Source organism: Sceloporus occidentalis, unplaced genomic scaffold (assembly GCF_023333645.1).
Source record: "Sceloporus occidentalis isolate IW3139 unplaced genomic scaffold, rSceOcc1.0.p SCAF_270, whole genome shotgun sequence".
NCBI classification, from domain to species: domain Eukaryota; kingdom Metazoa; phylum Chordata; class Lepidosauria; order Squamata; family Phrynosomatidae; genus Sceloporus; species Sceloporus occidentalis.
In genome coordinates this window covers 638,969-700,097 of record NW_028317250.1, presented here as the reverse complement: position 1 = coordinate 700,097, position 61,129 = coordinate 638,969, and the positions used below count along the sequence as shown (strand labels likewise).

General features: G+C 39.7%; 1 protein-coding gene across 1 annotated transcript; it reads right to left on the bottom strand.

Annotated features, from left to right (window-relative positions):
- Positions 1-1,430: 1,430 nt before the first annotated feature.
- Positions 1,431-22,956, bottom strand: LOC149275718 (receptor-type tyrosine-protein phosphatase eta-like). Its single transcript, XM_089504414.1, has 12 exons — positions 22,851-22,956; positions 22,413-22,561; positions 14,278-14,371; positions 11,636-11,840; positions 5,688-5,775; positions 5,229-5,319; positions 4,980-5,053; positions 4,759-4,893; positions 4,027-4,146; positions 3,604-3,758; positions 2,104-2,239; positions 1,431-1,571 (listed from the first exon to the last, which is right to left on the bottom strand). Exons 1-12 carry the CDS (start codon positions 22,954-22,956, stop codon positions 1,431-1,433), a joined length of 1,494 nt encoding a protein of 497 aa, XP_089360540.1.
- Positions 22,957-61,129: the final 38,173 nt, after the last annotated feature.

Below are 61,129 nucleotides of genomic sequence, written 5' to 3'. Positions count from 1 at the left end.
AGGTCACCAAGAAACAACTCAATATTAAAAAAGCTAACTTTTGGTCCTTAACATTTGGTCCTGTTTTGCTAAATTGTACATTTCAAAGTGCAAGAAAGTCTCTTTGTTTCTATTTACACATATACACAGTCCGCTAAGTCCTTCACAGGTTACTTTTTCAGTGCAAAAAGACCCTGAGTATTGAAAAAAGAACATTAAATATATAATACAATCAAATAATCTGTTTAAAATAATCATAATTTAATGAGCCAATTTAAGAGAATGTCGTTGGGTAAACCCAAGAAGAAAATAATATAGATTCTAGATAGTAAAATTCCCAAAATACAAATATAAAATATTCTGTAAAAATACACTATTTTGATACAATGATAATAGTCTAAGAAAAATAGATAGTCTTGCAATCAGTTATATCGGTACATTTTGACCTTCATTTTGGGATTTCAGAAAGTAAAATTTCTGAAAAATTCCATGTAACGTGACATTGTAGGAGCACCAAGTTTTGGGCATAATTAAAGGTGTTTTTGGTAAAAATTAAGGTGTTTTCTGTTTATAGGAGAAAACATTAAAAAAAAAGAAAACATATTGGCAAACAATATGATTTAATTGGTAAAATGTTCAGTGCTGTCTGGTCATCTGTTTTCTAAGAGAAATTTTTTACCCAGAACGTGGAAAATCAGGTCCCTGGAAGCCATTTTTTTGTAGCTGACGGCAGCTTCACTTTTTACCATCAAGCATGTAAAAATCTAGCTCTTCTTTTTGCGATGATATTGAATTTAAAGTATTTAATAAACAGAGTTTCAAGTTGTATAAATTATTCAGTGTTCCGGATATCAGGTTTCAAGTAGGATCTCAAAAGCTGCCTCGTTAGACCTTTCCAATAAAAAGAAGACGCCAAACGTAGACTTATATTGCCAATAAATAAAAATAATAATATTCCAATTCTGATTATTGGATCCCAAAAAAATATTTCATTTTCTTTTTTAGGTAATTCTCCTTAATTTTAGAGGAAATTTTGTGCTGAAGCTCTAATCTTTCTTTAAAACAGCAGAACTTTTCTTTAAAACATATTCCAATATCATGTAAACTTTCTGAAATCTACCCATGAAAAAAATGTGCAATAACAATTAGAAAAAAATCACTTTTGGGTCAATGTCATCTCAATGTGACGCAGTCCGATAAAATATTTCCATTTCCTGAAATAATATAATAAGATCCAGTCCATCCTTCCAGCAGATTCTAGAAAAAAATAAATTTACACCATTCCATACATTAAATTATTAGAAATAAAGTATTTTTTGAAAACTTTTTAACACGTAGTCCTTGAAAGTGCTTTTCCTTTTCTTCAGATATGTCTTTGGATGCCAGAAACATTGTAGCAGTTCCTCGAGAGTTATTCCCGCATGAGGTCAGATCATCAAGCGGCTCTCTCATCAAATGTTTGTTCTTGAGACCCCAAGAGACGGGTAAATATTTTCATAAATTTCTGCGGTGTTTTGGTAAATAAGGTCCGGTTTGTCTTCTTTGGCTTTGATAAAATCCAACGCACATTGATTCAGGAAGATGTACTGACTCTATGGTTATAAAAGGAATAATCAAAATACCGTTAGCGGACACCTAGACCTTTACTGGTGATAGATGAATACAAATTACTATTTTTAGGAGAGTTTTTGGTGTTACATTTTTCATGGATTTGTTTCAGATTTTGCCAAATCGTCAAGTTGGAAACCTCGACGGGGTGTCGATGCCCACCTTGAAGACGTTGACTGAACTGAACAGAACCTGCGTCCTTCCATGTTTTTAGTGGGTTCTATTGAACTTGAACTAAAGTCTGTGACGGACTCAGCCCATTATGAGATCAGCCCGCAGCGGGGGCTTCAAAGGGATTCAGAATATGAATTGTTTCATGGATTGCATGTGGAGGTCACAGATTGAACCCGGCCAATGTCTTCACAGGCAGAAGCCTAAATTGCATCCCATAATACAAATATAACTGAAGGAGAGACTGGCCTGTTAAGGTAGACCAATCATCAGATGTAATGGGTGATTTTATGGCTGAATGCGTCTATTAACCAACATTTAGGTCACCATGCCCCATGCGCTTACCTCGGTCTGAACCATCAGTACGCGATGCATTCGAAGATCATATACAGCTCCAAAAATGTCTAACTTGTCCTCGGCTTCAATTTGTCTTATTACGCGATCGAGTGCAATGAAAGTACCCGTCCTGCCGACCCCAGCACTGCGACAGATTGAAAAATGGGTTAAAAGTGTAATGAAATCCTAAAAAGGAATGTTTCACGCGAAGGAACTACTGATTTTCCTTTATGTCTGTAGTAAAATCTTTGTGTCACTACGGCTTTCAAAGAAATCGCAAACATTGTGTTACAATCACGACGCGATAACATTTACAATAACAGACGCCACGTGATACGAGCCATTTATATCTTTACTGCAATAAAAACACAGGAAATGTTGCTTAAACATTCAGAGAATCGCATCCACTTTATTGCATCTGGGAATTCCCTTTCAATGTTCACGTGGTTTCTCTATATGGAGGGATTCTGCGCAATGTCCCCATATGCCTTTGCCTCCTCCCCAACCAGCCCATGGGGTATATTCACTGCCAGTTAATATGCAATGGTTCCGGGGTGGGTCTAACGAGACCCCATATGCATGCACAGAAAGAGCTCCCATTCATTTTAATAGGAACACTTTCCGGCCACTGACTGGCTGCTTTAAACAGGTTTAATGCATATTAAAGTGCTTACAGAGTATATACATTCTGGATTGAGTTTCCCTTTCTATTACGTTGAATTTACGTCGGAGATCAGAGAATAAAACTTTGTTTATTTAGAGAGTTAAAAACCTGTTATACGAGGTTCTAGAAATCATTAAACTGCACTCACCGGGTAGTTTCATGGTTTAAAATATCACAGATGGTTTTTGTATATAGGTTGTCCTACTGAGAATTTAAAGTTACAGCGTAACCTGTAGTAGTGTTAACCTATTATGGAGAGTATAGTAGAGGTTTAAAAAAGCCACTCTCTTTTTTATGCTGCAGGGGAATCTGTCAAGTGGAATTTTCCCCATGTGCTACATTGTATACAATACTGCTTAAAGGTTTGGGGTCACTCAGCAGTTTTCATGGAAAACAAGGAAATTTCGAAAGGGTTGCGAAAGGGTGATGGGAGTGATAAAGGGCCTCTGGAACACAGGAGTGATGGGAGTGATAAAGGGCCATTGGAACATAGGAGTGATGGGAGTGATAAAGGGCCGTTGGAACACAGGAGTGATGGGAGTGATAAAGGGTCATTGGAACACAGGCGTGATGGGAGTGATAAAGGGCCACTGGAACACAGGAGTGATGGGAGTGATAAATGGGCATTAACCCCGTCTGCACTGGATTCCTGGTCCGTGTCATGTTATTTTAATGCACAAATTGTGCTATTCTTTCAAAAGCAAGGACACTTCTAAGTGATCCCAAACTTTTGAACTGTATAGTGTGTATATGCAAATGAGACATTATAATGAGCCTTGATTCATTACATATGACCAGAAAACGTAAAATGTAAGAAGCGCGAGCTGCACAGAACGCCTCGGTACCTGCAGTGCACCAGTATCGGAGAGTCGGGGATGAGTTTTGTGTAGTCGCAGACGATGTTCCTAAAGCTTATCAGAATATTTGCTGTCTTCGGAACGCCGTGGTCCGGCCAGGCAGTAAAATGAAATTGACGCACTTGAATTTCTTTGTTGGTTTTCTACAAAGTTACAAAAAATAAATACATTACAAAAAAAGGGATATATTATAATATATATGTATTATACAAAGGACAGCACCAAAACATGTTATACCCCCATGGAGCTTTTCTCTTGATGGGGCTAACATGGCGGGACTCTTGGTGCTTTAAGGCATGCGGGCACTTGGTGACGTAAATGTGGCCAGCGGCTGGATATGTACCGTCGCACATTACATTAACATGTCGACAATTACTCATTAAACCACTTTCTGGACCCCAGAACACTCACATTTGTCACTGTGAAATTTCGGATCGTCCATTCAGGGAAGACACTTTCACCTTTGAAAGAAACTACTAATCTGTCGAAATGCACTGCTTGTCCTGTAGGCCAATACTCCTCACATTTTACCTAAAATATGGAAAAATTAAGACTTTCAATATCAAGTGCAACACAGTATTTTTTATTGTTTCTCAGACTAACTTTGAACGGCCAACTGGGGGCATTATGAATCCCGATACAACGTGGGTGACTTTTTTATACTTCCCAGACAGGAAGACACGAGAAATGGCAATTGAGCCAAAGTATAAACGCGCTTTCCAGACAGTGACGGTCACATTATAGAGACGATAGCAAACAGTGCCACCTATTTGTCAGGTTTTTGAAGACCCCCCAAAAAAACCCAACACAAATAACCGCCACGTCCGTAGTAGCGATATCGCATCTACAACAGGAGTATGAAGAAGGGTTGGTAATTCAATTCATGAAACATTATAACTGGGAAGAGGGCCATGAAAGAGACAGCAATCCTTAACGATGGACATCTAAGTATTTGAAGATCTAGTCAGGCAGGCTTTGGAAGCCTCTGAGATGCCCCCTTCTGGCTGCTCAGATATCGAAACGTTGTGTTCTTCTTCTCAATGAACTAGTGTCGTAAAAGGTATTATACTGTAATAAGATGTTATCAGAACGGAGACCCTGAAATAGCCACTTTCGGGATGTTATTACAATAAAACTGGGTACCTTTCCAGATTCCACGCATTTCGTTACAATAACAATCGTGCGTATGTTCTTTTCCCAAATCATCCTCCAGAAATCATTCACTGTGTGTGGCAAAGGTCCTTGTGCTGCGATGAACTCTTTATCTGACCTGTACCCCTGAAAAAGAAGCAGTGGCCCTTTAAGAGATAAATGTCTTACTTTTATCGAAATTAAAAATGATGGAGATTCGAAAGACCACTTACAGGAATATAGTTTGCATTGATGTAATCGTCTGTCGGGTTGTCCTTAATGGAAAGTTTAACACGAGATACGTCGTCTGAACAAAAAAATGAAATAAAAAAATCGAGAAAAAAGAAAAATTATACTCAACGCTTTACGAAGATATTCAGGATACTGGATACAGGATACAAGCGGAAACAAATTCCATTTGCAAACACAAAAGCCATTCCAGTCCATGGAACGTTTGGGTTAAATCGTATAAGATGACTTACATGGCAAAACATTGGTATATCGGTTCTTTCGCCTATTTTCGGGATCTTCAGCTGCCATTCTGGATTGAGTGACCCCAACAGATGCAAGGCGCTAAATTCGGGGAAAAAATTTAACTATTATCCCTGGATTTCTAAGAAAGAAAACCCAAAGTCTAAGATATTTTATCCCTCCACAAATCATCAGTACTATAACCCACCTGACAAGAACTTTCTCTACCAAAAGCTGAATTATGTGTGTAGGATTGAGTGAGTGTGTGTTAGAGTGAGTGTATGTGGAATAAAGTGAGTATGAAGGTGTATGGCATACATCCTTGTATGTAGAGTGAGTTTGTGCTTTAGAATGAATTTGTGTGGGATAGAGTGAGAGTGTTAATGTGTTAATGAAGGTGCAGTTTGAAGGGGCAGGGGGCAGAATCTTGTATTACGTCACTACCTCCATTATCGAAAGCTCGCACTTACCTCGTATTCTCTGCTAAAGCCTAGATTCGTATCCGCCTGCTGCTTAGCGAAGTGGGAGGCAAAGCTGACGCACCTTATCGACTGCGACCTGTTATTAAACAACAGGAGCCGTTTAGAATCACTTTCAAACCAGACTATTAAATGGAGTTGGTTGGATGGAAATATTAATGGTACTTACTTTTTCACATCTCTATATGGAGAAAACAAAAGAATAAATACAAATCAATATACAAATCCGGAAAATATAGGCAACATTTCTGAAAAATGTTTTTGAAAATCGTTTTTTTCTATGTAATTAATTACAATTTTCCTTTTTTTTCTATAATTGATTGTATATATATATATGTAGCAGAAGTATTATTAAACACTCATCTACAGACACCAGACAAGCCAGATGGCTTGTTTTTCCCTCAGAAATCTCATGGTGCTGCCACAACCACTATATATATATATATATTTATTTTTTTTCATATAAAATGTGGTATAATATTAAAAAGAAAAACTAATTTATTTTTATTTCCCAAATGCAATTTTTGTCAATAGATATTTAAATGTTAACATAACATTTTCAAAAACTCACTTCATTTTGTTCTCAGAGAAGTCACTTTTCTTCTTTCCTCCTTGTCTATAATAAATATTAATTTAGACAAATCAGACAAATCTGGCCATACTTATAAAGAGTTAGCGCTTAACAGAAGAAACAACTCACTGTAGAAACTACCGGAATGTTGAGCAATTAGCAGAAACATTCTGATTGCTTTCTAAAATCCAATATACATCTTGAAATTTTTATCTTTAAAAGCACAAATCAAAATGTGAGCAAACTAGTCGAGGCCAAATGTATACCGTTCTTGTTTGATGCCAGTTCCATGCATTAGGCGGAAAGGAGTAGAAATACTCTGGTGTCATTGTAACCCCTTGAGCCTGAGGACGCATGGGGGTAGGTTTGAGTTTGGGAGAGGACCCATGACGGCGCTTTTTGGAAAGTCTTTTCGGGTGACAGCTTGCATGTGGAGGAGCTCCACAGGGATCCCCGGGAATTGTACCTTTTTCCACCCAGGGGAAATGGATTCAATCGCTGGGTGCTTTTCCATCTGCACCCGGTAAATCTTTAAAGAGGTGTCACTCGGGGCCATATTTGGACTAGAGACAGCGGGGACCCTGAGGTTTCAAACGACACTCTGGTTGTGGGCGAGCCCCTTTGGGTGGACCAGGAGTGGCATGTCTCCACAGGGGGTCCCAGAGTCAGGCGTCGGGGGGATAATTCTATCTTCCTGATGTATTGTTTGTTGGTGTATTCCCTTTGCTGGAATGTGAATTGCATTTGCTGTGTATAAATACCTGTATGTGTGTCTAATAAAGTTAGTTCTGTTTGCACCCTACACTAAGTCTCGACTAGTGCTTGGGTGATAACAAAGGGTTAACCTCTTGAGCAATTGAGCTTTCAGCCCCAAGGAAGATCTCTACGGTGAAGCCATAAATCAAGTGAAATGGAAGGTGTCGGATAGAGAATTACAATTGTTGATGATGTGATACTGTCCCCTGCTGGCCTTGATCACTCATATAAATATTTCTTGTTTAACATGTACAGAAAAATACCACTAAAGGTCTCCAGCCTCTCCTGCTGCGGCATCCACCTCACTCACACTCCCAGACCTGATGAAAGAAAGGGTGGTGGAGTAGGCTTCCTACTCTCCCCAACTTGAACTTTTTTAACCCATTCCGGTCCATCATTTTCTTTCTCCTCATTTGAGGTCCATGCTATTCTACTATTTAATCCCATCTCCTTACGCATTGCTGTTATATACTGCCCCCCTGGCCCTTCTTGACCATTTCTCCACATGGCTTCCTGTCTTCCTCTCCTCTGATGTTTCTTCTGGAGTCCTTGGAGACACCCCTTTGAGCCCCATGCTGTTGGAATTTTTTTGTCTATAACATCCTCTTTGGGTCTCACACAATATATTAACGCCCCTACTCATGATGATGGTCACACTCTAGACCTTATCTTTTCTAGCATGTGCTCTCTCACTAACTTTTCTAATTCCCCTTTCCCCTTCTCTGATGACCACTTCCCACCCTGCTCTCTAACCTTGCCTCATACTCCTTCCCTTGCCCCCCAACAACCTCGCCTAAACAGAGACCTCAGCTCCATTAACCTTCAGAAATTCACCCTTGACTCTGACCTCATATTCACCACCCATTCTGTCTGTTTTAAGAAAACAACAGTCTCCATCTTAAAAACATTGCCTGCATTCGTCCCTTCCTAACATATGATGCCACCAAGGCTCTTGTCCATGCCCTCATGCCTATCCTCTGCAATTCCCTTCCCCAGGACTATCTGTCCCTCAAGACCACTATACTTATACTAGTGCGGCTGTCTAGACTTAACAGTGGCACTTTTGCCTATTGTATAATACACCCTAGCGCCCTTTAGATGCCTGTTTGAGCATCACCCTCCTCACCTGTTGTTTCTGTTGTCAAATTGTTATGTTATATACTTCTTGTTATGTCCTGTCTACCCATTGTACATCGTTACGGAATATAATGCTACTATGTAAAACAATAAAAGTTAATAATAACCCATTGGTTACACTTGGTCTATACACTGCCTTTAAAAAGAACGTGTCTTCAGAAAGATGACGGGCATAGGTTTTTGTGTGTGGGATAGATGAGATGATATGAAGAGTCTTACCTTCTTTTCCACCAGATAAAAGATCCCATGATACTGATAGCAGCAACTCCAAGGATACATCCGACCACAGCACCTATGATAACACCTGATGGACATACATAATGGGTCAGCCATGAAGAACTCAACTTGTGTCTTCAACCCACAAGCGCATGTTCCTATTATTCTTGCTCTGGGGAAACCCATGGAGTGTATTCTTAAATATTCTGATATCTAATTGACCAAACATTTTCCTTTGAGGCAAAGGTCTTAAAGACTTCTAGATTCCACTACAAACTCTTTATCTGAATTACCACGGTCTTCTTTGTTGACGCTGATTCATATTCATAGCTCATTATACTCTGGCTTCTAACTTTACCGGCTCACAGTAACAATTTGCTTATTTTTAGATGCATTCGTTGTAGGTAACAATATACTTTCTCAAATGCTCTGTCTGTATTTTGGCATCTTTATTCTACGTTCCTCCATTTCGAATTGGGTCACAGCCAGTATGAACTAGACTTGTGCATTCGTCTTCGGGCGAACATGAAAACGAACACGAAGAGTGCGTTTTCGTGTTCGTTCCGAAGACACGCCGAAGAGAAGACAACGGCGGTAAAAAGTAGGCGAAGACGAAGACACACACCCCTGACAGCGAACCTATGGATTTCCGCTCCCGTTATCTAACGCAGCATCGAAGGGGTTAACGGGAAATCCATAGGTTAAAAGGGCCGTGCAAGCGACCAATAGGCTCACTCGCACGGCCCTTTAACCCCTTAAGGTGCAACAAGTGCACCAGGAGCCTAAAAGTCTGTACGAGCGACCAACAGAGTCGCTCGTACAGACTTTAAAAAGTTAACCCCTAATGAAGCAACTTGTCCAGCAGATCCCACTGGTCTCCCTGTTCTTTCATTTATTAACTGATAGAACAGGGAGACCAGCGGGATCTGCCGGGTAAGTTGCAGCATTGGGGTTTTAAAAGTCTGTACGAGCGACTCTGTTGGTCGCTCGTACAGACTTTTAGGCTCCTGGTGCTGTAACTTACCCGGCACATCCCACTGGTCTCCCTGTTCTATCAGTTAAATGTCCGTACGACAATAAAGTCACTTGTACGGACATTTAACTGCCGGGTAAGTTACAGCACCAGGAGCCTAAAAGTCTGTACGAGCGACCAACAGAGTCGCTCGTACAGACTTTTAAAACCCCAATGCTGCAACTTACAGGAACAGGCGAATATTCGCGGAATACGAAGATTTTTTTTTCCCCAAAGACGAGCACGAAGATGAACACGAAGAGCCCCCTGGTGCCCAAGTCTAGTATGAACCCATTTCACTGGGTAAAATGAAGACACAGAGGAACTTCTGAATGGCTCTGCTGACTCTATCATAATGATAAAGACCTAACCCCGTTTCTAATTGTTACATTTGGTAAAAAATGTTCAAAATTCTAGGGTCTAGTGTCAAAAGGACTTAAAGATGAAGGGCAATATTATTATTATTATTATTATCCTTTATTTATATAGCGCCAACAGTTTACGCAGCGCTTAATACAATACATAAATTCAAGGGGTATGACAAGACAAGAATTGACAGACTAAGACAAACCGATACATTTGGTGGAGAGAGCAATATAGTAAAGCAAGATGGATACCTGTATTCTCAGGTGTCTTAAATTCGGATGAATATGGACAATAGGATAGTAAGGACTTATCTTCCATAATGATGCGGTTGTTATAGTCAACGGCCGTAAACCCTGCAATACTGATCCTGGAATAGATATTCAAAAAACATCAACATGAAAAAGTGACTCTAACAAAAATTTTAAAATTAAAAAAAGGACAGGGCTCCTGATGACGTAACGTACAGAACGTACAAAGGATGTGATAAAGGGTCACTGTGTCTGGTAGTGAACGTTGCAATGAAATTATTAGCCTGCCAAACTCTGCCTTGTAATTAAATTTACATGCTATGTCCAAACAGGAATATCTGCCATGTTCACTGACACACAGAATCAAACAGAGTAACTGGATAGAATGATGTCATCGCTGAATCAGTCAGAAACGTTTAAAATTTGATCATCACGGGTGATTTACATAGCCATAGGACTATGGAGAAAAGAAGAACGTTGGAAAGAAATGGTAAAGAGCTGTCTTTATGTAAAACACGTATATTTCTGGCTATAATTGCAAAAGGGTTTTCTAACCATCAAATAGCCTTTTAAACTTAAACTTGGATCAGTGAACACAACTGCCACTGGAACACAGGAGTGATGGGAGTGATAAAGGGCCACTGGAACACAGGAGTGATGGGAGTGATAAAGGGCAATTGGAACACAGGAGTGATGGGAGTGATAAAGGGCCACTGGAACACAGGAGTGATGGGAGTGATAAAGGGCCATTGGAACACAGGAGTGATGGGAGTGATAAAGGGCCATTGGAACACAGGAGTGATGGGAGTGATAAAGGGCCATTGGAACACAGGAGTGATGGGAGTGATACAGGGCCATTGGGACACAGGAGTGATGGGAGTGATAAAGGGCAATTGGAACACAGGAGTGATGGGAGTGATAAAGGGCCATTGGAACACAGGAGTGATGGGAGTGATAAAGGGCCATTGGAACACAGGAGTGATGGGAGTGATACAGGGCCATTGGGACACAGGAGTGATGGGAGTGATGAAGGGCAATTGGAACACAGGAGTGATGGGAGTGATAAAGGGCCACTGGAACACAGGAGTGATGGGAGTGATACAGGGCCATTGGGACACAGGAGTGATGGGAGTGATAAAGGGCAATTGGAACACAGGAGTGATGGGAGTGATAAAGGGCCATTGGAACACAGGAGTGATGGGAGTGATAAAGGGCCATTGGAACACAGGAGTGATGGGAGTGATACAGGGCCATTGGGACACAGGAGTGATGGGAGTGATAAAGGGCAATTGGAACACAGGAGTGATGGGAGTGATAAAGGGCCACTGGAACACAGGAGTGATGGGAGTGATACAGGGCCATTGGGACACAGGAGTGATGGGAGTGATAAAGGGCCATTGGAACACAGGAGTGATGGGAGTGATAAAGGTCCTCTGTACGCCTATGAAGAGATTCCATTAAAAATCTGCTATTTGCAGCCACAATAGTCATTTACAACATTAAGGCCGTCTGCGCTGGATTTCTGATACATTTCATGTTATTTTAATGGATAAAATGTGCATTTCTTTCAAAAACAAGGACATTTCTAAGTGACCCCAAACCTTTGAAAATATCTATTGTGCTTTGGAATTACCAGTAAGATGTTAATGGAGCCAGAGGTCCATTAGTATAGGCAAGTGTGGAAGACCCGTCTCCGACCCGCACTGTTATAAGACCGTTTCTACTCGTTGTCCTCTGTTTGGTATCCACGATATGTGCGACATAAGTGTTTGTGGACCCGGTTTTATGATCAGAATATGTCTTGGAGAGTATACCTGGACCAGGTTTTTGGCCGGTAACTGCGAAAGTGGAAAAAACACTAACAGAGTTAATCAACATGTTGGTTCCGCACATCGAAACCAAACAAGATAAGATGAGATGGCAATGGAATTTGTTAACACAAAAAAAAACACTAAAACTATTAAAAAATAATACAAATGAAATATACTCATCTTGGCTATTCCTTTTGCGCACAATAAGAGCTATTTATAAAAAAGTGAATTTGGTACAAAGCATTCTAGTCACCAATCACCATAGCAACAAGAGGGATACGTCTTTCAAATGTTTCCAATGGCCACACCTATATTTAGATATAAAATGCAAAATAAATGAATAAATAAATAAAAGTGTGACATCTTACCATTAATTCCCACAGTGACGATGACAGCGTAAGCTACTATGGGTCCATTTGAGTCATTAAATTCACGGAATGTAATATCGAATTGATCATATAAAGAGGATCCGGCAGGCTCTATAATCTGCGTATTTATGTCTGGCGGTCCTACATTGATAAAGATACAGCATTACTGTATGGATCTGTATTAGGTTTAACACCAAATGTATTATTATTATTATTAATATATCATTGTTGTTAGTAGTAATAATAATATAGTCATTCAATCATTGTTATTAATATATAGTGCCAACAATTCACATAGCCTTGCTTACAGTCCCTACATTTGACTTGAATCAATAGATGGAAACTTCATTTATTCATTTATTAGGAATTTATTGAAGGAACTTTTATATTAAAAATCTCTACGTTTAGACACACAATGGGCAAGATCTCTGTATAGAGGAATATACAGGATATAACGGGTTATAAGGACGGGATTAGTTATACGCCCGGAGAGTATATAATATATAATATGAGGAATATACAGGATATAACGGGTTATAAGGACGGGATTAGTAATACGCCCGGAGAGTATATAATATATAATATGAGGAATATACAGGATATAACAGGTTATAAGGACAGGATTAGTTATATGGCTGGAGAGTATATAATGTATAATATGAGGAATATACAGGGATATAACGGGTTATAAGGATGGGATTAGTTATACGGGGCGGAGAGTATATAATATATAATATGAGGAATATACAGGGATATAACGGGTTATAAGGATGGGATTAGTTATACGGCCGGAGAGTATATAATATATAATATGAGGAATATACAGGATATAACGGGTTATAAGGATGGGATTAGTTATACGGCCGGAGAGTATATAATATATAATATGAGTAATATACAGGATATAATGGGTTATAAGGACGGGATTAGTTATACGGGGCGGAGAGTATATAATATATAATATGAGGAATATACAATATATAACGGGTTATAAGGACAGGATTAGTTATACGGCCAGAGAGTATATAATATATAATATGAGGAATATACAGGATATAACGGGACAGGATTAGTTAGAGTTTGTTCAGCCAGTGAGAAATCATAGGCCATTTTGTAGTAAAGAGGGGGACAGACTTGTGTTGTTTTTCAACCTAAATTACTATGTTACTTCTGTGAGAACTTCAGCATTTTTGTAAGTTAAAAAAAATGTTTTTGTTTTTTTTTTGCTCGTACACGCACCCTACATCAAGGTGCATTAATCTTAAAATGATTATTCGACACATTCATCAAATTATAGAAACTTACTTCCTATTGAAGTCTGACAAGAAGAAATTTTAGCATCACTTGCTTTCTTGCAGGCCAACGTGGTGATACTTATGGAGTATTCAGTAAAATACATTAAACCTGTGACATTAAATTCTGGAGACCCAGCACTGCAGTTCCTAGAGATATTTAGTCCTCTGAATGACCCCTGACTAGTTAGCGTCAGATCAAAGTTAGTGAACAAGGTGTCAGGACATGTCCACCGCAATGAGAGGGAAGCCTGCCCAGAAACAGCTGCACAACTAAAGGAAAGAACAGCTGCAGGAACTGGGAAAAAAAGGAAAAACAGTGTTATACAAAAACAATAAATAATCATAAATAAAATAATACATAATTTATAATAAATGCTAAATAATAATAATAATAAATCATTAATTAATAAATTATATAAATAACTTTTAATAAATAAATAAATATTAATTAAAAAAAAAATTATTTATTATCATCTCAAGAAAAGGTTTAGATGGGATTGTGGAGAGTGGGGGGTTTATTAGAAAAACATGAGTTTATCATGCCTGGGACTTTCCATGGTTTGCACCAAGGATCTGGTTTGGGGGGAGTTGGACTAATCTAACCCTTATTAAAACTGGACACATTTTTTTAAAAAAATCTCCGGCTGAAGTTACAGTAGGATAGTTGTGATGTGAAAAGAAGTCACAACACATTAAACCTTTAATGATGCAATTTACAGCTGAAATCGTTTTTATGCGGGAGTTTCTATATTTCATTTGATTTAACAGGTGCCCAAAATGAGGCTAATAAAGGAAACTTACCTGTGCAGACGTCTTCACTGACAGCAGAACTCTGATACTCCTGGGCTCCAACTGTTACTACAGAAATAGTGTACTTAGTCCCAGACGTGAGGTTCTGGAGGTTAATGTTTGACACGTTACTTATTACACTCCATGTGCCTGAAGAACTCTTATAAGTTACATTAAAAGACTTTGTTGCATTCTTCATATCTATTGGGTCTCCCCAGGAGAATGAAACGCTGCTTGTTCCGGTGGAGAGAGAGGTTATGGCGTCTGGAGGGGTCGGGTCTGGTGAATAAAAAGCAACGATGTTTAATCAGAAAAATATATTGTTACAGAAACTAAACACAAGTCATGCAACCTTTAATACAATTGTTCCATGGATTTAGTCTGACTGTATTCCGTGATACTTACACGTGGCCTCAGTCACTGGATCTGATGTCTGGCTGCAGGTCCCGCTCACTGTCTGTATGATAACCGAGTACTTTCTGCCAGGGAGTAAGTTTGGGAAATCCGCTGTGGTAGAATTCGTTTGGATCGTTCTATTGATGTCTCCGTTTAGAGTAACATTGTAATAACTCACTATTCCGTCTGATTTTGTCCATTTAACTTGAAGGAAATTAGTGAAATTCATATTGGTCAACTGGATATTTCTGGATCCCACTAAACCAGGTACTGAACGGGAAGAGAAACACAATTTATTAGTATACCTAGAATTGAGTACATGATGTGAAATCAGTAAGCACAGAACAGTTAGGAATTGTCGTTATGTGTTATGATGTTAACATGTTCCGTCTGGTCTCACGTGTGTATTTGTTCCCACTGCAGTTACTTCTTAAGTCATTGAAAGCACGAGGATCCTTTTTTTCATATTCCTAATGAAGCACTTTAATTAACCTCCAATTGCAGCGTTTTATAGGAACATTGGTATATTTGTTCATTTTAATTAGCAATAATTATGCTGGCATGAGCTTTCTTAGTGTTTTTGACCAAAGGTAGCTCAGGGGTGGACTGGCACGGGGTTGGGGGGTCAGCTGGGCGGACCACCCTTTGCAAACAATTTTGGACAGACACAGGAAGAAAGGAACACAGCGGTATCTCATAACGTGAGGTTACCTGGCCCTGCGGTGAAAGCAAGGATGCCAATAAGGTAAAGGGAGCGAGTGAGTTAGAGGGTAAAGGGTGTATGAATGTATGATAGAATGAGAATGTATGTATAAGCGTGTGTGTTAACATGAATGTGTAAGTGTATGTGTGTTAGCATAGATGTTTATGTGTGTTTGTGTGTAAGCATGAGTTTGTATGTATAAGTGTTTGTTAGGATTCATGTGTAAGTGTATGTGTATAGCATGTATGTGTAAGTGTTAGTGTGTGAACATGAATGTGTAAGTGTTTGTGTGTTAGAGTTAATGTGTATGTGTAAATGTCTGTGTGCTAGCATGGATGTGTATGTGTGTTGGTATTGCTTACAATACTGATAGAATTGGAGAAGATTACAGCACAGTTGAATGGTGCGTATATTTCCGTTTCGTAATCAGGGTATGTGGTTGTTTACAGAGATTTCTTAGCGAGAAGGTTATTGCAGATTTAAAGTCAAGCTGTACAATTATATTTTGTAAAGTAATTAATACCTCATTGGTATAACAGAATTTTATAATACTAACATATATTTTAAATACTTGGTAATAGACACTCACCGGTGCAGGTCGTATACGAGGCCGGCTGACTCTCGGTTATGTTATCGCCCGCTCTTGTAAATACGGTGAATGTATACGTTTCCCCCGCAACTAGATTCGTTACATTAAATAGTTCAGATCTTACTGTTGTTTCATTGATCAGGTTCCCAGCCGATGAGTTGGTTTGTACTCGGTAGGAGTAATCACTGTTATACTCATCAGGTTTATCCCAAATCAGAAAAACATAACCTGAAGTCACATTTCTGGCCCTGAGATTTTTTACAGACATCGGGGCTAAAGTAAGAAAGTAAAAAGTTATCAGAATAAATCCTAAAAAATACATTCTATAGGAATATACAAGTCTGAGTATTATTTCTCTGGACAGAGAGAGAGAGAGGTTTGTAAACATTAGCATTTATAAATCGATGTGAAATATTATAAATACTCTAAATAGGTGAAGAATAAAATCATAACAGAACCCAACAATGGAAACTATTGGAATCTCATATAACAGGGGAATACATTACAGAACATAAAGAAATCAGGTACCTACTTGTGTAAACATCTCTACTGACAGCAGAACTCTGATACTCCAGGGCTCCAACTGTTACTACAGAAATAGTGTACTTAGTCCCAGACGTGAGGTTCTGGAGGTTAATGTTTGACATGTTACTTAGGACACTCCATGTGCCTGAAGAACTCTTATAAGTTACATTAAAAGACTTTGTTGCATTCTTCATATCTATTGGGTCTCCCCAGGAGAATGAAACGCTGCTTGTTCTGGTGGAGAGAGAGGTTATGGCGCCTGGAGGGGTCGGGTCTGGTGAATAAAAAGCAACGATGTTTATTTAGAAAAATATATTGTTACAGAAACTAAACACAAGTCATGCAACCTTTAATACAATTGTTCCATGGATTTAGTCTGACCCATGTATTCCGTGATACTTACACGTGGCCTCAGTCACTGGATCTGATGTCTGGCTGCAGGTCCCGCTCACTGTCTGTATGATGACCGAGTACTTTCTGCCCGGGAGTAAGTTTGGGAAATCCGCTGTGGTAGAATTCGTTTGGATCGTTCTATTGATGTCTCCGTTTAGAGTAACATTGTAATAACTCACTATTCCGTCTGATTTTGTCCATTTAACTTGAAGGAAATTAGTGAAATTCATATTGGTCAACTGGATATTTCTGGATCCCACTAAACCAGGTACTGAACGGGAAGAGAAACACAATTTATTAGTATACCTAGAATTGAGTACATGATGTGAAATCAGTAAGCACAGAACAGTTAGGAATTGTCGTTATGTGTTATGATGTTAACATGTTCCGTCTGGTCTCACGTGTGTATTTGTTCCCACTGGAGTTACTTCTTAAGTCATTGAAAGCACGAGGATCCTTTTTTTCATATTCCTAATGAAGCACTTTAATTAACCTCCAATTGCAGCGTTTTATAGGAACATTGGTATATTTGTTCATTTTAATTAGCAATAATTATGCTGGCATGAGCTTTCTTGGTGTTTTTGACCAAAGGTAGCTCTGGGGTGGACTGGCACGGGGTTGGGGGGTCAGCTAGCCGGACCACCCTTTGCAAACTATTTTAGACAGACACAGGAAGAAAGGAACACAGCGGTATCTCATAACGTGAGGTTACCTGACCCTGCGGTGAAAGCAAGGATGCCAATAAGATAAAGGGAGCGAGTGAGTTGGAGGGTAAAGGGTGTATGAATGTATGTTAGAATGAGAATGTATGTATAAGTGTGTCTGTTAACATGAATGTGTAAGTGTATGTGTGTTAGCATAGATGTTTATGTGTGTTTGTGTGTAAGCATGAGTTTGTATGTATAAGTGTTTGTTAGGATTCATGTGTAAGTGTATGTGTATAGCATGTATGTGTAAGTGTTAGTGTGTGAACATAAATGTGTAAGTGTTTGTGTGTTAGAGTTAATGTGTATGTGTAAATGTCTGTGTGCTAGCATGGATGTGTATGTGTGTTGGTATTGCTTTACAATACTGATAGAATTGGAGAAGATTACAGCACAGTTGAATGGTGCGTATATTTCCGTTTCGTAATCAGGGTATGTGGTTGTTTACAGAGATTTCTTAGCATGATGGTTATTGCAGATTTAAAGTCAAGCTGTACAATTATATTTTGTAAAGTAAATAAATGATACCTCACTGGTATAACAGAATTTTATAATACTCTAATATATATTAAATACTTGGTAATAGACACTCACCGGTGCAGGTCGTATACGAGGCCGGCTGACTCTCGGTTATGTTATCGCCCGCTCTTGTAAATACGGTGAATGTATACGTTTCCCCCGCAACTAGATTCGTTACATTAAATAGTTCAGATCTTACTGTTGTTTCATTGACCAGGTTCCCAGACGATGAGTTGGTTTGTACTCGGTAGGAGTAATCACTGTTATACTCATCAGGTTTATCCCAAATCAGAAAAACATAACCTGAAGTCACATTTCTGGCCCTGAGATTTTTTACAGACATCGGGGCTAAAGTAAGAAAGTAAAAAGTTATCAGAATAAATCCTAAAAAATACATTCTATAGGAATATACAAGTCTGAGTATTATTTCTCTGGACAGAGAGAGAGAGAGGTTTGTAAACATTAGCATTTATAAATCGATGTGAAATATTATAAATACTCTAAATAGGTGAAGAATAAAATCATAACAGAACCCAACAATGGAAACTATTGGAATCTCATATAACAGGGGAATCCATTACAGAACATACAGAAATCAGGTACCTACTTGTGTAAACATCTCTACTGACAGCAGAACTCTGATACTCCCGGGCTCCAACTGTTACTACAGAAATAGTGTACTTTGTCCCAGATGTGAGGTTCTGGAGGTTAATGTTTGACACGTTACTTAGGACACTCCATGTGCCTGAAGAACTCTTATAAGTTACATTAAAAGACTTTGTTGCATTCTTCATATCTATTGGGTCTCCCCAGGAGAATGAAACGCTGCTTGTTTCGGTGGAGAGAGAGGTTATGGCGCCTGGAGGGGTCGGGTCTGGTGAATAAAAAGCAACGATGTTTATTTAGAAAAATATATTGTTACAGAAACTAAACACAAGTCATGCAACCTTTAATACAATTGTTCCATGGATTTAGTCTGACCCCTGTATTCCGTGATACTTACACGTGGCCTCAGTCACTGGATCTGATGTCTGGCTGCAGGTCCCGCTCACTGTCTGTATGATAACCGAGTACTTTCTGCCTGGGAGTAAGTTTGGGAAATCCGCTGTGGTAGAATTCGTTTGGATCGTTCTATTGATGTCTCCGTTTAGAGTAACATTGTAATAACTCACTATTCCGTCTGATTTTGTCCATTTAACTTGAAGGAAATTAGTGAAATTCATATTGGTCAACTGGATATTTCTGGATCCCACTAAACCAGGTACTGAACGGGAAGAGAAACACAATTTATTAGTATACCTAGAATTGAGTACATGATGTGAAATCAGTAAGCACAGAACAGTTAGGAATTGTCGTTATGTGTTATGATGTTAACATGTTCCGTCTGGTCTCACGTGTGTATTTGTTCCCACTGCAGTTACTTCTTAAGTCATTGAAAGCATGAAGATCCCATTTTTCTTATTCCTAATGATGTACTTTAATTAACCTCCAATTGCAGCGTTTTATAGGAACATTGGTATATTTGCTCATTTTAATTTGCAATAATTATGCTGGCATGAGCTTTCTTGGTGTTTTTGACCAAAGGTAGCTCTGGGGTGGACTGGCACGGGGTTGGGGGGTCAGCTAGCCGGACCACCCTTTGCAAACAATTTTGGACAGACACAGGAAGAAAGGAACACAGCGGTATCTCATAACGTGAGGTTACCTGACCCTGCGGTGAAAGCAAGGATGCCAATAAGATAAAGGGAGCGAGTGAGTTAGAGGGTAAAGGGTGTATGAATGTATGTTAGAATGAGAATGTATGTATAAGTGTGTGTGTTAACATGAATATGTAAATGTATTTGTGTTAGCATAGATGTTTATGTGTGTTTGTGTGTAAGCATGAGTTTGTATGCGTAAGTGTTTGTTGAGATTCATGTGTATGTGTCTTAGCATGTATGTGTGTGAACATGAATGTGTAAGTGTTTGTGTCTTAGCATTCATGTGTTTGTGTAAGCGTTTGTGTGTTAGAGTTAATGTGTATGTGTACATGTCTGTGTGCTAGCATGAATGTGTATGTGTGTTGGTGTGTTAGAATGGATACGTATGGGTAAGTATTTGTTAGCATGAATGTGTATGTGTAAGTGTTTATGTGTTAGCATGAATCTGTATGTGTAAGTGGTGTGAGAGAGAGAGTGTGTTAGCTTCAGGGTGTAAGTGTGTGTTGCTTTAGAATCCTAATAAAATTGGAGAAGATTACAGCACAGTTGAATGGTGCGTATATTTCCATTTCGTAATCAGGGTATGTGGTTGTTTACAGAGATTTCTTAGCGAGAAGGTTATTGCAGATTTAAAGTCAAGCTGTACAATTATATTTTGTAAAGTAATTAATACCTCATTGGTATAACATAATTTTATAATACTAACATATATTTCAAATACATGGTAATAGACACTCACCGGTGCAGGTCGTATACGAGGCCGGCTGACTCTCGGTTATGTTATCGTCCGCTCTTGTAAATACGGTGAATGTATACGTTTCCCCCGCAACTAGATTTGTTACATTAAATAGTTCAGATCTTACTGTTGTTTCATTGACCAGGTTCCCAGCCGATGAGTTGCTTTGTACTCGGTAGGAGTAATCACTGTTATACTCATCAGGTTTATCCCAAATCAGAAAAACATAACCTGAAGTCACATTTCTGGCCCTGAGATTTTTTACAGGCATCGGGTCTAAAGTAAGAAAGTAAAAAGTTATCAGAATAAATCCTAAAACATACATTCTATAAAAATATACAAGTCTGACTATTATTTGTCTGGACAGAGAGAGAGAGAGGTTTGTAAACATTAGCATTTATAAATCGATGTAATGTGAAATATTATACTCTAAATAGGTGAAGAATGAAATCATAACAGAACCCAACAATGGAAACTATTGGAATCTCATATAACAGGGGAATCCATTACAGAACATACAGAAATCAGGTACCTACTTGTGTAAACATCTCTACTGACAGCAGAACTCTGATACTCCCGGGCTCCAACTGTTACTACAGAAATAGTGTACTTAGTCCCAGACGTGAGGTTCTGGAGGTTAATGTTTGACACGTTACTTGGGACACTCCATGTGCCTGAAGAACTCTTATAAGTTACATTAAAAGACTTTGTTGCATTCTTCATATCTATTGGGTCTCCCCAGGAGAATGAAACGCTGCTTGTTCTGGTGGAGAGAGAGGTTATGGCGCCTGGAGTGGTCGGATCTGGTGAATAAAAAGCAACGATGTTTAATCAGAAAAATACATTGTTACAGAAACTAAACACAAGTCATGCAACCTTTAATACAATTGTTCCATGGATTTAGTCTGACCCCTGTATTTCGTGATACTTACACGTGGCCTCAGTCACTGGATCTGATGTCTGGCTGCAGGTCCCGCTCACTGTCAGTATAGTGACCGAGTAGTCTCTGCCCGGGAGTAAGTCGGTGAAATTCACTCGGGGAGAATTGGTTTGGGTTGTTTGATTGACGACTCCTCTCAGAGTAACATTGTAATCACTCACTTTCCCTGGTGGTTCTATCCAGGTTACCAGAAGGGAATTCGTAGAATTGTAATGTTGGACTGAGATATTCTGAGGGGCTCCGGGTACTGAAATAAATAAACGATAAGATGAATAGTTAATTTTATGTATATAGAAGCATCCATGGTGATGACGTCCACTTTTATGACCCTGTGGATTAATAGAAGTTTATTAATACTTGGCCTGAAGAGTAGGTTTAACGTAAACACAGAGACCCAAATCTAATCATTTAGGAACAGTTCTCTGTGACAGGCGTGTGATGTGGCAGACGGCTTAAAGGGCACCCAGAAGAGCATTTATTGCCCGTGCAGAGCTTACTGAAAATGATACCCCTGTTACTTTTACATTTGTAACAAATTTAGGTTTCTTTTCTAATGTTTCCAATTTTTATACATTTTCTTTTTGATCATATACACAACTCTAGGCTTCAGTCTGCTTTCTATGCTGGTCTATAAGAATGTATATGTTGGAATTGTTTTTTTCCTTAGACCCGAAGTGCAGGAATCTTCCACGTCTACGCTATGGTTCCTTGCCCTCTACTTTCACATGGGGGGGGGGATAATTTCTTTTTAATTGAAATGTAAAAAATTACCAGCACTATAATTTCCTTGTACATGCCAGAAGTGAATGAGTACTCACATGTGCAGGTCATATACGAGACCGGCTGACTCTCGGTGACGCCATCGGCCGCTCTTGTAAACACGGTGAATGTAAACGTTTCCCCGGGTGTCAGATTAGTTACTGTAACTGATTCAGATCTTACGATTGTTTCATTGATCAGCATCCCAGCCGATGAGTTGGTTTGTACTCGGTAGGAGTAATCACTGTTATACTCATCAGATTTATTCCAAGTCAGGGATATAGATTCCGAAGTCAAATTGTTCTTTCGCAGCTGGTTTATCACCATGGGTTCTAGAGTAAGAACCAAAATGGCATCAGAATCGGCAACAGAAAACAGAATAAACATACAGGAGCTTACGTCTTTAATTAATATTCCTCTACGGAGTTCTCTAAAAGCTTTCATTATAAATTGACAGAATGGGAAATGTTACCGACACATGAAAAGACTAACAAACTGTCAGAGAGAAGCGACTATAACTGAAGTCACATTATTGTCTAGAAGCCGTTTGACCATCATGTCACACGGGATCTGATATAACAAGATGATCCATTACAGAACCTACAAAAATCAGGTACCTACTTGTGTAAACATCTCTACTGACAGCAGAACTCTGATACTCCCGGGCTCCAACTGTTACTACAGAAATAGTGTACTTTGTCCCAGATGTGAGGTTCTGGAGGTTCATGTTTGACACGTTACTTGAGACACTCCTTGTATCTGAAGAAGTCCTATAAGTTATATTAAAAAACTTCTCCGTGTTGGTCATATTTATTGGGTCTCCCCAGGACAATGAAATGCTGTTTGTTCCAATGGAGGAAAAGGTTATGGAGCCTGGAGTGGTCGGGTCTGGGAAATAAAAAGAATCAATGTTTATTTAATCAACAAAAAATATTGTTATAGATACCAAATACAGAGTAATAAAATCTTTAGCATAATAGTCACGTGGACTTGGTCTCACACACAGACCCCATTATACTCACACGTGGCCTCCTTCACTGGATCTGATGTCTGGCTGCAGGTCCCGCTCACTGTCAGTATAGTGACCGAGTAGTCTCTGCCCGGGAGTAAGTCGGTGAAATTCACTCGGGGAGAATTGGTTTGGGTTGTTTGATTGTCGACTCCTCTCAGAGTAACATTGTAATCACTCACTTTCCCTGGTGGTTCTATCCAGGTCACCAGAAGGGAATTCGTAGAATTGTAATGTTGGACTGAGATATTCTGAGGGGCTCCGGGTACTGAAATAAATAAACGATAAGATGAATAGTTAATTTTATGTATATAGAAGCATCCATGGTGATGACGTCCACTTTTATGACCCTGTGGATTAATAGAAGTTTATTAATACTTGGCCTGAAGAGTAGGTTTAACGTAAACACAGAGACCCAAATCTAATCATTTAGGAACAGTTCTCTGTGACAGGCGTGTGATGTGGCCGACGGCTTAAAGGGCACCCAGAAGAGCATTTATTGCCCGTGCAGAGCTTACTGAAAATGATACCCCTGTTACTTTTACATTTGTAACAAATTCAGGTTTCATTTCTAATATTTACAATTTTTATACATTTTCTTTTTGACCATATACACAACTCTAGGCTTCAGTCTGCTTTCTATGCTGGTCTATAAGAATGTATATGTTGGAATAGTTTTTTTCCTTAAACCCGAAGTACAGGTATATTCCACGTCTACACTATGGTTCCTTGCTCTCTACTTTCACACGGGGTGCTAATTTCTTTTTAATTGAAATGTAAAAAATTACCAGCACTATAATTTCCTTGTACATGCCAGAAGTGAATGAGTACTCACATGTGCAGGTCATATACGAGACCGGCTGACTCTCGGTGACGCCATCGGCCGCTCTTGTAAACACGGTAAATGTATACGTTTCCCCGGGTATCAGATTAGTTACTGTAACTGATTCAGATCTTACGATTGTTTCATTGATCAGCATCCCAGCCGATGAGTTGGTTTGTACTCGGTAGGAGTAATCACTGTTATACTCATCAGATTTATTCCAAGTCAGGGATATAGATTCTGAAGTCAAATTGTTCTTTCGCAGCTGGTTTATCACCATGGGTACTAGAGTAAGAACCAAAATGGCATCAGAATCGGCAACAGAAAACAGAATAAACATACAGGAGCTTACGTCTTTAATTAATATTCCTCTACGGAGTTTTCTCAAAGCTTTCATTATAAATTGACAGAATGGGAAATGTTACCGATACATGAAAAGACTAACAAACTGTCAGAGAGAAGCGACTATAACTGAAGTCACATTATTGTCTAGAAGCCGTTTGACCATCATGTGACACGGGCTCTGATATAACAAGATGATCCATTACAGAACCTACAAAAATCAGGTACCTACTTGTGTAAACATCTCTACTGACAGCAGAACTCTGATACTCCCGGGCTCCAACTGTTACTACAGAAATAGTGTACTTTGTCCCAGATGTGCGGTTCTGGAGGTTGATGTTTGACACGTTACTTGAGACACTCCTTGTATCTGAAGAAGTCCTATAAGTTATATTAAAAAACTTCTCCGTGTTGGTCATATTTATTGGGTCTCCCCAGGACAATGAAATGCTGTTTGTTCCAATGGAGGAAAAGGTTATGGAGCCTGGAGGGGTCGGGTCTGGGAAATAAAAAGAATCAATGTTTATTTAATCAACAAAAAATATTGTTATAGATACCAAATACAGAGTAATAAAATCTTTAGCATAATAGTCACGTGGACTTGGTCTCACACACAGACCCCATTATACTTACACGTGGCCTCCTTCACTGGATCTGATGTCTGGCTGCAGGTCCCGCTCACTGTCAGTATAGTGACCGAGTATTCTCTGCCCGGGAGTAAGTCGGTGAAATTCACTCGGGGAGAATTGGTTTGGGTTGTTTGATTGACGACTCCTCTCAGAGTAACATTGTAATCACTCACTTTCCCTGGTGGTTCTATCCAGGTCACCAGAAGGGAATTCGTAGAATTGTAATGTTGGACTGAGATATTCTGAGGGGCTCCGGGTACTGAAATAAATAAACGATAAGATGAATAGTTAATTTTATGTATATAGAAGCATCCATGGTGATGACGTCCACTTTTATGACCCTGTGGATTAATAGAAGTTTATTAATACTTGGCCTGAAGAGTAGGTTTAACGTAAACACAGAGACCCAAATCTAATCATTTAGGAACAGTTCTCTGAGACAGGCGTGTGATGTGGCAGGCGGCTTAAAGGGCACCCAGAAGAGCATTTATTGCCCTTGCAGAGCTTACTGAAAATGATACCCCTGTTACTTTTACATTTGTAACAAATTTAGGTTTCATTTCTAATATTTACAATTTTTATACATTTTCTTTTTGACCATATACACAACTCTAGGCTTCAGTCTGCTTTCTATGCTGGTCTATAAGAATGTATATGTTGGAATAGTTTTTTTCCTTAAACCCGAAGTACAGGTATATTCCACGTCTACACTATGGTTCCTTGCTCTCTACTTTCACACGGGGTGCTAATTTCTTTTCAATTGAAATGTAAAAAATTACCAGCATATACCGTATTTGCTCGATTATAAGACGACCCTGATTATAAGACGACCCCCCAAAATCTGAATATTAACTTAGGAAAAAAGAAAAAGCCTGAATATAAGACGACCCTAAAGGAAAAAAGTTTTACCAGTAAATGTTAATTCATGTAAACTATTTTTTTTAATAAAAGCTATGATTGAGAAAAATATTTTTTTTGTTTTTATTTCTTGTATTTTCCAGCCTGTCCCCCAGTTACGCACATCTGCCCCCAGGCTTGCCACACCAATATGGCACTGTGGCCCATGATATGCCTTTTAACCCTCTATATGCCACTGTGCCCCATGGTATGCCTTTTGACCCCCTATATGCCACTCTGCCTCCAGAAATGCCTTATACCCCTATATCCCATTCTGGCATTTAAGGGGTTAAAATGCATATTATGGGGCAGAGTGGCATATAGGGAGGTATAAGGCATTTCAGGAGGCAGAGTGGCATTAAGGGAGTTAAAAGGCATTGTATAGAGCACTCTGCCTCCAGAAATGCCTTATACCCCTATATGCCACTCTGGCATTTAGGGGGTTAAAAGGCATATTATGGGGCAGAGTGGCATATAGGGAGGTATAAGGCATTTCAGGAGGCAGAGTGCTCTATTAAATGCCCCCTTAACGCCACTCCAGAAATGCCCTATGCCCCCATTTAACTAACACACACACACACACTCTCTCCCCCCCCTCCCCTCCCCTCTCCTCTCCTCTCTCCTCTCTCCCCTCTCTCCCCTCTCAGCCCTCTCTTACCGGTGCTTCCAGCCGGGGCAGCGGGTTGACGTCGCCTTCTGCTGCAGCCGGAAGGAGGTGGAGTTGGCAGCGGGGGTTTGTATGCGTCCGTCGCGTATACTTTCCCCGGCTGTCAGAGATCAGAGATCTCTGACAGTCGGGGAAGGTCTACGCGACGGACGCAGACAACCCCCGCTGCTAGCCACACCTCCTTCCGGCTGCAGCGGACGTTGTCTACGCGGATCGCGTAGACGTCAACCCGCTGCCCCGGCAATACAGCAGGAAGCACCGGTAAGTGTGTATGATGGGGGGGGGGGTGAGACAGGAGGATCCAGGTCCCCTGCAGCGGTGCGGGGGATCTGGATCTTAGTCTCCTAATCAGACTCTATTTGAGGTCTGATTAGAAGACGACCCCGATTAGAAGACGAGGGGTATTTTTCAGAGCATTTGCTCTGAAAAAAACCTCGTCTTATAATCGAGCAAATACGGTAATTTCCTTGTCCATGCCAGAAGTGAATGAGTACTCACATGTGCAGGTCGTATACGAGGCCGGCTGACTCTCGGTGACGCCATCGGCCACTCTTGTAAACACGGTAAATGTATACGTTTCCCCAGGTATCAGATTAGTTACTGTAACTGATTCAGATTTTACGATTGTTTCATTGATCAGCATCCCAGCCGATGAGTTGGTTTGTACTCGGTAGGAGTAATCACTGTTATACTCATCAGGTTTATCCCAAATCAGAAAAACATAACCTGAAGTCACATTTCTGGCCCTGAGATTTTTTACAGGCATCGGGTCTAAAGTAAGAAAGTAAAAAGTTATCAGAATAAATCCTAAAACATACATTCTATAAAAATATACAAGTCTGACTATTATTTCTCCGGACAGAGAGAGAGAGGTTTGTAAATATTAGAATTTATAGATCGGTTTAATGTGAAATATTATAAATACTTTTAAAGAGTGAAGAATAAAATCATAACGGAACCCAACAAAGGAAATGATTGGAATCTCATATAACAGGGGAATCCATTACAGAACATACAGAAATCAGGTACCTACTTGTGTAAACATCTCTACTGACAGCAGAACTCTGATACTCCCGGGCTCCAACTGTTACTACAGAAATAGTGTACTTAGTCCCAGACGTGAGGTTCTGGAGGTTAATGTTTGACACGTTACTTGGGACACTCCATGTGCCTGAAGAACTCTTATAAGTTACATTAAAAGACTTTGTTGCATTCTTCATATCTATTGGGTCTCCCCAGGAGAATGAAACGCTGCTTGTTCCGGTGGAGAGAGAGGTTATGGCGCCTGGAGGGGTCGGGTCTGGTGAATAAAAAGCAACGATGTTTAATCAGAAAAATACATTGTTACAGAAACTTAACACAAGTCATGCAACCTTTAATACAATTGTTCCATGGATTTAGTCTGACCCCTGTATTCCGTGATACTTACACGTGGCCTCAGTCACTGGATCTGATGTCTGGCTGCAGGTCCCGCTCACTGTCAGTATAGTGACCGAGTAGTCTCTGCCCGGGAGTAAGTCGGTGAAATTCACTGGGGGAGAATTAATTTGGGCTGTTTGATTGACGACTCCTCTCAGAGTAACATTGTAATCACTCACTTTCCCTGGTGGTTCTATCCAGGTCACCAGAAAGGAATTCGTAGAATTGTAATGTTGGACTGAGATATTCTGAGGGGCTCCGGGTACTGAAATAAATAAACGATAAGATGCATAGTTAATTTTCTTTTTGACCATATGCACAACTCTAGGCTTCAGTCTGCTTTCTATGCTGGTCTATAAGAATGTATATTTTGGAATAGTTTTTTTCCTTAAACCGGAAGTACAGGTATATTCCACATCTACACTATGGTTCCTTGCTCTCTACTTTCACACGGGGTGCTAATTTCTTTTAAATTGAAATGTAAAAAATTACCAGCACTATAATTTCCTTCTCCATGCCAGAAGTGAATGAGTACTCACATGTGCAGGTCGTATACGAGGCCGGCTGACTCTCGGTGACGCCATCGGCCGCTCTTGTAAACACGGTAAATGTATACGTTTCCCCGGGTGTCAGATTAGTTACTGTAACTGATTCAGATCTTACGATTGTTTCATTGATCAGCATCCCAGCCGATGAGTTGGTTTGTACTCGGTAGGAGTAATCACTGTTATACTCATCAGATTTATTCCAAGTCAGGGATATAGATTCTGAAGTCAAATTGTTCTTTTGCAGCTGGTTTATCACCATGGGTTCTAGAGTAAGAACCAAAATGGCATCAGAATCGGCAACAGAAAACAGAATACACATACAGGAGCTTACGTCTTTAATTAATATTCCTCTACGGAGTTTTCTCAAAGCTTTCATTATAAATTGACAGAATGGGAAATGTTACCGATACACGAAAAGACTAACAAACTGTCAGAGAGAAGCGACTGTAACTGAAGTCACATTATTGTCTAGAAGCCGTTTGACCATCATGTGACACGGGCTCTGATATAACAAGATGATCCATTACAGAACCTACAAAAATCAGGTACCTACTTGTGTAAACATCTCTACTGACAGCAGAACTCTGATACTCCCGGGCTCCAACTGTTACTACAGAAATAGTGTACTTTGTCCCAGATGTGAGGTTCTGGAGGTTGATGTTTGACACGTTACTTGAGACACTCCTTGTATCTGAAGAAGTCCTATAAGTTATATTAAAAAACTTCTCCGTGTTGGTCATATTTATTGGGTCTCCCCAGGACAATGAAATGCTGTTTGTTCCAATGGAGGAAAAGGTTATGGAGCCTGGAGGGGTCGGGTCTGGGAAATAAAAAGAATCAATGTTTATTTAATCAACAAAAAATATTGTTATAGATACCAAATACAGAGTAATAAAATCTTTAGCATAATAGTCACGTGGACTTGGTCTCACACACAGACCCCATTATACTCACACGTGGCCTCCTTCACTGGATCTGATGTCTGGCTGCAGGTCCCGCTCACTGTCAGTATAGTGACCGAGTATTCTCTGCCCGGGAGTAAGTCGGTGAAATTCACTCGGGGAGAATTGGTTTGGGTTGTTTGATTGATGACTCCTCTCAGAGTAACATTGTAATCACTCACTTTCCCTGGTGGTTCTATCCAGGTCACCAGAAGGGAATTCGTAGAATTGTAATGTTGGACTGAGATATTCTGTGGGGCTCCGGGTACTGAAATAAATAAACGATAAGATGAATAGTTAATTTTATGTATATAGAAGCATCCATGGTGATGACGTCCACTTTTAGGACCCTGTGGATTAATAGAAGTTTATTAATACTTGGCCTGAAGAGTAGGTTTAACGTAAACACAGAGACCCAAATCTAATCATTTAGGAACAGTTCTCTGTGACAGGCGTGTGATGTGGCAGACGGCTTAAAGGGCACCCAGAAGAGCATTTATTGCCCTTGCAGAGCTTACTGAAAATGATACCCCTGTTACTTTTACATTTGTAACAAATTTAGGTTTCATTTCTAATATTTACAATTTTTATACATTTTCTTTTTGACTATATACACAACTCTAGGCTTCAGTCTGCTTTCTATGCTGGTCTATAAGAATGTATATGTTGGAATAGTTTTTTTCCTTAAACCGGAAGTACAGGTATATTCCACGTCTACACTATGGTTCCTTGCTCTCTACTTTCACACGGGGTGCTAATTTCTTTTTAATTGAAATGTAAAAAATTACCAGCACTATAATTTCCTTGTACATGCCAGAAGTGAATGAGTACTCACATGTGCAGGTCGTATACGAGGCCGGCTGACTCTCGGTGACGGCATCGGCCGCTCTTGTAAACACGGTAAATGTATACGTTTCCCCAGGTATCAGATTAGTTACTGTAACTGATTCAGATCTTACGATTGTTTCATTGATCAGCAGCCCAGCCGATGAGTTGGTTTGTACTCGGTAGGAGTAATCACTGTTATACTCATCAGGTTTATTCCAAGTCAGGGATATAGAATCTGAATTCAAAGTGCTCTCTCTGAGCTGGTTTATCACTATGGGTTCTAGAGTAAGAACCAAAATGGTATCAGAATCAGCAACAGAAAACACAGGATAAACATAAAAGAGCCAAAATAATACATTATGACTTGGCAGAGTGTAAAATATCATGAAAATGCTAACAAGAAACTGTCCAATTCAAGATAAATAACCAAAAGTGAAGTCACATTATTTTGTAGAAACTTTCACCAACATCTGTTCTAGAGCACAAAAATAACACATTACCACTTTCATTCACAGTGTATGGGCCTCAGGCAAGTAGAAGGGCCCAGCCTCCCTGATCTTTCATAGGGCTCGTCATATTCCCTCACAGCCTAGGCCCTTGCAGGCTTTAGGGCCCAAATGACCCCATTCCAGGAATTGTGCCTGGTGGCTCCTTTCTAGACTAGGGGGCCTGGTGGGGCAGTTGAAGGAGCATGGGTTGGTGAGAGGAGCATGAGGTGGGACGGGAAGAGGGCACGTTTGTAATGGACCCCAGGATTTCTCATTGTGTCTCTGTATAGGATTACGGTCTCTATAAAACACCAAAGTATTCAGACTTCAGCACAAAAATAAAGCTGAATACAAACAAGACTAAGAGTTACTAAGTGTTCCCAAAAAAGCGCCATTTTGGTCTGAACAGCAGGTCCGCCATCTGTACTAACCATCTGTAAAAGCAGCTGTGAATGCCCAATGCCCCAATAAGGAACTGCACATGAATGACATCACTTTACTGTAGGCAGTCCCTGTCATCATGATGTCACTCACACAGCTACAGAAAGGTCCTATAACTCAAAATGTCATCAAATGTCATCCCATTTATTCAGAAGTCTTACTTGTTGTAACGTTCTGGCAGCATCTTAGTGAAGAGTTTCCATACTGGAGTGAGAATCGAGTGCCAGACGGTAAACCCGTTACAGATACGTTATTACTGATAGAAGATGATGGGGGAACTGTCCCGTTTAAATACGTAATATTCTGCAGGGCAAACCCCTGCCCCATGTTGGCCACGGTGATCTGGGAAGTTGTGGTTTGGATACTGATTGATCTGCATTCAGGAACGTCTGCAACAGAAAGAAACGCAGTTACACGTGCGTGAGGTAATAAGGTGTGTGAGGTAGTGGTATGTGTGGTAATGGGGTGTGGGGTAGTGAGGTGTGAGGTAATAAGGTATGAGGTGGCAGTGTGTGAGGTAACAAGGTATGAGGTAATAAAGTGTGAGGTTATGTGGTGTGTGTGAGATAATAAGGCGTGAGGTAGTGGTATGTGAGGTAATGGGGTGTGAGGTAGTAATGTGGAGGTAATAAGGTCTGAGGTAGTGGTATGTGAGATAATAAGGTGTGAGGTAGTGGTGTGTGTGAAGTAATAAGGTATGAGATAGTGGTGTGTGAGGTAATGTGGTGTGAGGTAGTTATGTGTGAGGTAATAAGGTGTGAGGTATGAGGTAATAAGGTGTTATTTAGAGATGTGTGAGGTAATGGAGTATGAGGTAGTGATGTGTGAGGTAAAAAGGTGTGAGGTAGTGGTGTGTGAGGTAATAAGGTGTGAGGTAGTGATGTGTGGGGTAAAAAGGTGTGAGGTAGTGGTGTGTGAGGTAAAAAGGTGTGAGACAGTTGTGCGTGAGGTAAAAAGGTGTGGGACAGTTGTGCGTGAGGTAATAAGGTGTGAGGTAATAATGTGTGAGGTAAAAATGTGTGAGGTAGTGGTGTGTGAGGTAAAAAGGTGTGAGGTAGTGATGTGTGAGGTAAAAAGGTGTGAGGTAGTGGTGTGTGAGGTAAAAAGGTGTGAGGTAGTGATGTGTGAGGTAAAAAGGTGTGAGACAGTGGTGTTTGAGGTAATAAGGTGTGAGGTAATAATGTGTGAAGTAATAAAGTGTGAGGAAGTGATGTGTGAGGTAGTGATGTGTGAGGTAAAAAGGTGTGAGGTGGTGGTGTGGGAGGTAATAAGGTGTGAAGTAATGATGTGTGAGGTAAACAAGTGTGAGGTAGTGATGTCTGAGGTAAAAAGGTGTCAGGTGTGTGAGGTAATAAGGTGTGAGGTAAAAAAGTGAGAGGTAGTGCTGTGTGAGATAATAAGGTGTGATGTGTGAGGTTGTGATGTAATATAACACACGGGTAATGCTTGTGCACATTACTGCTAGGGATTGCAAAGAAGAGAAATACCGTAATAAAGGTAAAGCCAGGCCGGTATGGACTAAGCAAATAACTTACATTTTCACAAACAACTCCACAGTTATATCTTCAGGCCAGACAGACAGTAATGGAGGCCGCTGCACAGACCCGGAGTCTCATCACTCACAGGCACAGGCACACTTGGCCCGAGCCTTCCTATTTATAGTATTACCCTATAACGGCCACTAGGTGTGCCCACACCACCCAGAAACATACAGTAATGACGTCACTCACCATCGCAGGAGCCGCTCGCCTGAAACACAGGAAGAAGCTCAAGTTAGATGAATGAGACACACATTTATCATCACATGTAATTACACTTCTCATCTGCTACAAATCTAAATGCAAACTGTATTTCATTGTAAATGTGTTTCTCAAAAGGTCATGGCTTCGTGAAGGCCAGAAAATATAGAAGGCAGATTGGCCCTATTCGGCCCCCCATCTAGTCGCCCGTTTCTCCTGCTGTAAAGACTCAAACATTAATCAGTCGTTGGTCTCGCCTTACATTCAGGAGCCGTATGTCTATCCCATGCATGTTTAATACCCTCTATGTATTACCCTCTACCACTTGTGCTGGGAGGCTGCTCCACTTATCTACCACCCTCTAGGTAAAGTAAAAGCGCCTTACATTGCATCTAAAAACACGTGTAAGAGTTCCTACACCATGATGGCCTCACACTTACACTTTATATAATAAGCATAACATTTAAGATCAGGCGCCCGGATATGACATCATATATCATCAGAAGTATAACGTACGCTAATATATTACACTGATATATAACTGAATGATAATAAAGGCAGTTGTATAATAAGTACGGCAATCGGACATTTTGATTGGGGTACAGTAGGTATGAATAGATTAGGAAAAGAACGTCCCTCCCTGTTCTGCAGAGCTTACAATCTATCTTTTTATAACCTGCATTTTTACCCAAAAAATGTAAACGGTAAAGTACAACAACGCGGAAACCTTTGTCTTTATTTTACCAGCAAACGTTTTGAAGTAATTTGACTTCCTCCTTCCTGCTAAGAAATTTCCATTCTCTATTTTGAGGAGCAGATAGAATTTACGTGATCAGCGGGTCACAAAAATCACATTCCTCTGCTCTGCCGTCAATCTTAAAAAAACTCTTTCGGCCCCAGCCAGTCCTCAAACTATATCTTCCTCACTCGCTGGGTGTCACAGCAAGGAGCTTACATAAACATAGATACATAGAGATATAGTATCTGCCGGCAGATCGGCCCCTTTCGGCCCCCGTCTAGTCGCCCATTGCTCCTGCTGTAAAGACTCAAACCTTAATCAGTCGTTGGTCTCGTCTTAGATTCACGAGCCGTATGCCTATGCCATGCATGTTTAAATCCCATCACTGTATTACCCTCTACCACTTCTGCTGGGAGGCTGTTCCAATTATCCACCACATTCTCTAATACACCTAGGTGTAAAGTGTATTCTTGTTTAAAAAGGCTCCTTATTTCTGGTGAATTTAGAGCAGTTTGTGTATCAAAACTACAAACGTGTCTCATGGTTCCTGTGCCATCAGATCCTGCCCTTGGCGCGAGGCCGGGAACGCTGGGGGGACCTCGCACTGGGCGTCATGAATAGGCAATGGAACCAGGGCTGGCCTGGCGACCGACAGGTGGCCCTGGCATTTTAAGGCTGGTGGTCCCATGATGACATCAGCGCGGTCAACAGCTGCATACGGGCAGCTGAAGGCTCCATCCCTCCATGATGGCGGCAGATCATGTGAGTATGTGGTGATGTTGGCCAGTGGTCTACCAGGCATTTGCCCAATGTGCCAGTTGGCCAGCACACATTCCCGGTAGATTCACAGAGAGAGAACATAGTCTCTCTGGACTGGACCAATAACTTAACACCAAGCCAAGCTATGAGCTACGGAGTCACTGCGTTCCGTATTACTCGGCAACTCCGTCTTATAAACCCCACAACCGTGTTACCCCGGGGCACTTTCAGACAGGTGATACAATTCGCCATCTATCCCTTCTGCTACAGTCGCGGGAAAACAATAAACCTTATTGTGAAATATGGCCAGGACAAATCTTCATTAGCATGGGTCGTGTCCGCCTGCAACCGAATCCTACAATGAACCAACTCATCGGGGGTTTATCTGCGGCCCCCCTTCCTAATGTTTAATTCTATTAAGTCTTCCTTATTTATAGAAACTTCAATAAAGATGAACGTCTCGTCTGAAATACGGGTTCAGTCGGAGTTCTATTAGGCGGAGAAGAAGGCATTTAGGAAAAGCAGAGCTTCAGTAGAAAGAAGGCCGTCCTGGACGTAAGACCAAGGACTAAGTTGGGTTTTGAGGTCATACAGTAGGTGGGCAGAGAAGATCGGAACCCCTGGTTCCATGCTAGCATCGTCCAACCTACATTGAGTCGTATTTCTAACTGTAATTCTGAGTGCGGAGAACCATCGAGAACATGGTGATTTTCCCTAAAATTCCATTTAGAAGTACGGCCCACGATCAGTTTCATCATTGTTTTAATTCTTATACGTTGAAAAACATTAACATGAAAATACAAGATAAATGATATTTAATATTATTATATTTAATCATTCAGTAGTTATTGATTATTTAAGGATCCAATGAAAGATTTGTAACCAATCATTGTTGCAAATTTCCTACAATTTACTGGGAGGGGGTGTTATTTCTTTTTTTTTTTATTTCAGAGCACTTCATGAGTTACTCAACCTTTTGAGGTCATGGTTGTATGACTAGTGATCAGGTGTTTTACCAAGTCTTTATTGAGTGGGGCATTTAGAAGAAGAATAATGGGGTTTATTTACCTGTTTAATTTATAAAGCCTTTTTCTATACACATTATTGGGGCTTTTAGGGCTGTAGAACCCTGCGATCCCCTCATACCCAGCAAACACTCCGAGCTCCTAGAAAATGGGGGCATCAGGGGAGGAAAGAGGGGCATCAGCGGAGGAAAGAGGGGAATCAAGGGAGAAAAGAGAGGCATCAGGGGAGGAAAGAGGAGCATCAGGTGAAAGAATTGCCCAACCTACATTGTATCTGCCTTTATTACATTGTGATTGCATTGTTTTTTGTTTGTTTTTTTCTTAATTCCTCCTTTTCCTTTCACTTATAGACAATTCTGAAGCTCCTTTTATCTCTAGGAAACATGAGGTCTCGCAGAAAGACCCATGCTTCCTCCTAAAAGTCCCAACAAGGCCAATACTTGAAGAAGGAAGGTCCTACTTGAAGGATGCTATCTCTCCTGATGAATTATCAATCCTGATAATGCAAAGATGGACGCCTTAAACTAGGACAGACCATAACCTTTTCAAAAGAGTTTTGTTTAAAAAATAAATAAAAATAAGTACAATCGGAATGTAAAATTGCAGGTTTTGTAACCTGGCTTGGACGTGTAGTGTAAACTTCTTTACATTCCTTCATACCAAGCATTACTGTAAACCATACCTGGAAAACTTAGAACAAGGGTTTCAAAGACAAGAGAAGTGAAATAGCACACACAAATTAAAAAGGCAGAAAACAATAAAAAAAAAAAAACTAATTCTGAGAATGGGGTAGATGGTGATTGGCTCTCCGAAATCTCCTCGATGAGAGGACACAGACCACGCTCCAAGTGGCTTCAGACCTTTCCGGGCATTCCGAAAGTAATCACAACTGTCTCTTCAGCACAAAGGGAGCTTCTAAAATGATACGGTCATAATATCAAAAAATAGATTTATATGTAATGGTAACGCCAGTGGAAACCAATTTAGGTCATATGCTCTTGAAACACTAGACTGAACCACAATATACTCAGTCGATGTCGAACGCAGCTTCAAACCAGCATAACATGATACTATTCAGTGGTAAATGCCACGTTAAATAAGATAAACAGGTTTAGGTACTGAGATCTGGCCAACAATCTTCAATTGAACTACATTCTATTGAACTTCCTTTGTGGTTAACCCAGACCATAACATTCATTATTTTTCTATGAGGTGAACCCAACAATGTTCTGGAATTAATAACAAAACCCTAAACATTGAGTCGTATTTGTAACCATAATTATATTTAATCAATTCAGTAATTATTGATTATTTAATAATTCCATAATATTCAATAATAGATTTGAAACCAGTAATTATTGCAAATTTAGTAGAATTTACTGAGGGGCTATTATTTTTTATTATTATTTCAGAGCACTTAATGGGTTACTCAACCTTTAGAGGTCATGGTTGTATGACTAGAGATCAGGTGTTTCACCAAGACTTTATTAATGGGATCTATTGATAGATGTTTGTGGAACTGAGCGGGGCATTTAGAAGAAGTCTACTGGGTTTCATTTACCCCGTTTCATTTATAAAGCTGTTTCCTGCTGTTTCTATACACATTATTGGGGCTTTTAGGGCTGTAGAACCCTGTGATACCCTCAGGGGATCAGGGGAGGAGAGAGGGCACCAGGGGAGGAAAGAGGGCATCAGGGGAGGAAACTGGAGCACAGGGGAGGAAAGAAGGCATCAGGGGAGGAAACTGGAGCACAGGGGAGGAAAGAAGGCATCAGAGGAGGAAAGAAGGGCGTCAGGGAAGTAGAGAAGGGCACACGTATTTGGTGGGGTGGGCAAAAAGTGTCTGGCCAAACTAAACAGGGACTTTTGGGAAGTAAGGCCAAAGTTTAGCATTCGATACACATGCCAAGTCACGTACACAGAAGTTATGAGGAGATGTTCAGAGTTCTCGGGTGATTACACTGTGACAAGTTTCAAACACCGTGGGGGATAGAGAAAAACGGCTAATACGAGGAATGTTAGTGGCAGCGCATGTTCAGTATAAAACGGGTTTCATTTGCATGATTTCCAGTTACGAATTTGCTTGAAACAAATAATCCTCTATTGTGCCCAATATTCATTTCGCAGATATTCAAAATACCCTCAAATGCCCGACTCTAGAAAGGGCTCTCTTTGTGGCCGCCATGGAAAGGCTCCTTTGTTCCGAACAAGACATTCAAATGGCTGTCTCAAAAAATCAATATACTAAAGGCTCACAAAATTGTTGTAGGTCATCAGACAAGCTCATCCACATTCATAGTCATACATGACAAGTTCTAGAGGAGAAGACATCGGAAAAAAATTAAAGATTAAATATTGTTGTTTTTCTCCACCCTTTCCTGGAGTATACTCTAGAATGACACCAAAAATAACAGTGACTTATAGAATGTTCCTAGGCAATGGATACATTGTAGATGAAGGTTTACGTCACTGAATATTTCATGAGATAAGATCCAAATGCCGGGGGGACGTTGGCCAACATTATCACATACTCACCCGATCTGCTGCTCCTGAGACAGCGACTGGGTACGCCCAGCTACACCCTACGTGACCAGAAAGAAGTAGAGTGCGGCTTCGCGGATCCAGCCGTCGGCAGCCACCTTACAGTTCCAGGGGCCACCTGGCTATCACCAGTCTGGCCCATCACCCATATTCATACATAGAACGGCACAAGAGCATCAAAACCGGATAGAATGTGCCTTAAACACTGTAAGCTCTTAAGAACAAACACTACTTGTGCTGTCTATGATTATGATGATTTATATAACTAGGTGGGACATTTAGAAGAAGAATAATGGGTTTTATTTACCCCGTTTAATTTATAAAGCCGTTCCCTGCTGTTTCTATACACATTATCGGGGCTTTTAGGGCTGTACACCCTGCGATACCCTCATACCCAGCAAACACTCTGACCTTCTAGAAAAGAGGGGCATCAGGGGAGGAAAATGAGAGAGTTCAGAACCAACAAGGGACTGGACAAACTAAGCTGGGACACTCGGGAAGTGTTCCTATGTTTTACCCTTACATGTTTTGCAGCATTTTAAACGCTAAAACAAGGATTCAAAAAATCCGGAGATCAGTAAAAAGATTACTTTCAGCACCAAAGTTATAGGAGCTCAGTATAGAGGACGTTGGTCTTTCTGGCTCTAACATTCTGGAAAGGTTTATCAGCCCGGGCACAGAATGGTTAATTAGTCTCTTATCTTGTATATAATATAAGCTCCACCATTTTGGCTTCATCTCTATTCAAACACTAATCTAAATCTAATGAGACTAAGCTCCACCATTTTGGCTTCATCTCTATTCGAACACTAATCTAAATCTAATGAGGGTAAACTCCACCATTTTGGCTTCATCTCTTCGAGCACTAATCTAAATCTGAGATCTTTGCTGGAAGTTGAGAGGCAGAAGTTATAAGAAAAACAGGGAAAAAAATCTCCCAAACTAGGCTTTGGGTTTAATATTTTGTCAACATCTTTGAACTTACTTTATAAGAAAAACATTAATTGGTGGGAGTGAAAAGGACACATTTCCTTTAGCTGTCAGCATATAAAGAACATAATAACACAGATGCAGTTCCCAGAATCCAATCTGTATTTTAAGAATTGGCCTTTATGAGATTAGGTGTTTGGATGGAGAATAATACATTTTATTTATACATTTATATAACATCAGGCATTTAAATGTAAATATATTTTCAAATCTATTCAGGGCTTATAGAATACATTATATGTTCATTAATAGGACTGTGCAAAGGACTAGAGGGCATCCATTCAGGCTCAAGGAAAAAGGATTTTTTTTACCAAAAGCAGCAGAAACGATAAAGGATAAAGTTGTATAATGTTATTATGATTTAATGACTGGTATGTCAGTGGCTGTGAGCTTTAATATCTGCCCCGGCAGCGAACGCGCCCACATGGAAGGGAAGCCCTTTTAACTGCCCAGCGGCTGTCACCGCTCAATGGAGTTGGTTGTAAAGGTGTCTTTGAAGTCCTCTGAATCCCCCATGTTCTAGGGTTGCCCCTATATAGGATCAATGGTCCATTCAACACAATGGGGGCCAGACGAGGACAAGCCTGATAAGACTGTTCAAAGAGAAGAATTTAAGACATGTCACAAAACATCTCTGATTTCCTGACGTTGCTCTGTATTATGACAGGGGGACCCTGGGGGCTGGCCTGACCCTCTATAATGTATACTTAAATCTGTTAGCCAGCCCTGTATAATGCATAGTTACATTAGCATATGGCCAACACAGTAGGCAGGGTTGGGTCTATCTAACCCCTGCTTGCATGCACAAAAAGCACTCCCATTGATTTCAATAGGAGTACTTTCCTGCCACTGATTGGCACCATGGAGGAAAAGGGCAGCTTCACCTGCTGAGCTGCAGCTTCTACCTCAAGTGCATTTTCTTTTTTTTTAAGGAATACATACTTTAATACGCATTGTTCTTTTGTGGGAGTGTTAGGGTCAAATAAATTATTCCTTTAACTACTTATAAATAAATAAAAAAATAATAATAATTTTAATTATTAACATTATTAATTGATTTATGTTTATAAATACCTGTGTTCTGTTGTTAGAATGGTTAGTATAATTAACACTTTGAAGTATATGGATGACGGGCTAGCGGGGGTCTTTATTCCAGTCATAAATAAACTCTTCTATGAAACCTATACGTTTGCTGAGAACCCTGGTGCTGGAAGAATGTGTTTGTTTCGCATGGTTAATAAGTAAAAAAAGATATGTGTGAATCCAGGGCCTCCGAGAACAGGTTTCACCCAGATATTCAACGTCCGGACAATTCCAGCAGCACTAAGGCTGCCCCAGCCGTCCGACACGATCCAAATAATTATTTTGGGGTAAATACAATTTTCACAAGGGCAAAAACGTCCCCTTGAGCTCTTAGTGTCCTTAAAAATACATATATAAGAAAAATGACTAAATCTCACGCCAGGTGTATATATCACAGATCACTAGTTTTATCCCAAAAAACTATACCGGTACGTTTCCTAATGGAATGGAACCGCGTGATGGAATTCACATGGAAAATTGCAAACGTTTAGAGTGAGAACCTGTGCAGGTGATACCAGAAAAGAACAAAGGAAAAGTGTTCCCAGCCAACCGGCAGATCGGCCCCATTCGGCCCCTGTTCATCCTGCTGTAAAGACTCAAACCTTTATCAGTCGTTGGTCTCGTCTTAGATTCAGGAGCCGTATGTCTATCCCATGCATGTTTAATACCCTCACTGTATTACCCTCTACCACTTCTGCTGGGAGACTGTTCCACTTACCTACCATCTTCTCAAGCAAAACTTATAGCTAAACCTCTGACTCTCCCCATCTCTCTCCTATATCCTCTCTCTCTTCTCTCCCCTCTCTTTTCTCTCCCATAGGCCGTACCTATTGAGTTCCTCTCCTGATTTTAACAAACTTATCAGAACTCATTGATCTCTGAATATACCCCGGACCAATATTTACCCAAGTCACGGGTAATGGGAATTGTAGTCTCCTTTGACACTACCACCATTTAAATAATGGGATTTACGCACCAGATGCACTTTTGCCTAAATACTTAATTTTTTTATTTTTTTTTTAACATTTGTAATTAAGTATCAGAAGCTTTGCGTACTGTCTGTGCGTTTAACAAATGACATCATGCAAACAAGCTAATCCGTGAGATAGTTACGCGCCTTTACACCTGTGCTCAGGAGCGTTTTACCCCGTGAGGTGGGGAGTCAGTGCTTGCTGTAAACTTTAATGCAGACCCCCAAACCACTGATCGCTAACGTATTACTGTACATTCTAATGCTTCATTCATGAATAATACATTATAGGGGTTATGCATAAAAAGTGGGTCTATTTTTTATTATTTCTATTGTGTCATTATGGTTTGTCCCCTTTTTTCTGCAAAAATAATAAAAATAAAGTGTTTAATAAAGCGGCATTTTTTTCTCACCACTCTGAGCCTCATTTTTACTTGAATGCTCAGAAAACACACAAATGTACAAGTGTTTTACGCTTAAAGCGACACAATGTAACTTGTGTCCTCAGTGCGGATAACGTCAGGGATAGACTGGCCGATAATTATCATTTCTGACCTTTTGTTCTACACATTTAGCACCAACGTTCTGAACTAAATATTAGCTGATTTATTCTTTCAATAGATCGTAAGCTTGTGAGCCCAGTCCTCCGTATCCAGTGTAGGGACTGTGAGAAGAGCTGCGGAAATTGGTGACGCCATATAATAAAAGATGATAATAATAACAATAATAATATAATAATAATAATAATAACAACAACAACAATAATAATAATATGAATCATATTTATACTATTAATAATAATATATAATAAAATTGGGTTATGCAATTATTATAAAAATGATTTTTTTAATGATTATGTAATATATTAGTGCAGATACTGTCTTCTAGTAACGTTACTGTTATAACTGCTATAACTTATAATTACTGTTTAATAATAATAATAATAATAATAATAATAATAATAATATAAGAATTTGGTAATGCAATTATTATAAAAATGTTTTTTTAAATGATAATTATGTAATATACCAGTGCACATAATGTCTTCTAGTAACGTTACTGTTATAACTGCTGTTACTTATAATTACTGTTTAATAATAATAATATAATAATAAGATATTTGGTAATGCAATTATTATAAAAATGTTTCTTTTAATGATTCTGTAATATACTAGTGCAGATACTGTCTTCTAGTAGCATTACTCTTATAACTGCTCTAACATACAATTAATGTTTTATAACCCACAAAGTGTTCTTTTTAGGGAAATCCCTCAATTCCTGCGTCTGATAAGTAGGAGGTCGGAAAGGGGATCTCGGGTCTATTTAAGGTTATCGCTGGCTTCTTACAGGATTTCCTGAAGGACGTAGGTATAGAGCTTGGCTGTGATTCATTCTCGGATACATTAAAGGACCCCTGTGGGCCTACGGGTTATAATGACACTTCCACGCGATACAATCTCAACGTAGGGACTGTGTCCGGAGATCTCGTCCCTGACAGTTCTTTGTTCTTCTCTTAATAACTGATGTCACCTCCTGATGTTTATTTTAAAGCACAGTAAAAAAAAGTTAAAAACATGGGATTTTCGAAGCCGGCCGCGTGTTTCTGCTATGAACACGTAGCGGGATGTTTTGGTTGCTTGGTGTTAAGCTACAGATAAACCTGGAAACTCTCGATTCTCTTACCCTGGGGGTCTTCAAACATTAACACAATAATAGCCCATCAAAAATATTCTATTGCAACGACCTGCGGCAGCCAAATGGGTTTAATAATGAAAACCATGACTTGTCAGAAAGTAAGGTTATTCTGAATGAAGTCACCTGTATTCAAGCAGGAGGAAAAAGCACCAAATGGTCTGCTCAGATATCATTATATCCGAGTGGATCCAGACTATGTGACCCCCAGAATCTGCCTATTCACAAGACCCTAAGACTGGGTTAAAAAACTCAGACATATAGGGCAACCCGGACAGGCAGACATAACTTTCAAGATACAAATGGCAGATGATCTGAACGTATAGAATAGTGTAATACCAGCCACTAGAGCCTGCTAAATCCTATATAATATGATAATTATACACATTAACGAGGCATACGACGCACTCTTCTCTGTGTATCTTACATTGTTACAGAGGTCAGGAATATTATATGGGAACTAATGTTTGTAAATATTTATCATTCTACGCAAGAAAATAAACAAAGCACTATCGATACATTGTATCCACATAGCGCTCAGTATTTTCAGTTATCATTATTATGTATTGTTTTATATAGCGCCATCATATTCCATAGCACTGTACAATGGGTAGACAGGACATAACAAGTATATATATATATATATATATATATATAAAAGTAAAACAATTTGACTTATAGAAACAGCAGGTGAGAAGTTCTAGGTGTAACGTTGTCACTCGGTTTCGCAGCAGGGATGACTCCAATGCACATCATTTTCCTACCTTCTTCAGGATCAGCAGCCCCACCAGCAGCAGCAGAAGGGTCGCCCTCCTGGCCACCCCCAGTAACCCCATCTCCTGATGCGATCAGACCGCTTCAGGCTTCTTTTTGCCCCCAAGACATGGCAGGAAGGGTCCCAGCTTCACTCAGGCTCCCTGTCAATTGGGATAATAGGAAGCTGTACTTCTTCTTGCCTTCATGCCTTAGCAGAAATGTGAGCTCTAGAGAGGGGGGAAAAAATGTCTGGGTGGAGCAAAAACACTAGTGTCAAGCTCCTTTTTGGGGTTTAACACCTTCACTGCTGGGAGTGTGAGTTCTGTGTGCAGTCAGTCCCGGGGCTGGGGGTTAGGAAAGGGTCAAATGCCTCCATTCATTGTGTGAAGCTGACAATTTGGCTGCTGTCACAGTGAAGTCATTGGCTCGCTCCCTGCTCAAGGATTTCATAGATATATTTTTTTTTCTTCTTTCGCATTCCTTTCCCACCATGACTTTGAGGAAGTTGCTCACTAAAAAAAATGATCTCTGCCCCCCACTCCTCCCACATTCCATTATAATTTGGTTAGAAAGGACAGAATCCGTCTCACTGTCTAAAAAAGGCAGTTTTTACAAGAATCGGTCTACCCCAAAACAGAAGCAGAACCTCTGGGCTCGCTCGTCTGCTCATCGGAGAGTTTAGGAATGGGGGTACAATAATGGGTTAATTAACTATAAATTAGTATTTTATTGTATTATTATTATTATTATTAATTTATTATTATTTTATTCCATCTATTTATATAGCGCCAGCAGATTCCGTAGCGCTGTTACAATAGGGAACAGTGAAAATATTCAACAGACAATTTAACATGACAATGATACTTTATGACCTATTGTTAAATAAGGAGAAAAGAGCCCTGCGCTTGTGAGCTTACAATCTTTCTCTAACCATGTTGCCTTTTGCTATATTTTCAACCCTTATAAAAAATGTATATGGACAAATGGCACCACGTGAAGTAAACAAATAGATTGAAAAAATAATTAAAGATGCATTACTCAAGTAAAAAATGTTTTTATTTAATACTTTAATAATGAATTATTATTATTATTTGCATTATTTTTTTTAATTTTTTTTTATAGCACCATCATATTCCATAGCACTGTACAATAAAAATATATTTTTATACTAACATCCTACAAAAAAAAAAGAATGGTCAGGAAACGCTGAGTAAAATAATTGTCTTTAACATGTCAAAAAAAGGAAAATTCTCTAACAAAATTAGAGATAAATTTCTCTAAAATTAGAGAAAATTTGGCCAGATAAATCACCTCTGTCATGTTCAAAGACAACATATTTGTTAAAAATACTAAAAAAATATTTATGTTAATATTACTCTTCATATGAAGCCTTCACCAAATGCTGCCAAATAATATTTTATTAAAATTGAATACAACCTTGTCCATATTTTTTCAGTCCTGTTGTATTACATTTTTTTTTTTGTTAACAACGTACATTTTTAAAAAATTAATTAATGGTGGTGAAAAATGTAATATTAACTAGATCTCATTGTGAAGAGATCAGTGAAAGCATTAAGCAGCTATGCGTATTTGGGCCGGAATGGCCGTCGGGGCCGGTGGCTAATAGGGCCACATACTTAACGTTCCGGCAGCAGATCCACCCAGTAGTTTGTGGTAGTAAAATGCAGTCGCGCATATCCAGTCAGCGGCCGTACATATGTGGATTGGCAGCCAATGGCCTTAAAGAGTTGCCACTGACCATACGCGGCTAATTTTAACTAATTTTAAAAACATGCATAGGACATAAAATTCAGGAAAATAGTTTTAGATGGGTTAATAACATAAAAATAAAAGCTAAACCCAGGGGGTAAAGCTGCAGAGCGTCCACCATCAGCAGGCAACATGCAATACCTCTCTTATTCTATGCCGCCATCTTGCTGCCCCATCACATATTATATTTTATGTGTGATAATAGCGTTACAGAGGAGCCGTGCGGCTGGGAACAATCTCTAGCGCTAGAGGCTCATGAGCCGTCTACGGGGAGAGAACAGGAAGTGGCTTACAACTTCCTGCTTCGGGCTGACGGGAGGATTCCGGTACAGTCTCTGCACTGAGGAATCATGGGACATTTAGGAAATTTGCATGAAATGTCCTGGCTAAGCCTCTGGTGGGTGCGAGAGTTGTAAAATATAAATCTGAATAAGGGAAAAATAATTTAAAAAATAATTACGCAAGTGCTTTATCTCACCCGTGGAAGTTGTTTTTTCAAACTCGCTGAAATCACCGATATTTTGGGTCAAACAGAATTGTAATTGACTTTTGTAGCCCAAGATGGTGTTATATTACAAAGTGATACCTTCCCACACATTTCCTAGCAGAACTTCAAAGGACAGCAGAACTTAAACCTAATTGTTAAGAGGAAATATTTACCAAACACGATCATTTCTCTCGTGGACACATTTATTAGCCTAAATATTAACAAGACCTGGTATATTTATGTATAAAAAAAAATCATATGTTGTGCTGGGGGATTATGCGAAAAATCCAACGATCGTTATAAAAACCTTGTTTGATAAGGTATTCTGGCTTAAACCTTAACGGAATTTCCCACTAGTAAAAGTATAACGTGCTTTGAACCCTAAAGTGGTTTCCTGACAACACAAGTCAAGTGACCTTCTTCATGGACTATTGAATGAATACAGAAAAGTTTCTCAGGTAGTTATTGCTAATTAGTGAGATGTATATATGTAGTTCCATCCTTGTTAGCGAAGTCCTTTAACTAAAGTTAAGTAAGAGTTTCTGATTCTAATTAGGACCAGGAGCCAAAGGTCTTGGAAACATTGTATGCAATGGCCGCGCAGCCCAAATTCCACCGATGGCCGGGACGTTGTTTTGATGGCATCTTGAAAGCTATAGGGTGGACAACAAACGTCTTAAACAGAGAGGTTGGGAAGGGTTCCCCATAAACTTTGGTGACCAGCAGCAATCATTCTAATGTAGCCTCGTAGGAAATATTTTCCATAACCTTCTAGGGTTAGATCTGGTCGGTCGACCATAACTACAATTAGATAATGCAACACCTTTGTGGATTTCTTTTGATTATTTTCTGTAATTGAACAAGGATCCAAACAGTTACCCCACCAAGAAGGGATCATTCTTCCAAAACCTCCACAAGAGCCCCCATTACGTTACAAAGACCCACTGGAAGATGTCCAAGTAACATTGGCTGTGTGACAGTTTGGGAACATTTTGCTGCCTCACACAACTGTGACTTTCCAAGACCACAACTTCAGCACCACTGTAAGAAGATTCTATGGGACAATTGCAGAGTGTCTAGGACATCAGGTCGTAGGTAAAGCATCCAGCCTTTTCTAAGGGTGTCCAAGATACAGAATAAGACATGTCCATGCACACAGGCCATGTGCTTAATCAGTATCTGAATTCTAAATTATTGCTTAGTTTATGTTTAACTTTGTTACATTTACAAAAAAAATATGTCATTGTATTCTTGAGAACATTTTTGAAAGCCAAGGTCAATGCAATTATATCTGTTCACGTCACTCAAGAGATGGAAGCCGGATGAACTTGAAATATCAGTATTCTCATTTTTCTGTCCTTAGGCAAGGGTTAGTATGAAGTTCCAATAGGGTTTATTTGCAGGATACAGAGAATACACCCTGGCCAGCTCCTGGTGTTGGCAACTCCTCTCTAGACAAGCCAATTCAAGCCAGAAGCTCGAGTCAAGCCAACATTATCCAGCCAGCCATACTAGAGATGTCCGAATATCTTAATGCTAAATATGAACTAAAGTCTTGATGAAACTTAATATTCAAATATTCAGTATCTCTGAAGGAGCCATATGGAAACATCATATTGTTGCCATTCTTTTTTTTGGCTTGGACGTCATCCCTGACATCTGGTGGCCAAATCAAGAAGTTCAGTGTGTCTGGATTTAACAAACAGGATTTTAATAAATAAACTTTATTAGGACAGAAAAACTGAAATAGTGTATTTTTTTTATCCTAGACATATTAGTACACGGTGACGGCGGGCGGAACACGTGCTGTACTCTCGGGGGACTAATGAGGTCCTACAAGCCAATAATATGTACAAAATAATATGTACAAGACTTTCCCTCCAGCCTGATGTAATGAGCTGCTTAGCAGGAAACGGAGGGTGGACTTCACCAGGATGTACGGAGGGAAAGGAAACACCTTTCAAAATACAGATTGGCACAAGAAATCGCTCAACTTGGCAAAATATTTTCCTAAAATCTGAAGTTCCACCTTAATCTTATTCCTATTTCTTTTTAATAAGTACAGTAAATCTTTGTAATGAAAAAAAAAAAAGATCACTTCAATTAGAAAGCCTTGGTCACATCCATCATACAGATTTTGCACTCTTCCTTTTCAGTTCCAGATAACCCTACTGCCAAATAAAAGTTATCAAAATACACTAAAACAACAAATACATTAGTATACTTTTATGAAATCTTATAAATAGTTCCACTAGGATAAGTCACAAGTCATGCATTTGTGCTGAAATATATATATATATATATATATATATATATATATATTTCGTTTTCGTCAATAACCTGTAATAATTTGCTGCAATTTAGATCATTTCTAAAGATTGCCCCTTTCCCATGTCCCAGTAGACAACATTCTACATGAATATACATTGTATTCAGTGTGAATTGTGTTCTATGTTTGTCCAGAACTACCTTGATCTACAGGCTTATATTCAAATCCATTTAAAGATGAAACATTTGCATTACAAATAAGATCAGTTGAAATCTAGACGATCTGCTGATTTCCATATATTTCTGCCCAAGCATTTTTTATTTTTCTCATAAAAAAGGCGTTTGTACCAACTCACTCTTAGCTCTGTTTAAACAGTTGGTAGGTGATACTTTGCAACTCATATTATTGTTTTATTAATATATAAACTTTTATTTCGTTGCAGTTTTTCTGTCGCTTTGGGTGAACTTTGGTGCCGAGACTTGCTTTTTGTGTGCATTGTTCACTAGAAGAGCCCAAAATGTCACTTGTTGCATTATGGGGTGGGCAGATAAAATGCACCCATACAGGTCACATTTATAGTTGAGCCAAGCCCAAGTCACCTGTATTACTGAACATGCCGAGAGTTGGAACAGATCTTACGTGTACCTGATCGATCTGCCCCAACTCCTAACTACTTGCCCTTCTTTGTTAAACGGATTTTCTTCCAAGATCCTTCTCGTGGTACAAACAGGAAACCTGCAGCCGGTTAGATTGCGAACAGATATCCTGATTCTAGCTACAAACACAATTCTTGTCTTGTGACTACGCTTAGGTGAGGTATTGTGGTGAGATGTGCTACACAAGAGCACCATCTATTGGCTATCTCAGATAATATAAGTTCCTCTGTTCATTTTGACACATATTAGAACACATTAAGTAACCAGGTCCATTCACTAAAGTTCGAGTTGTCTGACTTAACACAAGGCCACTCAACAGCACTCAACTAGGTAAACTCGTTTGCGTTCAAAGAAAGACGAGCTGCTGCCAAGCTGAGTCCAGTGTCGTTGCCTTCGAGTTGTCCTCAACGACTGTTGAGCTGATCATCGAGTCTGTCAGTTGAGTTGATTTTCCAAGTCAAGTGAAACATCAGGTGAAGCAGACAGATAGACCAAGTTGCCTCCTCTTTGAAGGGTTGGGTTAACTCTGTTGAGTTGAAACCATTTTCCAGCTTGACTGACTATTCAGCTTAGGTGGAATTTTTGTGAATACGTGGGTTGCTGTGGTCTTCATAGCAAACCTTTGTGGGTTGGCAGTCAAATTGACTGGAGTCGGGATAACTTTAATGGTTGTCAAGTCAGAAGTCAAGTTTATTTTCAACCAACTCGTCCAAGCAACTCAAGTTGACCATCTTCTCGACGTAACTCAAATCTTTGTCAGTAGACCCCAAACAGATCTACAGAAGACATGATAAATGACGTCAATGTGTGTGTTTTTTTATAGCTGTTTGAAAATACCAACATATTATTTATAATTGGGCAACAATTATTCAATTCAAGTTAAAGTCCAATTACAAAACGGCTCCTCTCGTTCTTTGCATTTTTTTCTTGAGGATTCTCCAAATTCTATTTTTTTCCCCAGTCCCTGAATATACACAGACACATGTTAGTATTGGTAATTTTAGTTAAGAATCGCTATGGTAACAATCTGATTGAATGTTTTTACAATTTTATCACAATTTCTTGGGCTAAATGCCAGAAAACTAGAAACTGAAGAATGCGACTGTACATTATTTCTGGAGATTTTTTGAAAGAAAAAAAAAAAAAAAAAAGCTAAGTGCTTTAAATAACTTTGGAAATGAATAACTTTTAATAAAAGTGCATTTCAAAAATGGTGGCGTATATATTTTATTTAGATGTATTTTAAATTAAAAAAACATTTAATATATGCATTCATAGCAATATTCAAAAGATGCAACCTGATGAGTATGCAAAAAAAAAAAGGAAAAATATATAATAATGAATTATTAAGAGAGAGCAAGTTGGAATTGTCAGTTTAAACAACATAATAGAGGCAACAATTTTTATTTTTCTAAAGAATTAGTCTATAAAAATGGAGTTATGCTCTGGAATAAGGATATGATAGACAACTCTCTCTTAGGAAATTACCTTTTAGAGATTTCAGAATTAAAAAAAATACCCCAATATAACATCAACTGCTGGAGCTGACTGTTGCTCACACAAAACGTTGCATATAATAAAAAAATTATAATATTTTTTTTTTTTAAACTGCCAACTCAGCAAGATGCTATAAAAAAACATGAAAACTCATCTATTGAGTCAACTTAAGTCAAAAAACATTTAAAAAAACCAACTTGACTTTAATCCAGAACACCGTTAAAATAGGAAAGGATTGCCTAAGTCAAAGACCAACTTGACCATACATACTGCCGGCCTCTTGAGATAGACTTGATGGTAGACTTACACTCAACGATTAACGCAACTGCAGTTAAGTTCAACTTGACTACGTTTGAATTGAGCTCGACAGCCAACAGCTCGACCCAAGTCAACAGAAGTCTTTCCATGTTCAGGTCGACCAAACCCAACCCAACTCAACTCAACAGCAACTTGGCTCTTCGTGAATAGACGAGTTGCCATTTGGATTGGTTGACTTGAGTTGTTTCAAGTTAAGTAAATGGAGTTACCTTTGCACATAGATTTTCCAAAGTTTAAAATAATTATTGATTTTTTTTTAAAGAAAATTTAATTTGTGATGAGAATATTTAATTTCCACCGTAAAATTTGAAAAAAAATTAAACATTAATAAACTGGAAACACGGAAGCGGTTAAGTTGTACTCGCTGACCGTAATTATATTATATATGGGGCCGAATTAAAAGATATCGGCCATTGGAAATGCAAAGAGCGTGAAACGTTCAGGTGCAACCATAACGACGGAATAAATTTCAACGAAAGCGGCTTCAAATAAAAAAAAAAAAACAACATATTTACAATGCGCTTCCTGAATGGAAAGATAGCGGAACAAAGTGAGTAACACTAAGTAGTTGGTGGTATTATCGGATACCCTGGAGAATAAACCGCAAAACAGGAAGTAGGTGTTACCATGGAAACAACAGGATCTGATTATTTTACATCATTCAGTGGGTAAGTGGAACGGATGGAGCTCACCGTACGAGGAATTTGAATGTAAAGTACAAATTCTACTGAAACCGATCAATTACTCCCGGAGACAATAGGGTTTTCTGCTGTTTATGACGCCTTTAGCTTTATTATGGGCCCATCCGCTATTGTTTTAAAAAAAACCCCAGGCGATAAAAACATAAAAGATGCTGTGTTGCCTACCAAGAACGACCACTTGATTAAACAACAACAAAGCCTTCGCATAATCGGTAAATAAATCACATTAACATAATTTACTTGAAAGGTTGTCCCGCTTTTTATTTAACATCTATTTATTTTTTTTTATTTATTTTTTTTAAATTAGAAAATTATTTTAAGTGAAAATGAGCTAACATTTTGGGTGACGGGAAAAACAAAATATTGTGTTGATTTATATAAAATATCTTTATGTTATGAATCTACGATGAAAAAACTAAATAAAAAAATATATATATATAATAAAAAAAAAATTCATTTTTTTTTTAATTAAAATTAGATTTGAAAACATTTTATTTGCTCAAACGAGAACCTAGAACAAACTTCATTGTATCTTCTTTCCATCTTAATAGAGGTATCTGAAAGGAAAGAATGAGTGATTAAAATAGACATTCTCGGGGTACTAGGGCAGGCTGAGAGTCCAAATTCTGTAGGACATCTCGCCAAAACGAGGGTTCCTTATCTAAAGCGAAAGGTAGCATTTCAATCAGTTTTGGGCATCACTCAGTGTTGCGCATGTTCCCTGTTGGCTCACTATTGTCCGTATGCCATAAAGTCTTATGTAGCTTGAGAACACAGGAATCTCCATCAGGTCTACGGAGAAAGATGTAAGAATGATGCCCTTCAACTATAATCCTTGCCAGGTTATCCCCCCAAAAGAGGCAGGGCTGTCAACCTGGTCTAACCCTGCTGGGAATCAGTCCTGGTTAAACTCCATACCCCCAGCCGCGCATGTCCTTAACATCTCCATGAAAGGACGATTCATGTTCAGGGTCGTTACGCGTCGGGTATCGGCAGTGAACAGAGCTCGAAAAATGGGGAAAACAAAATAATAATACGCCGACCCATCAACATTCTAATGCTGATCATTTGAACACATTGATTTTTTTTCTCTCCATTTTGATCTAATCTGTTAGTTTTTTCCGGTTACTGTAACATCTATCATGGCAGAAGCAGCAAAAAAACAAAACAGAAAAATGTAAAATAAAAAAAATAAAAATCTACTTCATCTGGGAGTGAATTATCGGGTTATTTAGGTTCATTGCCATTTGGAGTGAATTGATTGCCTATGAAGTAATCACATAATAGAGGAATGTGGGTGTCGAAGACTCGTAGCTCCGGTGATGGCTCAGCTCAAAGAGAATAGGGATGCAATTTGTGCAAATACAAAAAAAAATCGTCCTTTCAGCCCACACCGGAATACGGATTTCTTCCTACTGCTACCACACGACACATGGTATTTTTACCTCCTTTTTGATTCTATATTAACAATATACATAACACTTTCCCAAACACGTTCTGACGCGGGGAGTAGGAAGTGAGTAATAACCGGCGAGAAGTACCCCCGGACGCCTCTTTGTACCGCAATACTGAAAGTGAGTTACTGTTGCAACCAACCTCCTGGAGGATCGGCGAACGCTCCTACCTCTCATTCCGTCGTGCGCTCTGAAGAATAATGTATTCTTTTGTCCATCGTCCTATCTCCATCTTTTTTTTTTCTTTTCTTTCTTTGCCCAACGCCTGTCATGCATCCGGCGTTTGCGTCACGCAGCTGTCTTTGTGGGTGGTAATATATTTCGACGGCAATTCTTTAAAATACAAAGGAAGCTAAAAATAAGAAAAAAAAATATATACAATAGTATTTTTTTTATATATAAAAATAGTTTTCCTTTGTATGGTCGATCAATAGGAGTGTCATACACAAATGGAGGAGGTGGTGGAAAACCACATATGTTCGACGTCCAAGATTATTAAATGGAATGGGAATTGGGTGGGTTTGCGATATCCCACCTATTGCCCATTATATGCAACATAGAGACCTCAGCGAGGAACGGGAGTTGGCCGTCCACATTAAGTTCAGTAGCGACGCGCTTCCAATTTCTATTCTGTTTATCTCTCGGCGCAGTAAATGTACCTTGAACAACAAACAACCTTCAGAGCGCTCAAGAGAAACAAGTAAATAAGCATTCAAGTCATTATGTTGAGATTTCTAAGGTAACAAAAATACGCAGCGTGTGGTTTACCCTTGAGGTCCCCTGAGACCTTGATGTCCCAACAGTTACGAGGCTCTGGATTGTGGCCTTGGTAGGATCTAAAATGACTAGAAATGATTACGTGAATAGAGCGGCGATGTAAATGCAACTGCAGTAGCCATGTGGAATAAGGTTAGAAAGGCTGGTTTTCCACCTGCCGCACCGTGGGTAACATCGGGGGCATCAATGCTGGGTGTACTTTGTTGACCTCTGGCTACACTTCTCCATGTCTTCAGCCACAAAGAGGTTAAAGAATTGTAGCTTTTCCAAACGTTGATTCCTTAAATCAGAAGGTGCCAAGCCATCCAAGTTTTGGCCAACACTCATTGTGTAGACTTAGGTTCTTCACCTGTTTATGGAAACCCCAGTAACGTCTGATGAATGCTGATTAGCCTCGAAAATCTCGCATTACATTGAAGGAACCGGTAAATAACTTTACAAGCTGTTTCTAAAATGTATTTGGTCATCAATTAGGTGTGACCCAAGAGCCAAGAGTAGACAATGGTCACCAAGATTGCTGTAAATGTTTCAGAAGTACTACCATCAAAACTCTTAGATTTGGGCATTTCAGCCCAGGGGGCTCCTGATGGCTTCCACTGCCCTCGATGTTTCCAAGAGAACAACATTTTTATCTGTTCAAAGTAAAGGTATGACCATGTTTTATTGGTTTGATGTAGAAGCCTGAGCTACTCAGGTCATCAATATAGAGATAATATAGACCACTAGGTCATCAATATAGAGAGAACTTTTAGTCCATCATACTTTAATAGTGAATATTTATCACATTATATGTTTTTTTAGCCTGTTGGCTACCTTATAGAGATACAGGTACGCCCACAAAAGGCGTGGGAAGATTACCTTTAGGACATCTCCCTGCCGCTGCAGGAGATCAGGCTGTCTATTGGCTTTCTCTTGACCAATCGGGTGTAACGTTAATCAGAGAGAGCGTCAGTACGCGCGATCTGGCATTACCTTCGGGTAGGAGTCGCTGCTGACACCAACTGAAAGGTTACTGCTGGACAGGAGAGACACAGCAGGGTCTGTCTAGATTGTCCAATCGCTCCCCCCTGCTGGTTGATCGCATGCATTGCAATAAGCAATGCAAGTCTATGGAGCCTTACTTGTTGATCACAGCGTGATCAGTGCAAGGGAAATCAGAGGGAAGAGAGTGAGAAAAAATGTTTCCCCCTCTTCCCACAAAGGGATTTAATTTTAAATGAAAGCACTGTTTTTTCTGGTAAAAAGGGATGTATAATTTGTGCGGATTCATCAAATACAGAAAAGGGAAATCTTGATTGAACCCACATATGGTAAAAATGGCAAAAAAACATAAGGCAAAGAAGGCGTTAAAAACATGCTTTTAGAGTAAAGTAAGTAAGGTGTCATATGGCAATGGAAGTCCAAAAGAACATTGTTAAAAGAATGCACAGAAGTGATGAGGATGCCATTAGTAAAGGTGGAACTGAACCCATCAAGGACTGGTAATGAAGTCTTTGTTATAATACACGAGTGACCTGGAAATATATTTTTAGTCCGTCTGCATCACAAATAAACCAACTGAACCAGGGGCCCATCTACCCGGTCTTACATTATCTTACATTATTTTTAAAGGAAAGCTATCAGAAGTCTCTGGAGGTAATAAAAACGACTCAGAGAAGTCCTCAAACTCTACTTAAGATATGGTTTAACTGACTAATACTTACGGTCGCTTGCAGATTAAATTAGCTATCAATTATAACTGCCTCAACACTCACATCTCCTCCCCTGATGCCCCCTCTTTCCTCCCCTGATCCCCCTTCTCCTCCCCTGATGCCCCCCTCTCCTCCCGCCCTGATGCCCCTCTCTCCTCCTGCCCTGATGCCCCTCTCTCCTCCCCTGATGTCCCTCTTTTCTAGGAGGTCAGAATGTTTGCTGGGTATGAGGGTATCGCAGGGTTCTACAGCCCTAAAAGCCCCGATAATGTGTATAGAAACAGCAGGAAATGCCCCACTCAGTTACACAAATACCCCGCAATAGGGCACAAGGTCACATTAACAGTCTTGTTAATTGGCAATTTAAGATATTTAGGCACATAAAATAAATCTGTATTGGTGGTTCTGGAATATTCCAATTGATTTATTTCCCTTTACTTGAAATAAAGTATTTGCATTCTGTAGCACAACAGACCCCTAAGATGTCATTAATGTTGGATACATTCAATTACAAAAACATTTCTAAGGAGCTCTGCGATGGCGGCGAGCTTTGTAAACATTTCGGCGATTCCTGCTTTAAACGCAAAAACTGAAAGTATCAACAATGTAGCAACAAAAAATTTAGGCAATAAGAACATTGTATGCTTTACGCAACCTTCATGTTGCCGCATTTTCATATTATCCATGGTTTTGGTCCCTAAAGCATTACAATCTTTGGTTAAATACATAGAAACAGAATCTGCCGGCAGATCAGCCCCGTTCGGCCCCCGTCTAGTCGCCCATTTCTCCTGCTGTAAAGACTCAAACCTTAATCAGTCGTTGGTCTCGTCTTAGATTCAGGAGCCGTATGTCTATCCCATGCGTGTTTAATACCCTCACTGGATTACCCTCTACCACTTCTGCTGGGAGGCTCTTCCACTTATCTACCACCCTCTCAGTAAAGTAACACTTTCTTACATTCCGTCTCAGCCTCTTTCAACATTTCTCCTCCTTTGAAATAACCCCCCCTGTACTTTGTATCAAAAACAAAGAATTCCAACATTTCCACTAGTATAAAACCAAGTGTATGCATTAACTCATAAGGCCTCCTCTTACAGTTACGGTGGATCTCATTATTTATGATTCTGCTGGCTAATAACCAGGGCTAGGCTAACCGTCCATAAACAGACTTCGACTTCCATGACGAGGCTTGTGGAAACCCATGGTCCATTGGGGGACCTTTGGCCAAATACCCCCCCTCTAACCCCGTCGCTGCCTCCGCCGACTACCGCCCTTCCCAAATCCTGCAAATCAAAGATCGGAGGAGCTAAATTTCGAACGTCTGCAATGAATATGTAACGTGCCCCATGGCTCAGGCTGTCCCTCAATGAGTTGAGGTCTCCTCCAGCAGGCGATGACGCAGCGATGCTGGCTACATATTGGCTATGCGGCCATGGCAGACACAGGCGGCTGGAGGCAGGATTAATACATTGTGACACTAGCCTCCTGAGTCTTCCAGCGACAGCTTCCACAGCCCTGCGTGCAGCGGTTACTGGAGCTGGAGAGCCCGATGATTTCATTCATATTCGTCCTTCTTTCTCCTCCCCCTTTCCCACCGTCTTTTTTTTTCTATTGAGAAAAAAAAGAAAAAAGAAAGAAACCCACGCGTGTGGGTGGGCTCTCTCGATCAATCAAGTCACCGATCTGAGAAGGAGCGAGGGGGAAAAAAAATATAAGGGAAGAAAGAGAGGAAGAGGAGAGAAGAGAGGTGGGATACGGGGGGTGACGATGCTTGCAAGGGAGGAGAGGCAATAGATGCTGAAAAGGGTGCAACGTAAAAGAGCATCCGTTCCAAGTGCTTCCAGAGACCGCAGTCCTGCTTCATAAACGCGCCCCCCCCCCAAGGCTCTCTCGGAATCTGGAAAAGCAAAACACCGCTGAAAAAAGGAGAAAAAAAAAAGAAATTTCAAAATTGATGCAAAGAGGAAAAAAAGCACGAAAAAACCAAACTTCCCATTTATTAAGGTAAAAACTCCTTTTGTTTTTTTGGGGGGTTTTTTTACATGCAGTTTGCGGTTTCGCAACATGATAACAATGAGAAGGTTTTTGGCAATGTTAGAATTCTATCAATATACCCTAAATTCCATTTCGAACAGAAATTGCATAAATATGTCTGTGTATAGAATAGATTTTTTTAATATATAGGATGATTGTATATATATATATATATTTTTTTTATTATTTTTATTTCCTCTTCTAGTTTGAGGGACTCTGCGTTTTTACAATATGGCAAAGATTCAATGCAGATAGAAAAACAAGACCGTCTCATTCATATGTTGTAAAGAAGCTACCTGGGTTAACCATTTAAATCCCAGCTAGGCGTTCAGCTTGCCGGGACTCGGAGGGTTAATGCCTTCAGAAAACCCGTTTTCGGTGCTGCGTGATTTTGGTGTCATTTTTTTGTTTTGTATACATTAGCACATGAAAGGAATAATAATTGTATTCTTGGGGTAATCGATAGCATTTCATCTTCTCAGCACGTCTGTAAGGGATCTGGCGTAGAAGCCGCGCGAGGGTCTGGCTGATTAGCGACTGTTTATGTGTCTTAACGAGTGTTCTGGATACAGAGAAGTCGCTGGCGATCTGGGGGTCTGGCTAATAAAGAATAGGCAGAGGTGTTATGGGGGAACGGTTAGTGAATGGGCTAACTGAAGGTCTTACGCAATAAGAAACAAGCAACAACTCCATGTATCTTTCCACGAAACGTGTTTCAGCGCCGCTTTGTACCGCAGTACAAGCCCACATATGACACGCAAACGGGAAAGTCTGTGTTACCTACAGGCTTAATTATCCCCATCGCTCACGTTGTTCCCATATCTCCTCTCGAGGGTTCGTCCTGACGCATTATTGTTTTTTTTGTATCTCAATAGCTTCCAACGGCAGCTAAATAGCTTCACTCTCGGGCACCAACGTCGCGTGATACGCGAATCCCTTTAATTAAAATGCCGTGTCCGTGCAAAAAAAAAACAACCCACGATGACCAAAAAAAAAGCCCAAATATATTTTGTCTGCGCAGCGGCGCCCATGGGAGAGATGAGCATTTGTTGAGTCATTTGGCAAAATGATAAAAGCGCAAGCTCTAGAATCTACGTTTTTGGGGCGTCAGAGGGCATGCCGGCAATCAAAGGGTTAAGCACTGACTTAATTATGAGCTTACATAAGGGCGTTTGTCATTTTAAGACACCCGTTGTGTTGTATCAACAGTAATTATGTTGGTCGAGCTGTAAGGAGGACAACAGCTTGGTGGCCACCGACCTTCTCAGCCGATGCCCCAGGGCCAGGGTAGAAGGAACCCGGCTCCATCGTCTACATCCAAGAACCAGAACCGCAACACTGTTACACTTACCATTTTTATTAAACTATTTTGTATCTCATCGTTATGGGAGAGAAGAGACGCCGCGCTCTGGAGTAGAGTGGAATCAGTAGAAGCCTCTCGATTATTTGGAAGTAGAGTCTCGTTGACCCTTTTTGGAGCTCTTAGGACGAATGGGGGTCATTCCACTGTAGATCCCCATGCCTAGAGCTTCTTCGGGGGGGGTTTAGCCCAAACTTACCAAATACTAAGCTGTGATTATTAATTTCCATCTGATCTTCTAGGCCAGTTGGGTAATTGTATATTACGAGCACATATTGTCTCTACGTATCATGCGTTTTCCACTCAACTATTTGAAGTTGTTTTTTTCTTTTAAAGGACCAACAATGTCATTGCGTCCCCTAAACAAACACAACCGACCCCGATGAGTGAGTCTGGGATGGCTTTTTTGCTATTAGCATTGTAGACACGTGCCAAGGGGACATTAGTCACGCCTGGCTTCCAATAGCCATGTCTAAGAGTTATATTTATTTTTTATTTATTTTTTTGCCTTTTTTTTACCCATGTTGTAAATGTATCCAGATTCACAAGTCTAAAATACTTAAAGCCACCTTCTTACCTAATCAATAAAACATTATTTCAGGTTATTTCAGGTATGTCACGTCTTGACCCTATAAATCAGAGAGATTTAAGGAAATGTATAAAGAATTTTGTCCCTAATTGTACTAAAATAATAATAATAATAATAATAATAATAATAATAATATAAGGCCTTAGACATGATGGGGCGGACATAGTTCCAAAAAGTGACAATATGGTAAAATATATAGAATTCTTTTCTTGGATACTTGTAACTAAACCCGACCAGGAAAGCCTTGTTCATTTTTCATCTAATGGTTTAAATTTTAATTTAAAAGAAATGATCCTATTGTTTCTAGAAGACGATGTTCTTCTAGAAACTATTGTGCTCTCCCAGCGTGAACACAAATAAATTATCCCTGGCGCTTGTAGGCTACTTTTGGCTCTGATTAACTAAAAAACAAAAATGTTCTAAAAGGCCAATTTGATCATTTCTTGGTAATGAATTCTAAATAAACATAATAACGCTGGCATTAGTTGAAACATGAAAATTTATTACAAATATCAAAACTATTCTAGAGGCAGTGATGTCACAAATCACGAGTACCCTTTACGGACATCACATTTCCTAAAAAAAAATGGGGGGAAGGGTTGTCAATTTTTAGCAAAATTTTATAGCACAGAAGGTTTTTTTTCTTTTTTATTAGGATCTGTATGTGTTTTTTATTGTTTTAGAACGTCTTATTCACTTCTCTCCTTCTCGGTTTGCTCTGAGATGGCATCTGCTTGTAACCCTGCTGTTTTGCCGACACTCGGCAGATGTGGAGGAGAGGAGAGGAGAGGAGAGGGGGGGAGAGGAGAGGAGAGGAGAGGGGGGGGGAGAGGAGAGGAGAGGGGGGTCAAATGATTGTTCTCTCAAAGAGGAGAGGAAGCATCTTTTTAAATATTAACAGCCATGATGCTAGTAAGTGTTTTGGTTTTTTTTATCAGTGATAAAAGCACTTTATCTCATTCACGTTACATTAGCAGACGTCTGCATTTCATGGAAAAATGGTCGTTTCATGGAACGGTCCTTTCTCTGATCATCGATGGAGATGGGATTTCTACGTACCTTTCAGTTTTTACATCCAACCCATTGCAATTTTAGTTTTGCAGATGATCCCTAGACATTCGAAGGTTCTTGGACTGGATATAATTTGGCTCGTGTGAGGTCACGGAACCTCATGTCATGTTTAGGGGGTTGGATATGGCACGTATCATGTTTCTATCACAGTAAGGGCAGTTGAGATGTGGAATTCACCACAAACCTATGTTGTTTTGGCATATGTTCTGATCTTTGAAGAGATCTGATCTGATCTTCATTTAGTTGTTTTTCCATATTCTTTAAATTCTGGATAGATAGAGAGGTAATTGGAGACATCCTAGCTTAAGTGTCATTTGGGGTTATATAAGTCTTTTCCACATGCTGACAATTACTAACACACACATTCATGCTAATACCATTCACTAATGTACACAAACACACACTCTAACACTATATGGTTATGTACTCACACACTCTAACACCATATGGTAAACACACACACTCTAACACCATACACTGACATACACACACATGTACACTTATAACAGTACAATAACACACACACACACACACACTCTAACACCATATCATAACACATACTAACTCAAATACCATACACACACTCATTCTAACACCATATACTAACACACACTCTCTGTCCCTCACTTATCGCAGCATGCAGAGCCCTGTATGTTGCATTCTCCATGTGATCTGCCCCCATGCCCCCTCAGCACCCACAGCGCCTGCTGGCATGGGTTGCAGTTAAAGGACATCAGTGTCTTTCCTGTACCCAGCCTGAGATTCCCACGTACCTCTCGGAATGCTTCAGGTGTTAGAACATCAAAAAGAAAGGTGACTTGATACCTATTTAAGGGAAAATGAGATTCGGAGAGACGCGATCTTCAGAATAGTGTACATATTGATTTTGGTTACTAATAG

Excerpts from the sequence above, each read along its gene's own strand:
- LOC149275718 (XM_089504414.1), bottom strand. The coding sequence starts at position 22,956 with ATGAACCTCCAGAACCTCACATCTGGGACAAAGTACACTATTTCTGTA. Across the intron at positions 14,372-22,412 it reads TGCTGATCAATGAAACAATC|AACCTCACGTCTGGGACTAA; the intron begins GTAAGATCTGAA and ends ATTAACCTCCAG. Across the intron at positions 11,841-14,277 it reads CAGTGAAGACGTCTGCACAG|TTACCGGCCAAAAACCTGGT; the intron begins GTAAGTTTCCTT and ends CCACTTTCGCAG.